Consider the following 72,089-nt stretch of genomic DNA (forward strand, 5'->3'; position numbering starts at 1 on the left):
TTATGATAGTTGTCAGTGTAGTTTTTTTGTTTTTTGTTTTTGCTTTTTTTTTTGGTTTTTGGTTTTTGGGGCCACACCCAGCGGTGCTCAGGAGTTACTCCTGGCTGGCTGCTCAGAAATAGCTCCTGGCAGGGCACGGGGGACAATATGGGACACCGGGATTCGAACCAACCACCTTTGGTCCTAGATCGGCTGCTTGCAAGGCAAACGCCACTGAGCTATCTCTCCGGGGCCCAATCAGTGTAGTTATTAAAGAGACTGGTTCTTAGTAGAAAACTTGCCCAGGTAGGGGAGGGCAGTTACGTCAGAAAAGACACCACTATACAGTGATAGTAGGAAATGATCACTTTGGGTCAGAGAGATAACACAGCAGTAGGGTGTTTTGCTTTGCATGCAGCTGATGCATACGGCATCCTATATGGTCTCCCCTGCATGCCAGGAGCAATTTCTGAACGCAGAGCCAGGAGTAACCCCTGAATGCCGCCAGGTGTGACCCAAAAAACTAAAAAAGAAAAAAGGAAATGTTAACTTTGGACAAAAACTGGTTGCTGAAAGGAGGTGAAGTGATATGCATAATATCCTTTTAGGACAGTATTGCAAACCACAGTTCCTAAAAGGAAAAAAAAAGAAGTGCCTGCCATAGAGACAGGCTGGGAACAGGAGAGAAATTATAAAGAATGGTGAAGGGATGTGTGCTTGAACATTGTATACCTGAAAACTTAATCATAAACAACTTTGTAAATGTGTATCTCATGTGATTCAATATAAAAAAATTTAAGGAGATGGAGAACTAAAAAGTTCATAAGTAGAAATATATATATATGCAAAGCTACTTATATTGTCAATAACAATTTCACGTGTGCTCTATCACATAAAAAGAATAGATGAGGGGGCCGGAGAGATAGCATGGAGATAGGGCGTTTGCCTTGCATACAGAAGAATGGTGATTCGAATCCCAGCTTCCCATATGGTCCCCCGAGCCTGCCAGGAGTGATTTCTGAGCATAGAGCCAGAAGTAACCCCTGAACGCTGCCAGTGTGACCCAAAAACAAAAAAAAAAAAAAGAAGAAAAGATCAATGGGTTATCTTTTTTGTGAATTATTGTTTCCTTCTTGTCTTGCCTTTTTTTACACATTATCCATAATATATAATTGTAAAATAAAAGTGTGTTTCTAACCCTTTAGGTGGACAGATCTGAAGAAACAGGGTAGTGGTGAAGAAATAATAAGCCAAGCCAGTCAGAAGAGAGCCATGCAGCCAGTCTGCACTTGGTGGTATCTTTGAGCATCAAGCCTAAACTGACTTTTCTGTATTATACCAATACCCATCCACCAGAAGGAGGAAGGTCGAGAGTGAGACAAAAGTATATATCCAGTGGACTTTTTTTTTTTTTTTTTTTTTGGTTTTTGGGCCACACCTGGCAGTGCTCAGGGGTTACTCCTGGCTGTCTGCTCAGAAATAGCTCCTGGCAGGCACGGGGGACCATATGGGGACACCGGGATTCGAACCAACCACCTTTGGTCCTGGGATTGGCTGCTTGCAAGGCAAACACCACTGTGCTATCTCTCCGGGCCCTCCAGTGGACTTTTACATATCAAAATAAGAGGTTTAAGAAAGGAGGAAGTTGGGGCCAGAGAGATAACATGGAGGTAAGATGTTTGCCTTTCATGCAGAAGGTCGGTGGTTTGAATCCCGGCATCCCATATGGTCCCCTGAGCCTGCCAGAAGCGATTTCTGAGCATAGAGCCAGGAGTAACCCCTGAGTGCTGCTGGGTGTGACTCCCCCCTGCCCAAAAAAAAAAAGAAAAAAAAAGAAAGGAGGAAGTTGGAGGAACATCTTTGTTTGGGGTTGATAGCTGGGTATCATAGTACACATATCTATTAATTTTATAAGCAACTGGAATTATAAAAGAGTATATTGGTGCCATTATAAAATAAGATCTTATGTTATCATCGAGCAAATTCAGTTACTCTACAAATCAGAGTAGAGCAGTTCAGAGTAAGGAAAATATAGTCAGCAGGGGAGGGCAGAAGGAAGGAAGGAAGGAAGGAAGGAAGGAAGGAAGGAAGGGAAGGAAGGAAGGAAGGAAGGAAGGAAGGAAGGAAGGAAGGAAGGAAGGAAGGAAGGAAGGAAGGAAGGAAGGAAGGAAGGAAAGGAGGGAGGGAGGAAGGAAGGAAAGGAAGGAAGGAAGGAAGGAAGGAAGGAAGGAAGGAAGGAAGGAAGGAAGGAAGGAAGGAAGGAAGGAAGGAAGGAAAGAAAGGGAGGGAGGAAGGAAGGAAGGAAGGAAGGAAGGAAGGAAGGAAGGAAGGAAGGAAGGAGGGAGGGAGGGAGGGAGGGAGGGAGGAGAAAGGGAGGGAGGGAGGGAGGGAGGAGAAAGGGAGGGAGGGAGGAAGGAAGGAAGGAAGGAAGGAAGGAAGGAAGGAAGGAAGGAAGGAAGGAAGGAAGGAAGGAAGGGAGGGAGGGAGGAAGGGAGGGAGGGGAGGGAGGGAGGAAGGGAGGGAGGGAGGAAGGGAGGGAGGGAGGAAAGCCGAGGAGAAAAAAGCTGCTCCAAAGAAATATGCTTCTGAAAAAAGGCCTAGCATTTCAGCCAGTCAGTGCAATGCAATAGCAGATTACATTATGTAAATCATAGTAGATAGAGGGCAGATCCAAGGAATCCATTTAACCCACATACCGGACTCCTAAAGCATTGGAGAATTCAAAGTGATAAAGCAAAAGGATTATTAGGGGCAGTCAGGGCAAAGCTAATTCAAAAGCCCATTATTATTAAGTCTCAAATTTATAAAAGTGATGGCTCAGTAGTTAGAACTTGCTCTGCACTTAAGAATTACTCCTGGCAATGCTCACAACCATATGGGATGCTGGGTGTTGAACCCAGGTGGGTCACCTACAAAGGCTGTACTAGCTGTCAGCCTCATCACAGTGATTATATCAAAAGAAAAATCTTAACCAGACATTCAAGTCATTTCAGATTTTTATTTCTAGAGGCTAGAGTTTTAGTGCAGTAGGTGGAGCATTTGCCTTATATGCAACCGACACAGGTCTAATCTTCAGCATCCCATTTGGTCCTCTTGCATTGCCAGCTGTGATTCCTGAGTGCAGAGCCAGGAGTAAAGCCTAGGTGTTGCCAACCCCACTCCACCAAAAAATACTTTCTTTAAAATAAAAACAGCTGACTGTAATGTCCATGTGAATGAGACATTTACTCTCCAATCTGACTTTAGACAAATGCTTTACTTACATCATCCAGACTCGTCTCTGCTGGGAAGGAGCACTCAGAGAAATGATGACAGGAACCCATTGAGATCAGCTTCTTAGGCCTTATTGTTATTCAACTCAAGAGATTCAGATGAGTAACCCCAATACAAAGGTCCCTGTCCTAAAGTGGCATCCTTCTCCCCCAAAGTATTGAGTATATTCCTTGGGTACACCCTATATTACATTAGTGCAGCCACCTGGTGGAGAAATTTGCGTAAAGAGGATTCTCATTTACTCTTAAAAATAGTCACTTGGGGGGCCAGAGAGATAGCACAGCGGCTTTTGCCTTGCAAGCAGCCGACCCAGGACCTAAGGTGGTTGGTTCGAATCCCAGCGTCCCGTATAGTCCCCCGTGCCTGCCAGGAGCTATTTCTGAGCAGATAGCCAGGAGTAACCCCTGAGCACCTCCGGGGTGTGGCCAAAAAAAGTTGTCACTTGGGGGGGCCGAGAGATAGCATGGAGGTAGGGCATTTGCCTTGCATGCAGAAGGAACATGGTTCAAATCCTGGCATCCCATATGGCCCCCCGAACCTGCCAGAAGCGATTTCTGAGCGTAGAGCCAGGAGTGACCCCTGAGTGCTGCCGGGTGTGACCCAAAATACAAACAACAAAAAAAGAGTCACTTGAGGCCGGAGAGATAGCACAGCATTAGGGCATTTGCCTTGCACGCAGCTGATCCAGGAAGGACGGTGGTTTGAATCCCGACATCCCATAAGGTCCCCTGTGCCTGCCAGAAGTGATTTCTGAGTGCTGAGTCAGGAGTAACCCCTAAGTGCTGCCTGGTGTGATGCAAAAACAAACAAACAAAACAAAATTTCACTTATGGAGCCGGAGCTTTAGGACATTTGCCTTGCATACAGCTGGCCTGATCCCCCAGCATCCCATATGGTCCCCCAAGCCAGGAGCGATTTCTGAGCGCATAGCCAGCAGTAACTCCTGAGTGTCATCGGGTGTGGCCCAAAAACAAAACCAAAAAAAAAAAAATTGTCACGTAGCCTTTATAGCAAGCAGGGTAGCAGAGCACCAGAGGCAGGAGGCAGGAGTTCATCTTCAGCACCTCCTACCTGAGATCTCAACAGCCCTGCTGTTTGTGATATGTGTTGCCTCCAGCAGAGTGTGGTGTCTCCAGCGAGCACCACAGCTAAATTGTGGCCGCCCATGGCCAATGACATAGTCAGTGAGGTGGCCAACAATTAGCACAACAACAAAGGCAAAGGAAGGGGAGTAAATAAGAATAAATAAGACTTATAGGACAACAGTAGGGCATTTGTTTGCCTTGCAGGCGGTCAACCTCAGGACGACCCCGATTCAATTCCAGGCATTCCATATGGTCCTCTGAGCCTGCGAGGAGCGACTTCTAAACAGAGTCAGGAGTAACCCTTGAGCACTGCCGGTGTGACCCCCCCCCCCAAAAAAAAAAGAATAAATAAGACTTCACTCGTGCTACAGTGCTAAATATTCACCTTAACCCAAAATGTCAGATACCTGAAGAAGCCAACACTTCCATCACCATCTGGGATCCTTTTCTTTTTATTCCCAAATAAACCCAAGGCCAGTGCCTTCAAGTGTTTTTCTCCCTGAAGGATCTCAGATTCTTCACCCAAATCTGGATCAACCACAAACAATTTATAGGGAAAATGAGCTGATAATCTGCTCTAGATAAATGCTCCTAGAGCTGAAATATATTCCTACAAATGCATCCTTTATCATACTCTTGAATTCAGTTATTCTGGGCCAAGAGTCCCCACAGAGCAGCTGCCTTCAACGCTCCCTGGGAGAGGCCTGGCACTCCAACACCTGAGACATGGCCGCTGACTCTGAGCTACCTGTAAGCCTTCATAGTGATTGGTCCTAATCCTCCAGTATCCCTAAGCAATGCAGCTACAAATTTTCTGGTGGAGGCAGGCAGGCAAATGGTCCTTGCCCGGCTGTGTATTATGTGTCTGGAATCAGCTCACATCACCTCTGTAGCTTCTGCAGAAGTATGGCCCCATCTGGTTTCACTGGGGTTTCATCTCACAGCCCTCTCCAGCCACAACATCTGAAAGGGACTCTGAGCCACTAAAGCCTCCCAGAGCAACAATGTTCTGTTTCATTTTTTAATGTCCTGACTGAAAGTCCAGATTCCAGTGGGTTGGGGAAATAGGAGCATACTTAGAGCATTGTTATTCCAGAAACCCAACATATTTTACAACATTCACTCATTTCAGGTGATGTATAGACAGGCTGGAATCCATAGATCCCTATGGGTAATGCCAGACTTTCACATATTCCTAATCCTCCCAGCAGGCTTCTTTTAAAAGAGCCTGGAGAGGGGCCGGAGGAGATAGCATGGAGGTAAGGTGTTTGCCTTTCATGCAGGAGGTCATCGGTTCGAATCCCCGGCGTCCCATATGGTCCCCCGTGCCTGCCAGGAACAATTTCTGAGCCTGGAGCCAGGAATAATCCCTGAGCACTGCCGGGTGTGACCCAAAAACCACAAAAAAAAAAAAAAAAAAAAAAAAAAAGAGCCTGGAGAAACCCAGGCTAAATAGATTAAAAGGTAGAAATTATTGAGTTTATGGGGAAGATTTACACTAAGCAAATATGAAAATTTAGACACTAAATTTGTAAGGTGGTAATTTAAAAAAGATGCATTGGGGCCAGAGAGATAGTGTAGTGGGTAGGGTGCTTGCCTTACATGTGGCCAACTTGGGTTTGATTCTTGGCATCCCATATGGTCCCTAGGAGTAATTCCTGAGTGCAGAGCCAAGAGTAATCCCTGAGCATTTCAAGTTGTAACCCAAAACCAAAAAAAAAAAAATGTTGGAAGGGGCCAGAGAAATAGCATGGAGGTAATGCGTTTGCCTTGCATGCAGAAGGTTGGTGGTTCAAATCCCAGCATCTCATATGGTCCCCTGAGCCTGCCAGGAGCAATTTCTGAGCATAGAGCCAGGAGTAACCCCTGAGTACTGCCGGGTGTGGACCCAAAAACAAAAGAAAAAGAAGAAAAAAAAAGAAATAAAAGGGAAGTATATGAGTAATTGGAAAAGAAAAAAAAATTATGACTAAAAGCTTTGCCTTGTTAAAAAGATATTTTAATGGCCATAGAAATAGTTCAGGGTTCAGGCAATTGCCTTGTGTGCAAAAAACCCTAGTTTGATACCCATACCACAAATAGTCCCCTGAGTATCATCAGGAATGACCTCTGATCGTAAAGCCAGTAGTAGCTTTGAGAACCACCTGGAGTGCTTCCAACCCTTATAAGATGGTCAGCAGGACTCAAATGACTTAACAACAGAGATACAGATAGGAAAATTACATATGGAGAAAAGTTATTCCTGAGGAATTTGTAGAACAAATCACAACTCATATAGAAAGTGCCAGCTTCATATGGCTTTAGGGAAATAAAATTCTATTTCCTTTGCATATGTAGATTTGAATGTGCTCGTGCTTTTCTAAATCCAGGAACAGTTCAACCAAAAAAAAAAAAATGAATGTGAATGGAAAATTTACATAGAAATTATGGGCCGGAGAGATATCATGGAGGTAAGGCGTTTGCCTTTCATGCAGGAGGTCATCGGTTCTAATCCCGGCACCCCATATGGTCCTCTGTGCCTGCCAGGAGCAATTTCTGAGCCTGGAGCCAGAAATAACCCCTGAGCACTGCCGGTGTGACCCAAAAACCACAAAAAAAAAAAAAAGAAAGAAAGAAATTAAAATTAGCCAATAGGTATTTGAAAAGATATTTAATAGTGGGATTATAGATGATAAGTACTTGTTTCTAAAAATTAAATATAAAGCTAAAATCAAGCACAATATAGCCAATTTACTCTTGAAAATCTCTTAATATCATGTGGAATATAGAGGATATAAGTGATTCAATGCACAAAATCCAACTTGTATAAATGAATAAATAAATATTGTTAAGGAAGCCTAAGACCAACCTCAGTTTCAGTGATTTTGCTGAAGGGACTCACAAAACTTAGAAAATTGCTGCATTATGGGTTGGTTTGTTACAGTAAAGAAAAAGTTTCATAATAAAGTCATAATAAAGTCAACAAAAGACCAGCGAAACAAATCCATAAATAGGACTCAAAAGTATGGTGAGGGATAGACTGGAACTTTCAGTAGTGAAGTAAATCGTTGTATACAAATAATGGGAATGGGGTCGGAGAGATAGCAGGGAGGTAAAGTATTTGCCTTGCATGCAGAAGGTCAGTGGTTCAAATCCTGGCATCCCATATGGTCCCCCGAACCTGCCAGGAGTGATTTCTGAGCATAGAGCCAAGAGTAACCCCAAGCGCTGCCAGGTGTGACACAAAAAAAAAACAAAAAACAAAACAAATAATGGGAACGATACACACCTGAAATTTGCATGTTAATGCATTTCTACCTTGGTTATAAACAGTAAGGGATGAGTACAAGGGATAGGGCACCTGCTTTGTCCATAGACAACCAGGATTCTATCCGCAAGCACCCCTATTGTCCCTCTCTATCACCCTCAGTAGTAATTACTGAGTGCAGAGCCATGAGTAGCCCCTAAGCATCACCAAATGTAACCACCAAAATCAGAAAGCAATAAAAGATCCAGGGGTGATAATATAGCAGGTAGGGTGCTTGCCTTTTGTATGGCCAACCTGGGTTCAATCCCCAATACCATGTATATATAGTCCTTTGACAGAGTCAGAGTGATTCCTGAGTGCAGAGCCAGAATAAGTTCTAAATACCATTGGATATGGCCCCCCTCAGGGGAAAAAAAAAACCAACATTTTCAAAAATGTTATTTAATTCATTGTCAAAGACTTAGAAGGGGACGTCTTGTTTGCTCACATCTTTCCATCAGCCTAATTTTGTCTGAAACTGATCAACCAGGAGCTAGAAAGCAGGGAGGCACCCTGATTTGTTCCCACTGAGCTTGGTGGCAGAGATAACAAAGTCACTGTGGGCTCCTGCAGCTGCCCAGCCCACAGCCCACAGTGATCCGACTGGGCTTCAGAGAATGCATCATTTGGAAATCACTGCCAAGACCCTGAAAGAGGAAATGCAGCCTGGTGATAGGTCTCACTCCCTCCCTCCCCCTCGCCCCAAGTTTCTCTCTGGGGACCTATGTATTGTCAACACTTCACTCGCACATTACTCGTGGGTGAATAGCAGCTGTAGCAGCAATTATTTCATCCTGGGTTTCTTTCCCTTCTCCCTGAGAACCACAGAGAAGATACCTCCCATTTATGCCAATGCTGCCTTTGCAAAAAAAATTTATACAAGTTATTTTTCTCAGACCAGCCCCACAGGTCACTACAACTTTGCTTCAGGAGTCATATACCACCTAACTGTCCAAATAAACCCAGAGTAGCAGTTGGAATTAGAAAACAGAAGAGGGGCTGGAGAGCTAGTACAGAGGATAAGACTTGCATACAGTGGGCCCTGGTTTAAGTCCCCAGCACCCCCATATGTAAAATATGTTCCTGCGGGAGTCACACTTAAGGCACGGAGTCATAATAACTATGAGCACCAATAGGTGTGGCCAAAATCCCCCCTTTTTAAATTCCTTTTAAAAAGCAGCAAGACAGCATTCCCACTATGGGGAGCTCAGGGAAAAACCCCATGTGTTCAGTTCATATGGTCATCTCACACTGATAAAGAAATCGGAGTCGCCATTGACTTCAAAGTGAGATCCTCAGAGTCCAAACTAAGGCAGTTAGATCAAATGGCCCCAAAGAATAAAGCTGAAATCTGTTATCGTTCACCCCTGTAAAATCACTTTCTAACGTTTTACTTTTTACTTTCACCTTTGCTGAGTTAATTAGCACAAGTACCCTTAATTACTTCAACCCTGACCCTCAGGTGATTTATGTTAAACTCTGGCTAATAAAAGTGGCAGGGGAAGCAGCAGACAGCTAGAAGCTTGGCTGGCTCAGTCAAATCCAAGACTCTCAACTACCCTGGCCGAAATGCATTTTCTCCTGTGACTCCATCTCGTTTCTTGTGTGATGCCCTTGCCATCCATTTCACGGTCACAGTCGGCACAAAGACGAACATGGCAAATACCCATGAACTTCAGGTGGCTGAAAGCAATCTGCAGGCTGCAGTCAACAACCCCTAGGAAATCAGCCAACCAGCAAGCCCCAGAAGTGTCCCCAGGGTAATCAATGGGCATTCTTTGGTTAGGACAAAAATCATACAGATTTGAAACGAATACTAAAACAACAACATTTGCACATATCATGTACTCAAAACTCCAAAGGAGTTAACATTATAATATAATGTAGCAGAATATTAACAAGAAATAACTTTGTGAAAAACTGAGGTCAAGCAGGAAAAACACTAATTAATGCTCAGTAGTGGAGGCAGGATGGTGCCTCTAGAGGAGACGGAAATAGGGTATTATCCTTTGGATGATCACAGACCAAGCCCTCTCCAGCAGGAAAAGGTTTCATTAAGTAAATGGTCTGGAAGCTCTTAACACAGTTGAATTACAGAGAACGTGTTTCCAGACAAGGAAGAAAAAGGGAAAGTATTTCAAATGAGACCCCAAAATAACTTTCAAAACAAAAACTTATTAGCTAGAAATCAGTAAGAAAAAGCATCTCAATAAAATTATAGGCAAAGAACATGAACAGTTATTCATTAAGAAACTCTAATTAAAATTCAAAGATGTTAAACTTCTCTTATCAAATTAAAAGCAAAAAAACTAAAAAGTCAGCAAGCAAAGAGATATTAAAGCAGGTAGGGCACTTGCCTTGTGTATAGCCAACCTGAATTCTGTGCCCAGCATCCTATATGGTTTCCCCGAGCTCTGTCAGGAATGATTCCTGAGAGCATAGCCAAGAGTAAGTCCTGAGCACATTGCCTGGTGTGGCCAAAAAGCAACCACCAAAAAATTAAATTCTGGGGTCATTTCTATCCTCCAATTGACAAGGATTTTTAAACTAGTACTAATCACTGTTGGCAAAAGGAATATAAAACATAAACAGGGAAATATTCTTGTTGGATTTGTTAACTGGTACTATTCGTGGGAGAGAGATGTACCAATTTTTATTACAGATTAAAATTACCTCTCTCAACATTGTATTTTTAATCATTTGTCTCAAAGAAGTGATGAGTGTCCTAGAACATTTCAGTATAGCATTATAATATATAAAATATCTAGAGTAACACAGATTGTATTACTTAATTTAATACCTATAGCACTTATAACAGACTATTAAAAGAGATAGTCAATTTTGTGTTATATAAATTTTACTTTAATTGATAAAATGGTATGAATAACATGATCCCATGGAGGTAGTATGTACATAGAAAAGACCTAGAAAAGATCATTTTTAAAAAGAAGCTGAAGCAGGGCCAGAGAAATAGCACAGTGATAGGGTGTTTGCCTTGTACGCAGCTGACCCAGGATGAAAGGTGGTTCGAATCCCAGCATCCCATATGGCCCCTCAAGCCTGCCAGGAGTGATTTCTGAGTGCAGATCCAGGAGTAACCCATGAGCACTGCCGGGTGTGACCCAAACTCTACCCCCCCCCCAAAAAAAAAAAGGAGCTGAAGAAATAGAAAGCAGATAGGGTACTTGCCTTCCCTGCAGCTGAACCGGGTTCCACCCCCAGCATCCTATATGATCCCCAGCACTGCCAGGAGTATGCCCAAAAAACAAAAATAAAAGAGAAAAAAGTATAGGTTTTATCTGAACACAGATATAACCTATAACTAGTAACTTATCAATATTCATAAGCCTTTCATTTGTCTCTGATGTTTGAGTTTTAGGAAAAGGCCATTTTAAACTCAAAAAAATATGTATTAAATCTCTTGGAAAAAAATGGTGCCCTAAAAAAAGAAAGATCTTATTACTAGAAAATAATTGAAACCCATAAAAAATCCTTTTCAATCAAAATAGTTAAAATTTTTTTCAATGCCAGTGAGGTTCAGGATGCATGTCCCAACATGGCATCTTGGCATTTTAAATTATCTTAAACTGAAGGAATTGAAAGACACACAAACTCAGCAGATGGGCCAGAAAGACAGCTTAAGTGGTAGTTGAGTTGGTTCCCCCCATCCTGTGTCCCCCAGTCCCCACCCAGATTTGCCCAGAGTTGCCTGCTGGCTCTAGTGGAATGAACACCTGAGCACCACAAAGCCAGCCCGGCCCCTAATCAGAAAACATAAATAGCAGAAGGGGGAAAATTCACTCGGATTGCCTCCCCTTTTTCTTTCCTGGTAACTGGTGCTGAAAAAAATCCCTGTGAGCAGCCCCCTTCCCCACATATACACCCCCCACAAACGTACCACCTTGGACAACGAAAAGATTCTTCTTACCAGAGAGAGGAAACTTAGGGCCAAGAAAAGTATATTAAAAACCTTGATAAACTATTGTTTTCCTAGTTATCTCCTCATGAATTACTACTACCCAGAGCCCAAATCTCTGTCTTGTCAATTCTTTATTAAGTTATTCTTTATATAAAAACTGATAAAGCTTCCTATTCTATCACTTCTCCAGGACATTTATTATCTTGTGATGCCCCTCAGATACATGTAAAAAAATGAGTAACATTTTTACAATTTCTTTCATATAATATGTCTTTGTCCCTTCAATCTTCAGACCACATCAGGAATCTTCAGGTCAAAGAAAAATTTCTTCTTACTCTACAGCAAGAAGTTTGTATCTTAGAATTATAAAACTTATAAAGGTGTTCCTTATTTGCCAAAGGAAAAACAGACAAAGGGACAAACCATTGTTGAGTATAGTTTAGAGGTCAAAACCCCGTCACAAGGCTGGGATCACAGGCTTCAAAGGATTATTACAGAAATAACTGTATACTAAATTATGCTTGTTTACAAACCAAGCATAATGCAGGGTCCTGGCAGTCAAACACAGAGACCCTGGCTCAGAAGATTGGGATTTGGGTTTCCAATTACTGTGTGCACAAAAGCAACCTCTTTCATTTCTGAGGCCTCCGTTTCTTCAACTCTTAAAATAGGAAGATGGTAAAATTATGAAGGGGGGTTGATTTTGTGGTTATATAAAATGTCAAGAAACCAAACAAGATACTTGTGCTCAGAAAATTCCATCTCAGCAAGTGTGTTTTATTTTCTATCATTTTAAGAGGGCCTATTAAGGCAGCAGGCACAGAGCTCTCTCCAGAAACAACGTTGCTCACAACATTTTAAAAGCCTGGAAGTGAGGTAGCTATCAAGAGTCCTTTCTCTAAAGAGATATTTGAGCCTTCTAAGAAGAAAAGTATATTCCACTAAGTTAATGTTTCCTCCAGTCCTAAAGACAGATGACTTTGCAGATAATAGGAAAGAATTGTATTCCTTACTGCCCCCTTGTGAGTTTAGAAGAAATTGTCCTTGGTTTATTAGATTCATTTTTAAATTCAACAACTGTACAGTATTTATCTTGTACCAGGAATTTTTCTGGTTGTAATAAAATAAAAGAATACATGATAGTTACTTATAAGATACTTACAGATTAATAATGACTGCATATGACCAAATATTTACAAGATAGTTCAGTGTGATAGAGAAATTCAAGGATTTGCTGGCCAACTGAAACCAGATCAGTTTGCTTTATGAAGAAAAAAAGAAGAAATATTTTTATTCCCTTTTCTTTTTCTTTTATTTTTTGTTTGTTTTGGATCAAAGCCAGTAGTGCTCTGGGTCTACAGAAGAGCAGACTATGCTGTATATACCATGAGTCCAACCCAGGCCTCATGCATGCAAAGCAAGTGCTCCAGCCCATCAAGCTACCACTCTGATCCCCAAAGGAGAAATGTTTTAATAGTGACATATACTTTATAGGCAGTATCTAGCATAAGGACCCAGAAAAGATCCCTGGCTTAATTGAATTCCCACATCTGAAATGCCTGAAGCTCTAGTACAATCAGCTTTCCTGTCCCAGCTGACACGCCAGAGACTTACAGTCACTCAGTTCCTTGGACTGGCCTAGCCTTGCTCTTCCCAGCATAGGCTCCAATTATTTGGGAAGTTTGTTCATTTTGTTTTGGGGCCACAACCAGCAATGCTGGAGCATTGAACTCAGGAATGCTCCTGATGGTGTTTGAGGGACCACATGCAATGCAAGAGATTGAATTCAGATCAGCAGTGTGCAAGAAAATGCCCTCTTTGCAATACAAGACTAAGACAAACCAAGTGGTTTGTGTTCTCTCTCTCTTCTCTCCCTTCTCTCTCTCTCTCTCTCTCTCGCTCTCGCTCTCTTTCTCTCTCTCTCTCAAAGGTTACTTCATTCACAATATGCTAAAAAAGAAAAAAAGAAAAATGTCTTAAGTCTAGAAAAGAAAAACCCAAAATGTCAATGCAAACAAAAGTCATTGAAGTTATACCTATCTTCAATAGTTCATTCTATTACAGGTAAAAAAATCTTTTATTTTTCTAATTTTGGGGGGTTTTTTTTTTGGGGGGGGGGTCACACCCGGCAGCGCTCAGCGGTTACTCCTGGCTCTATGCTCGGAAATTGCTCCTGGCAGGTTCAAGGGACGATATGGGATGCCGGGATTCGAACCACCGACCTTCTGCATGAAAGGCAAACACCTTACCTCCATGCTATCTCTTCGGCCCCTATTTTACTAATTTTTAATTGATTTTTTATTTAAGAACTGTGGTTTAGGGGCCGGAGCAGTGGTACAAGCGGTAGGGCTTCTGCCTTGAGCACGCTAGCCTAGGACGGACCACAGTTCTATCCCCCGCCCTCTCCCTGATAAATTCCTTCACTTTAATTACTACCAGTTTACAACTCCTTTTTTTTTTTTTTTTCGGTTTTTGGGCCACACCCAGCAGTGCTCAGGGGTTACTCCTGGCTATCTGCTCAGAAATAGCTCCTGGCAGGCACGGGGGACCATATGGGACACGGGGATTCGAACCAACCACCTTTGGTCCTGGATCGCTGCTTGCAAGGCAAACTCCCCTGTGCTATCTCTCTGGGCCCCAATTTACAACTCTTAACAGTTCTTTATTTTACAGCTCTTACAAGTTTTATCTCTGTGGGCTACAGCAGCCACTGGAACAACAACCTCTATGGGGGGAATGTAACCCTAATTGCTGTTAGTAGTGTCATGGTTTCTGCTGGTCACCAGCTGGTCTCTACTGGTCTGTATCTTCTATGATCACAGTCTGTATTATCTATGTCATCTTCCTCTGGTCCTCTCATTCATCTACTGATCTTATAATATATAAGATATATATATTCATATATATACATGAATATATTATCTACCTCTGCCTCTAACTGTTCCTGTTTGTTATCTGACTTGTTACATAAACCCACCAATTGGATCACCACATATGCTCTGTACAACTAAGGTTTTATAAAATGACTGATTAGAACATCTTAATTATATGCTTTACACCCCTCACACACATACACATGCATGTACAAACTCACATACACACATGCTTCTTCTGTAACAATACCACAACAAGCAATATAGATTAATGATGACTAATTTAGAGCCTACTTGAGGATAAAAATATCCAAAAATAGAATCTGACTTGGGTCTTTACCCGGAAATCTATTCTTTGGAGTATGAAGATTGGAACAAAATAGAAAGTGAGGTCAAATTTGGGACCTAGAGAACCGTCCTCCACTTTCTTCCAATTGCTGACCTTTGATACACAAACCCTCAATCCCTTTTTCAAGACCTCGGTTCTAGGCATAAACTTTGTTCAATAAAGACAATTATCAGCAGAGAAAACATCCAACACTTGTAATTACCTAAATGCCCCACCATTAACCATTTCAATGACTAAAACGTCTACATTGATTGTTTTAATGAATTATAATTAAAACTAAATAACCTCTAGGCTCTTTGATTTCTACAGTGACAAAACTAGACCTCCAGATATATTGCAAGGTCCTGAATCTAACCAGGCAAAGCACAACAATAAAGACCTAGGAGAGCTGAGTGGTGAAGGGGAGGTACCAGTGCATACTGGAGATAAAAGAAGGTATATGGGAAGAGGGGAAGTTTCCTCTAACTCTCTGGGTTCTTCTCATGAAGACTAAATTAAATTAACCTGGGTAGTGGGGAGAACAAATTTAATTACATATGTAGGGAGAATGTAAGAGATAAATATAAAATACATGTCCTGAGTAACAATGGGCCCTGGGACTTTACTGAGCAAGGAGTTCACATGTCAAAGAGAGGATCATTCATATGCTGTTTGCCTTCTCTGATATATATTTTTGATAAAAATCCTAATTCTGGGTAACACCCCAGTTCTTATTATTTTAGATAGTAAAAGAAGTACAAAAGTTTCTGCTCAGGCACATAAGACTTGGGTTGACCTTAGCTTGAAATAATCCATTTACCAAAGTGGCACTGATGAGGAAAAGAGACTCCTGCTCAGATTTCAAAAAGCTAGTTTCAAGAAGGCTCAAATCAGAGTGCAGGACCTGCCCAGGAGCAGCTGCAACTGGAAGACACGACATAACCGTGGAGTGCATTCAGGACGTCCTTGAGATGGTCAGAGTCTTGCTGTGTAACCTTGGTAACCTAGGAGCGTATGGCAAATGTGCTCATGTCCTTGAGATGGTCCAGACTTTGCTCTTCAAAATAATATGCTTTGGAATTTCTGCTTCTTGCTCTCCAGTCAGCTGCCTGCAAATTCCCCAACCCCCTTCAGATATCTATAAAACAGAGCTTTTGCCTTTGTTTGAGACCTAGGTCGGGAGCATGAGCTAAACTGGATCCTCTAGGATGATATACCAGTATTTTCCCATTTCTTAAGGTGTGCTGATTTGGGGTGGGAATTTCTGCAACAGCACGTCAAGAGAAGGCCTGTTCTGCCATGGTGGGGAGGCCTATTCTTCAAGGACAGTGACCTGCCCTAGCAAACACACACAGGTCCTCTCAGCTGAAAGTATGCAGCACCACTCCTGGGTAGGACCCATCTTCCAGGCTCTGCCATCTGTGACTGTCTATTGCTTCTCTTGATTTCCTCTTCTCCTAAATAAGACCACAGCTGATTTCTTAGCCAGTCCGTGAGGCCTATAGTGCTCAAAATATTACATATTATCAGCTTAGACAAATCGGTGAGGATCTATATTATTTTAACCTATGGTAAGAATTATTCAGGGGGGCTGGAGAGATAGCATGGAGGTAAGGCGTTTGCCTTTTATGCAGGAGGTCATCGGTTCGAATCCCGGCGTCCCATATGGTCCCCCGTGCCTGCCAGGAGCAATTTCTGAGCATGGAGCCAGGAATAACCCCTGAGCACTGCCGGGTGTGACCCAAAAACCACAAAAAAAATATATATATTATTCAGGGTAAAAAAAAAAAAGAATTATTTAGGGTATTCCTTCAAATTCCAAAAATAAATATCAGTTGTGGATCAAGATTAGGTAGACTTGGATTGTCACATTTATAATATAAAGAGGGAAAGTGACACCTTAAATATGGCCTTTACCTCATTGTGGAATAATGCAGTTCACAGTTAAGGATACAAAAATATTTTTGGGAGCCGGAGAGATAGCACAGCGGTAAGGTGTTTGCTTTAGATGCAGAAGGATGGTGGTTCAAATCCCGGCATCCCATATGGTCCCCCGAGTCTGCCGGGAGCGATTTCTGAGCATAGAGCCAGGAGTAACCCCTGAGCAGTGCCGGGTGTGACCCAAAAACCAATATATATATATATATATATATATATATATATATATATATATATATATATATATATTGGAGGGCTGAAATGATAGTGTGTAGGGCATTTACCAACCAGTTTTATCTCAGGTATCCCATATGGTTCCCCCACGCACGCACTACCGGGAGTAATTCCTGAGCAGTCAGGAGTAACCCCTGAGTACTGTCAGATGTAGTCTCCAAACAAAAATAAGTAAATAAATAAATTGTATATAGTTAGTAGATAAAACAATAAATTTGATTTACTATCCTTCTACTACTTTACACATTCCAGGGGAAGTTATTACATTCACACATCAGAGAAAATGATATTTTATTTAGCCAAACTGTCTTTAAGCATGAATAGAGAATAAAGACTCTGTCATACATGCAAAGCATCAGAGAAGGTACACCAAGCATTCTTTCTTATTGTATGACATTTTAAGTCATTCTTGTTATAGAACTAGTGATAACATTAGATTTTTTTCTGTAACTACCTCCACACCAACCTGGCAGTGAAGGCTGTGAAGTTCTCATTGGACACACATCTATTATGCAACAGGATTTGGGGACTATTCACAATCCAGACTCTACCTTGAGCAGAGATTCTGGGAGGAATGAAGTCCTCTAGAAGATGAACATATTCCCTCTCTTTCTCAGGCATTTCATCTAGTTCCTCCCTCTGGTCCACCCAGTTCATCCAACTTATTCTCTAGTTGACCAACGCATGCTATGTCCTTTTAAAATGAAAGTCATTGGAAAATCTCTCATGAACACAAACCATATTTAACCAGAGGATTCAAAATTCTTTTTTTTAATTTTTAAAAAATTTTTATTATGAGAACAAAGATGCAAAAAAAGAGGACAAGGTAAGTTACAATGGAAGACCCATAAACAGAATTCTCAGAGGAAATCCCCTTGCTGACACCTTAATTTTGAACTTTCAGCCAAAAAAAAAAAAAAAAAAAAACATTAAGAAAAATAAAACAGAACCCATGCACAATTACTTTGTCCCTCAAGTCCCCAGATAAAATTCAAAATTCTATAGAAAATTTCCCTTGCTTGTCAAGAAACTTCTTGGGCTGAACAAATCTTGGGCTGAACAACCCAACTATGGGTCCAAAAAAGAAAATATTGGGGCCTGGAGTGATAGTATAGTGAGTAGGGTGTTTGCCTTGCAGGCGGTCGACCCAGGTTTGATCCTCGGCATCCCAGTTGCTTCCCCTTAGCCTGCCGGGAGTTATTTTAAGCACAGAGCCTCATTGGATATTTAAAAAAAGAAAAAAAGGCCCGGAGAGATAGCACAGCGGTGTTTGCCTTGCAAGCAGCCGATCCAGGACCAAAGGTGGTTGGTTCGAATTCCGGTGTCCCATATGGTCCCCCGTGCCTACCAGGACCTATTTCTGAGCAGACATCCAGGAGTAACCCCTGAGCACCGCCGGGTGTGGCCCAAAAACCAAAAAAATAAAAATAAAAATAAATAAAAAATAAAAATAAATAAAAAAGAAAAAAAGAAAAAAGAAAATATTTTCTCTGCAGTTCCACTAAACACCAGTAGGTGGCAGTGAAAACATACAAACAGCCCCTAGTTTATCTCATTTATTAAAAAAATCCATCTTTTACTATTGAGGTTACAATCCTTATTTTTAGCGTGACTTGATGAGCCTTGTCTCTAGCAATATTGGAATCAAATTCTGATACCTAATTACATGGGTGCAAGCTTATTAGATTTCAATTAGCATTCACACTGATTTGATTTTGAGGTTTTAGCCATTTGAGGGGTTAATAGGGAGACATTTAGATAATTGCAGCTGTCTGAGGTTTTCATATTTACCGTCATTTTCACAGAATGATTCACATAAAAACTGGACCACGGAGTTTTTTGTTTTTTTTCTGGGTGGAGGAAAAAAATGATGTCTTACCGGGGTAGGAGCTGTAGTATGAAATTGTGGTCTGGCATTTAGAGTTATTTTGGTTGGTTTTTTGTTTTGTTTTGTTTTCACTAGAAGAAAAATAGTGCAGGTACTTGTTATTAACTTGTTTTTCAGGGGCCGGAGAGATGGCATGGAGGTAGAGCATTGCCTTGCATGCAGAAAGACAGTGGTTTGAATCCCGACATCCCATATGGTCCCCCGAGCCTGCCAGGAGCAATTTCTGAGCATAGAGCCAGAAGTAACCCCTGAGTGCTGCTGGATGTGACCCCCCCCAAAAAAAAAAACTTGTTTTTCAAAAAGATATTCTTCATTCTTCATAATGCTATATCATTTGGTCAAAGAAAAGAGACATTTACAAAGAACAGAGAGTGCACTTAGAGAAGTGTCTACTATGTAAGGAACATGTCTGACACCCCTTTGTTAACAGTAGTGCAAACCACAGTACTAAAAGAGAGAGAGAGAGAGAGAGAGAAGGAGGAAGAAAATACCTGCCTCAGAAGCAGGTGGGAGGGAAGAGGGCATCAGGGAGGGTGAAAGGGAAATTTGATGTTGGTGATGGAAAATGCGCACTGGTGAAGGTTGTTGTACATTGTATAACTAACTCAATCATGAAAACTTTATCTGTGAAAATAAACTGAAGTATGAACAACCTTGTAACCATGGTATTTAAATAAATAAATAAACAGATGAGTGGCTAAAGAAACTATGGTACATATATATACACACAATGAGATACTATACAACCATCAGGAAAAATGAAGTCATGAAATGTTCCTACACATGGGTGGACATGGAAACTATTAAGCCGAGTGAAATAAGTCAGAGAAAGAGAGAGAGATGAACACATAATAGTCTCTGTAGGATTTAAGAAAAATAAAAGACATTATTTGTGGGTATCCCCTTTCCCAACTTATTTATCTCACATGAATGATCAGAACCACCCACGCCTGGAATGGGCGGGTAGAGTCTGCAAGTGGGGGGGAAGTGATTAAGAAGGAGAATTAGAGAGAGAAGTGGGCAGAGGGAGAATTAACATCAAGATTCAACATCAGATTCAGTATCAGCAATTCAGCATCATATTCAGCATCAGGAGTTGAGCATCAGCAAAGAAGCAGCAGCAGTGGCATCAGCAAAGGGAGTTAGTCAGCAAGGAAGCCTGGAGAAGCAGCTGAAAGGGAGACAGAAAGAGTAGAGAAGTTGCTGCTAGGAAAAGGCTTAGCATAGAAGCCATGTGAGGACATGTACATATTAGGTTAGGACCGTGAAATAAAGCTGGCTGACTCCTGGAACTTCATCTGACTGCTTTGTGAATCGCTTTGCCCTCATCCTGCAACCTTCAGACCTGGCAGGCCGTAGGGGCTGCAGGAGCCAGGCTTAGCTGAGAAAGGCCTCACCATCCCCCTACCAACTCTAGAACTCATTAATTTATATTAAAACAACAATTATTGTAATAATACACAGAGACAATATAGATGAAGACTGGAAGGACTGAACCAGGATATGAAGCTTACCACAAAGAGTGGTGAATTCAATTAGAGAAATAACTACACTAACAACTATCATGACAATGGTAGTGAGTGAGAGAAATGGAATGCCTGTCTCAAATACAGGCAGGGGTGGGAAGGAAGGAGATGGGTGGCATTGGTGGTGGGAAGGTTGCACTGGTGAAGGGGGTGTGTTCTTTTTTTATAACTGAAACCCAACAACAAACATGTTTATAATCATGGTGTTTAAATAAAGATATTAAAAAGAAAAACAAAAAGAGGCATTTGCCAATTTCCTTTTCCTCTCTTTTGAAACAAATTACATTTGATTTGGGTAAATGAGGGCCATGAAAACTTAACCTTTTGCACAAAGGTCTTCCTGAGCAAATGGAATAGGGTCTCCCACCTCCCTTCTACTATTTCTAAGTGCTACTAGAGGTGTTTGACCAAAGTTGCTAGACTACTTGGGGAGGCTTTTGAAGATAGGCTTTACACATAAAAGTAGAGCTGGGCATAAATGGTCACTTCTGCCCACATAGTATAGGAATCTAGGAATTAACCCAAGATGTTCCATATCTGTTTTTTTCCATTCAACATAAGCAATATCATTTCATATGTGCCTTTCTTTTTGACTAATACATTTAGCACAGTCTCACATTCCATCCAAGCTGTCCAACATGAAACAAAATCAGACATTTGACTGACATCAGAACTGTAGTTACCAGAGCTTAGAAGGGGAGGAGTGTGTGAACAATAGACAATGCAAACTTTGGTGGTGGACATGGTGTCGCATCAAACATTTGAAGAGGTATGACCCTGTACTCTTTTTTTTTTTTTTTTTAATTTTTTTTGGTTTTTGGGCCACACCCTGTGACGCTCAGGGGTTACTCCTGGCTATGCGCTCAGAAGTTGCTCCTGGCTTCTTGGGGGACCATATGGGACGCCGGGGGATCGAACCGCGGTCCGTCCTAGACTAGCGCAGGCAGGCAAGGCAGGCACCTTACCTCCAGCGCCACCGCCCGGCCCCAATGACCCTGTACTCTTAAAGCAAATAGTGTTGTGAGCTTTCATCTTTATAAAAAGAAATAAAAATTAGAATCAGCGTGAAGGAAAATTTCCTGGCCCAAAGAACTCTCAGATCTAAGAGCAACATGAGTTGCTATGGGGCGAGGGTGGGAATGCCCAATCTACGTATGGGACATATCAGGCCTGGGATATTCAAGGATCTGGCCCAGATGTGACAGGACAGACACATGTGCTTCTCCTGGGGACATTCACAGCTAGTCTGCCTGTATGTCTAGCCTTCAAATGATGTTACAAATATCCAAATGGTTCTTATCAGAAGAAGCCCCTGCCCCTAAAGTAGGTACTAGATTCCCCTTGTATTTTCTGAGTGGGTGAAAGGGTCTGTTCTAGACAAGTAGGGAATTTAACTGATCGAACATTATCCTCTACAGTATGTGGTCACTCAAAGTCCACTCAACTCTTTAAAACAATGTATGTGTTATATGTGCACATATCTTTATGAAAATGCACTTTTAGTTCAGACCTGGTGATGCTCAGGGGTAACTCCGGCTATGTTCAAGCATCACTCCTGGCAGTGCTTGAGGGACCATATGAGATGCTGGGGACGAAACACTGGTGAGTCACATGGAAGGGAAATGCCATATTGACTATACTGTTGCACCAACCCCCAAAATGCACATCTTTGTTTGTTTGTTTGTTTTGTTTTGTTTTGGGGCCACACCCAGCAATGCTCAGGGGTTACTCCTGGCTGTCTACTCAGAAATAGCTCCTGGCAGGCACGGGGGACCATATGGGACACAGGGATTCGAACCAACCACCTTTGGTCCTGGATCGGCTGCTTGCAAGGCAAATGCCTCTGTGCTATCTCTTCGGCCCAAAATGCACATCTTTTAAATTTCAGAACTTTTATTTTGATTTTTAGGTCACACCTGGCAGCGCTCAGGGGTTTCTCCTGGCTTTGCACTCAGAAGTCACTCCTGGCAGGCTTGGGGCACCAGATGGGATGCGGGGATTCCAAATGGGGTCCGTCCTTTGTTGGCTGCGTGTGAGGCAAATGCCTTATCACTGTACTATCTCTTCTGCCCCTAAATTTCAAAACTTTATAATTTGGGGGATACTACAACTGATGGCACTCATGAATTATTAATAGTGGCTCTGTGTTCTGAGATTACTATTACTTCTGTACTTAGGAGACCATTTATAGTAAATATAGTATATAGGCACCATATATAGGTACTATTTCTCCTAGCACATTGTGGGGGCTGGAGAGATAACATGGAGGTAGGGCATTTGCCTTGCATGTAGAAGGACGGTGGTTTGAATCCCGGCATCCCATTTGGTTCCCCGAGCCTGCCAGGAGTGATATCTGAGCATAGTGCCAAGAGTAACCCCTGAGCGCAGCAGGGTGTGATGCCCCCCGCCAAAAAGAGCACATTGTGAGGGACGTTTAGGATACACTTTAGTATTTGCTAAAAATGTTCATGTTTCATGAATCAATTTAAAAACATTAAACTGCATTAATACCTACATTCTCAGATGCCTCTGGCTGATTTATTTGACAATTTTATCTCTTAGAACCTTGGAGTGAGTCTTTTGGCCCATATTTTGTGCAGGACCTAACTCCAGGCTCACAATTGTCAGGCAATAGCTCAGTGCTGATCACACTGTTTATATGAAACATGGGACAATGCAAACTTTTTTAGACTAATGATCTAGCCCGGCTGGCAGTTTAGTTTGCTTTCCACTGTAGCAACTTATGCTTGTAAGAGTTCTATATACTGGGGCTGGGCGGTGGCGCTAAAGGTAAGGTGCCTGCCTTACCTGCGCTAGCCTAGGACGGACCGCGGTTCGATCCCCCAGCGTCCCATATGGTCCCCCAAGCCAGGAGTGGCTTCTGAGCGCATAGCCAGGAGTAACCCCTGAGCGTCACTGGGTGTGGCCCAAAAACCAAAAAAAAAAAAAAAGAGTTCTATATACTTCATATATATAATATACTATATTACATATATGCTGTCATTCTTCAGAAAGACATATATTGGGGCCAGAGAGATTGCACAGTGGTAAGGCATTTTCCTTGCACATAGCCAACACAGGACAGACCCTGGTTTGATTCCTGGCATCCCAGATGGTCCCCTGAACCTGTCAGGAGCAATTTCTGAGTGCAGAGCCAGGAGTAACCCCTGAACGCCACTGGATGTAACCCAAAAGCCAAAAAAAGAAATAAAAGAAAGACATATATCCTTGCCTATCCTTTAATACTTTAAAAAGCCTTTTTCTGGGCCGGAGAGATAGCATGGAGGTGAGATGTTTGCCTTTCATGCAGGAGGTCATCGGTTCTAATCCCGGCGTCCCATATGGTCCCCTGTGCCTGCCAGGAGCGATTTCTGAGCCTGGAGCCAGGAATAACCCCTGAGCACTGCCGGGTGTGACCCAAAAACCACAAAAAAAAAAAAAAAGCCTTTTTCTTCTTCCAGTACTGGTGGTTGTGGGGGTCCAAAAACTTGATCATAAAAAGAATAAAGGTTGACGGACCAGAGGGCTGGGTTACAGCCCATGGCTCAGATGGGTGGGTCCATTTTCCCAGAAGTGAAGACAATGTCATTGGTAATACAGAAAAAATGTGGCTGAGTTGCCAGGGCAATTCTCTTGGAATTTAGTGAAGTGATGGGAGGGTGGGGTATGGGGCGTGGATGAAGGAGAGGGGTGGAGGTGAACTTAAAGGTGAACAGAGGCACCAATTTCCTGCTTTGTTTCTCCAGACCAACCTGTACTCAGTTATTCTGGGACATGAAGCAGCTGAGCAAACCCTCAGCCTCTTTCAGAGAGCTCTTCTCTCTGTCGAGACTGCTATCCACAGCTCAAGACTAGAATCGAATGCTCCCTCAAAAGTAAATTGTGCATTTGAGCACAAGTGAAAGGGGGGTGATATTTTATGGGAGGATTTCCTAAATGTGAGCAATGCTGGGTGTGGCCCAAACAAATAAAAAAAAAAGAATTTCCTAAATGTTGTCGAAAATTAATTTATAAAATACCAGTATGGTTTTAACTTTCTGTTCTTTCTGATTCCATTTCCTGTTCCTCTTGCCCTGACTCACCCACAATGACCTCCTGCCACTCCTCAGGTCCCCACCTCAGGACCTATAATGGTCGCTGAACACTGCTGGCTTCCTCATGGATAGAACCCCCCACCCCACAATCTCTGAAAGACACCTGCACCCCATACTCTCTAAGAGACCCACAGCCCACTCTCTGAGAGACCCATACACACTACTCTTTGTGAGATCCATATCCCCCACTCTCTCAGACACTCATATTCCACTCTCTTGGAGACATCCACATACCCTACTTTCTCTTAGAGATCAGCACACCCCCACTCTGAGATAGTCACACACCCCACTCTCCCTGAGTCTTTCCTCAGATCTCTCCTTCAGTGTCTCCCTATCTTCCCAGTCACCGACCCACGAGGTCAGCCTGCCATCCTGCCTGGTGTTTCTTTCCTTTTCCCTTATGTGCTGTAGCGTGTTTCATTTACCTGGTGCATTTGTGTCTCCTGTACCAGGGAAGCCCGAAGAAGGTTTGACCAGCTCTGCCTAAGTATTCGAGGCTCTGTGTGCACTCCAGAGCTGTGAATAGATAAACAGTACAGTTCCATATCATGTTGTTTTTTACAGAAGAGTGATTTACAGAAACAAGATTTTGTTTTATTTGGGGTCCATGTCAGCAGTGCTCAGGGCTTATTTCTGGCTCTGCACTCGGGTTATTTGATCATTCCTGGCAGACTTGGGGGTTACAAGGATCAAACCTGGGCCAACCTAATGCAAGGCAAGCACCCTACTTGCTCTACTGGCCCCAACAGAATATTTCTTCTAAGCCAGTTAATGGTTGGTTTCTCAGGGAATGATGAAACAATGTGGGAAAGATAACTCTTTTGGAAGATCTCCAATGCTAAATGCTAGAGACAACATCTTATATAAAGCTGGTTCTCAAAGTGTGATCCCTAGCCAAGAACTGTTGAGGAACTATAATATGTGAGAAACAGGTTCTCATTCAAATCTATTGAATTGGGGCCTGGAGAGATAGCATAGTGGAGAAGGTATTTGCCTTGCACACAGCTGACCCGAGTCTGATCTCTTGCATTCCATATGACCTTGAAAGCCTGCCAGAAGTGATTTTTGTTTGTTTGTTTTGGGCCACACTCAGCAGCACTCAGGGGTTACTCCTGGCTCTCTGCTTAGAAATCACTCCTGGCAGGCACGGGGGGGGGGGGGGGGGACCATATGGGATGTTGGGATTTAAACCATTGTCTGTTCTGGGTTAGCTATGTGCAAGGCAAACACCCTACCACTGTGCTATATCTTCAGCACCCAGTAGTAACTTCTGAGCTCAGAGTCAGGAATAAACCCTGAGTGCTGCTGGGTGCTCTCCCCAAATCTATTGAATTAAAATTCCTGAGAGTTAGGAATCAAAAATCTGTGGGACTTTGTTTATACATGTTGGGGGGCTGGCCAAACCCAGTGATGCTCAGGGGCTACTCCTGATGGTGCTCAGGTGACCATATTGTGCTAAGATGGACAAATTTATGTTTTAACAAGAACTTTAACAATGATTTGTTTTAACAGAGATTTTAATGTAAGCTGAAGTTTGAGAACCAACACTGAGGTACAGGTTAAAAACAGTAGTCTAAGGGCCCGGAGAGATAGCACAGCGGTGTTTGCCTTGCAAGCAGCCGATCCAGGACCAAAGGTGGTCGGTTCGAATCCCGGTGTCCCATATGGTCCCCCGTGCCTGCCAGGAGCTATTTCTGAGCAGACAGCCAGGAGTAACCCCTGAGCACTGCTGGGTGTGGCCCAAAAAAACAAAAAAAAGACAAAACAAAACAAAAAAAAAAAACAGTAGACTAAAAATCTAAAGCTCTTGACTCTGGTCCTGATCTCTTTAGGTATATGAGCTCATCTATGTCACCCCTTCACCTCCTCCACTTCCATCTGTTTATTTATAAAATTCAGAGGCTGATTGTTTTAATTTACTTTATTTAAAGAATATGCATCACACAGTTGACATAGTTGACCATAATGCATTTGTTTCCAGATAAGTGAGAGCAAAGTTATTTTTTTAATAATTTTTATTGTGACCAAAGTGAATTACAAATTTTTCACAGTAACATTTAAGGTACAGAGTGACAATGAATCAGGGTCATTCCCACCACCATCGTCCTCCCTCCACCCCTGTTCCCAGTATGCATCCCATATCTCCTTCATTTGTCCCCCGGACTGCTAGTGTAACTGCTCCCCTATGTGTATAGCTTGTAAAGATTATTGTCATTGACTTTGGTTTGTTGTTTGAGTCTGATCATTTTTTATTTCCACTCAATGTTCATACGACTGTTTGGTCGTGGTACTCTCCATTTTTCTCCCCTCAATTCATGAGGCAAAACAAGATGATTCAAGTTATGTAGTTCTCTGGAAAAAAGAAAAAGAAAAAAAAACTGGGAGGATTCCATCTAGAGGTTATAAATATCAATTTAAAAGAAAGGGAAAAAAGAAGAAAAACAAAACAAAAAATAGCAACTACAAAATAATACCCAGCTACTTAAAAAAAAGGTTATTTTTAAAAAAGAATAGAAAGAAAAAAGGGAAGAAAATAAAGTACAGTGACAAGCAACTTTGTGAAAATTATTGTATCTCCAATTAGCTCATTAAGACACTGGGAGAAGGTCCAATAAGCTCTTGTTGCTAGCTGATCATTCTGTTATTTCATGTGTTTCCAAACATTACGTGACCTCTGCTACACACTGGCATTTAAAATGGTGCGTTCTTATGAGGATGACAGCATCAAGAAAATAAAGTTGGAATTTAAAGTACTATTACTGATACTGCAGCTTTTGTGGGCATTTTTTCAGCTGCCAGGTCTCTCAGAAGGAGAATTCGAGGGCAGAGGGAGGGCTGGGGGTGGTGGTGGTGGAGGGGAAGTGGACTTGCACTCACTCCAAAAAAAGCCCTGGTGATATCAGCCCAAATACCCATATACCTGAAGTTTGGTCATATTGATGGACCTAAAGAGAATCATAGAGGAGTGGTGAGGCAGGGCCATAAGCAATCCAGAAGGCTTGGCTTTGGCGGGGTGAAGGCTTGGCTTGCCTCTCCTCCTGAGCTTGCTAGCTTTCTGCTGAGTTTTCAAGACTTGGTTTACATCTCTTTCAAGAAAAGAGTGAGTCTATGGAGCTGGCCTGGTGTGAACATGGTGACTGCATTTGTGGGTGTGGTTACAGCTGCCAGGCTTCCTAGAAGTTGAATATGCAATGGGGAGGGTGCCTGTACTCCTCAAAAATAGCCATGAGTTTCAAAGGCTGGGGTTTTTTGTTTGTTTGTTTTTGTTTTTCTTTAGTTTTTGATCACATACAGCAATGCTCTGAAATTACTCCTGGCTCTGCACTCAGGAATCATTCCTGGTAGTGCTCAAGGGACCATATGGGGTGTCAGGGGACAAACCCAAAGTGGGCACATGCAAGGCAAACACCTTACCTGCTGTATTATTGCTGTGGCCTCAGAGGCTGATTTTTTTATTTATGCTTTTAATGTGGTAATGGTAAATCTTTCCATTTCATTAAAAAGCCCTTAAATCAACTATGTAATTATATATCTGAAAGTCATTAAACGTACTTAAAGTAAAAGTTTCCTAGACTGGAGTGAGAGTAGAGAGGGTAGTGCACTTGCCTTGCACAAGGCCTGAATCCCCTGAATCCCATATGTCCCCTGAGCTCACCAGGAATAATTCCTGAGTGCAAAGCCCAGAGTAACCCCTGAAAACCACTGCATGTGGCCTCAAAATTAATAGCAATAATAGTAATATAAAATTTTGCTTTTTTTCCACAGCGGCGTTTGCCTTGCAAGCAACCGACCCAGGACCTTAGGTAGTTAGTTTTAGAATCCCGGCTTCCCATATAGTCCCCCGTGCCTGCCAGGAGCTATTTCTGAGCAGATAGCCAGGAGTAATCCCTGAGCACCGCCGGGTGTGGCCCAAAAACCAAAAACAATTTTTTGCTTTTTTCAGGGGGAAAATGGAGGGGACCGGCATTCACTCCAAAAAAGTCCAGTGATATCAGCCCAAATACCAGTATACCTGGAGTTTGGTCAGATTGGTATCTCTGAAGAGTCTAATCTTTTTCTTCTCAAGCAAACAGCTTGAGACTGAACATCCAGAGAGACAGGAGTGGAGCCAGAAAGGGTGTGACAGCTGAGGGGGTCAAGAAGATGGCCACTTAATTTACTGATTGAATTGGGGGGGGGGAAATCCAGTGATAGTCAGGATTCACTTCTGGCTCTGTTATTAGGGGCAGGGCTCAGGATCAGACATGCGTTAGTTAGCCCAAGCCATCACTCTGGCCCAAGATGGTAACTTCCAAAAGTGTCAGGTGTGGAAAGATCAGATATCTATGTGAAGTGCAGAGAAGTGGTAAAGCTCACCAATTCAGGCTGCTAGGTTGAGAAGAAAAAGACTAGACTCTGCAGAGACACCAATCTGACTAATCTAGCAGAATTCTTGGCACAAATAGGAGCTCAATAAATGGTTGAAAATTTGATGTTGACTTGTTCTTTGTAGCTACTGCTAGAGAGAGTGCTTTTTCTATGTTAAACTGTATGTCTTAATATTTTACACTTCATTCATCTTCGCCAGACCTAGCTCAAAGGCCTTTAGGGACACACATGAGTGAAGAACTCAGATGGTTACTGTGCAGAGGGAAAGTCTCCAGGCAGAGGCGTGGGGTGGAGGTGTGACATTTTGGAGAGCACCGGGTTCACCGTAACCTAGAGTTGCTTCTTTGAGGCTGAAAAGGGGAACAGTGGCAGAGACTTTGCCCTGTCTTGTGGGCATTACGCCCCCCAACTTTTCCTTTTTGTGGTACCTGTGGCCACAGGGGAAGCTGCCCAGGAACCCCCATCTATTTTTAGTCTCTGTTTAACTCCCACCAGCACCCTGCTCATATACTTATATTAATTTGTTTCTAGGGGTACTGGAATGGGGGTGGGGACTGAGCCTAAGACAGAGCTCGAAGTGTACCATGTGCTCCACCAACTCAGCTCGCTCTCTCTCTCTCTCTCTCTCTCTCTCTCTCTCTCTCTCTCTCTCTCTCTCTTTCTCTCTCTCCCTCCCTCCCTCTCTTTCTCTCTTTCTCCCCTCAGTCTTCTGTGACCCCACTGCTGCCCACATGGATTGTCCAAGATGGGCCTGACAAATTATGTGGACTGAAGTGAGTAAATAAGAGTTGGAATGACGAGATCAGATTGTGGCTCAGAGATAGGTTGGACCCATAGGTATGAAGCTCTGGGCTTGTTTCCTGGTGCAGGCGCACCCCCACCCACCAGAAACACCCTGAAGTGAGGAAAACTGCAAAGATGCTCCAACATCCAGTTAGTCACAGCACCCTGTGCTCACCCTTAGTGTGTGCTGTGTGGTTGCAGCTGGGATGAGAGACCACGTGTGGTGCCTGTCCCAGCCACCTGAGTGTCCCTCTGTTGTAGGAGAGGCAGAGCACAACTGATAGTGTTCAGGGCTTGCTCCCGGCTCTGTTCTGAGGGATCACTCCTGGTGTGGGCTCAGAAGACCCAGTGTTGAGCCTGTATCAGCTACCATGTGAGGCAAATACCCCACCCACTGTACTATCTCTCCAGCCCCTCCTCTACTCTTTCAGGGAAACCCATCTGGAAAATGAAACACTGAAATATGCCTAAATCTGGAGAAATCAACCACAGGCCCTGCTGTGTGAGTCTGTGAGCTTTGATCTGAATTATGCACTGTTTTGCTTGCAGGAAGCTTGTTGAAACTGGGTTCAGTCTTTGTGATTGGTATTTTGTGTTAGAATGCTGCTGCTTTAGAACGGTCACAGAGTTGATTCTAGAAGGTTACCTCCCTGCAGTCTACTTCCCAGAGTCCACATTTCCAGCTTTACAGTCCCAGAGTGTGGAAGAGAGGGTATGGTAGTCCCTCTGGGTTAGATCCAAGTCGCCTTGGGTGAGTTTCAGTCAACCTCCTGCCCCTCATTTTCTATCTCCAACTAAGTTCTAATACAAGATAGTCTAGGGAAGTATGTCCCAGGAAAGGAGATACTGTCCCAGGGTGTGGCCCTGGGTCAGGCCAATGGGAACGCTGAGCAGTGCCAACCTTCTATGTGTTCACTTGATCCCAGCAAGGCTGCCCTTGTGTTTCTCTCCATTTTGTACCTTCATAAAATAAATTCTACTTTTTTACCCAATAAATATAAATTTAAAAATTTAAAGTTATGATTAAGTAGATTAATTTTCTACCCTCTGGGAGGTTTTTTTTCCTACTGTAATGAGATCTTGTACATTTTGTTGGAGTTACATGCTATCTGATGAGGCACCCAATGTGAGACACCAGTGGTTCACCCCTGTTTTTTAAAAAGTTGGGACTGAGGGATATTTTTGAAAAGGGGACTATAGGTCAAATAAATCTGGGCACCTGTGATCTAAGCTTATGTTCTCAATCTCTCTCCTCCAGAGCATTTGCCTCCATTTCTTTTTCAGTCTGATGCCTGGGGAAGCTCATCTCTCCAGAACTAAAGGCTTTGAGAAGGGACTTTCTCTTCATCACCTTTGAGGTGATTCTCTTGCAACAAAAAAGGGGACACAGTAATCTTGGTCATGTATCTGAGTCACCTATAATCCCTACACCTCTACTGTCACTCGAATGGGTTAAGTGTCTAACTAGAATCAAAAGAAGACCGGAGGGTTTAGGGAGAATTTAATGGTAAAAGTGCCTGCTTAGGAAGTTGGAAGCCTGTGAAGCCCTGAGTTCAATCTTCTAAGTAAGTTCTTCTAAGTAAGTTCTGTTCAATAAAAACTATCTTGATTTACTAAAAAAAATTTAAATAAAAAATAAAATAGAGGGGCCGGAGAGATAGCACAGCACCGGTTGCCTTACAAGCAGCCAAATCAGGACCTAAGGTGGTTGGTTCGAATCCCGGCGTCCCATATGGTCCCCCGTGCCTGCCAGGAGCTATTTCTGAGCAGATAGCCAGGAGTAACCCCTGAGCAACGCCGGGTGTAGCCCAAAACCAAAATAAATAAATAAATAAAATAAAATAAAATAAAATAAAATAGCTAGTGGGCCAGAGAACTATTAGTTAATATTATTAACTAATAATAGTTTTATACTATTATTATTAGTACAGCAGATAAAACATTGGCCTTGATGCAGCCCTTCCAGTTTCACTCCCCAGGACCCCATATGGTCCTCTGAGGTCTTCCAGTAGTGATCCCTGATTACAGAGCCAGAAGTTACTAAGCCCTGAATACTGTGCAATGTGGCCCCAAAACCAAAAATAAAATATTTTTAAGTTTTTAAAAGTGAGGGATACAGCAATAAGATATTCTGTGCCCATAAACCTTTGTACATTGGTACAAAGCGGTCCAAACACACAAAAATTCAAAAGAACATAGGAACACTCCAAGGAAAGAAGACAGGAAAGGACCCTGGGAAAGGGTGTGTCTTGGCAAAGACAAAGAAAGCAGTTAGCTGGTCCTTAGCCAGGAAGGAAATGGAGAGGGCATATTCCAGTCAAGGCCAGATAGCTGGAGCAGCACTTTGGTGTGGAAGAGAAAGAAGCAGGGCCTATGCATGACCAAGCCTGCCTGGCAAGTTCAGAATCTGTTCTATAGGCCAATGTTGGTCACTAGAAGTTCTGTTCAAGGAAGGTCATGATGACAGTGTGTTAGAATCATCCGTGGAACAATTGAAAAATTATATAGATAACCCTTTACTGCACTGAACCCTTTTTGTTTAGGAGACCATACTTAGTAGGGCTCAGAGCTAGTCCAAGCTCAGTACTCAAGGGCTGCTCCTAGCAGTGTTCTCAAGCAACTGTGTGGTGTCAGGGTCAAGCCTATGTCTCCCATGTGCAAAGCCAGTGCTTCAATCCTCTGAGCCATCCCCCTGGTCCACAACTTGAAGCATTGAACATGAAAGTGTCACATTTTGATTTACAAACTAGTTGCTTTAACTGTAGAAAAGATAACATGAAGCTTATGTCCCTATCTCTGGGCGTGTTTAAGAACTGAACTTTGTGAGGCAGGAAGCAGAGCACTGGAGGGACAGGCTGAAAGGGTGGGTCACTGGCAGCTTTTTGAACTTTTCTGAGCCCTGAGTTTCTGAGCAACCTGATAACCATCTACCAAAAAAAGATCTTCAAAGTGAGACTTTCTCAGGGAATCAAAGCCTGCGGAAAGGGGCAGATCTGGACATTTGAGGAGAAAGCACATTCACAGATAACTCGAGGCTTTCAACAAGCAGCCAGAATCCCAAAAACACAACGAAGTGAGTAACTAGTTGACTCAAGTCAACTTTTCTGGACCCCTTTTTCTTAGAAAAGGGGATTCCTCGGAGGACGGCTATGCCACAGATGACCTGCAGGTGTCGCTGCAGACAGCATGGTCCAGCCTCCTCTCCTTTTCAACAAAGGTGAAGAGGGATCAAGTGCCAGTGGCTTCCAGACTGCCTATTTGCTCTGCTCTACCTGTGGATTCCTCTGTCTTCTCCCTCCCTACCCGAGGCTCTGATCGATGGAGATGAATCTCCCTTCACGCCCGAAAACCAAGGTTCTGGCTCGGTTCGGGTTCTGCTGCCTAGATCTTCCTCTCAGATTCCTGCTTGAGTCCAGGTGCCACTGCCCCACCCATCCACATTCCCCCCAGCTTCCTGGTTTCAGCCCATGATCCTGGTCCATGATTGTCTTGCCTTGTACCTACCTAGGAGTGCTCCCCGCCACTCTCACACTCATCTAATTTCTCTGCTAAATTGACCCAGTTTTCAAATAATAGCAACCAAAGATCTGGGGATACATTCATCTATCTTGACTCTAGGAAAATGTCACTCTTCTGCTGTTAACACAGTCCCTACCTCCCAGCTTCCCCGCAGCCTTAGAGGATGGGAAATGATGTATATTCCTGAGTCAGGCTGTGACTTACTCACTGGGAACCTGTAACAGTCATGGGACTGAACTGGTAACAAAGGGAAAATGTTCCAGATTTGTTTCTCCCTTCTGCCTGCTCTTGGCCTCTGTGACAATAGCCCCACCCCCCACAGTATTTTTAAAATCTCACTACTCATGAGGGGGTGTACTGTGGTGCTTACACACTCACAGTATTCACCAAGGTTTGCACTCTTTGGTCAAGGTGCTCACACACACACACACACACACACACACGCACACACACACGCACACAATTACATAGTTCTGACCCACTGTTTAAGAAGTTTGCTCCCAGATCCTGGAGAAAAATAATAGCCACGATTCCATTTAGAATCTAGTGACGCCTTTAGCCTCTGATGCTATGAAGGGTTTAGATAATAATTTCCAAGCACAGAGGCTCCCTGTCATTTACCCCTATGCTGTGAGTACCTTGCTTTTATATGGAACTTGTCCGCATGGCCCCAAACAACTCCAGAATAAAGTTATCTGCGAAATAGCAGATAAACTGGCATGAAGAGGAAGTATTGGGCCTCTCAGCAGGAACACCATCCTGATTCGGCTACTCCTCCCTAAACCCAGAGAAGAGGAGCCACATCCCACAGGTTTGCCAGGTCTCTCCTGGTTACCAGCAACAAACAAAGAAAAGGGAGAGTCAGGCCTGTGACACGTGCAGGCACCTCCTTCCCTGGCAGCAGGTTACCTAACACATGCATATGGTAGCACACCCAACAACAGGCACCTGAATGGAGTCTGGAAAAATAGTGACATAATGAGCTCTTTACTGAAAGAAATGAAGCTTCAGAGCCCAAGAGACAGTAAGATGCTTAAATAAGCTGATGCCCTTGTATGCCAGACCCCAGTTAGATCCCTAGCACCTCATATGGTAACCTTGCTACCAGCAGGGATTTGACCTCTGGACACAGAACTAGTAGTTTGCCCTGAGTGTAGCCAGGTGTAAAAGAAAAAAAGGGAGGGAGGAAGCATCCTTTTGTTTGTTTGATTTTGTTTTTGGACCAAACCTGGCTGTGCTCAGGGTTTACTACTGGCAAGCACCTTACCACTGTACTATTGCTCTAGTCCAGGAAGATCCCATTTTTAATATAATTTTTATTTTGATCACAGTTGCTTACATATTGTTGACAATAATATTTTAGGTACATAGCAACATAAAATCAGGGGGATTCCCATTACCAATTTGTCCTCCCTACACCTCCATTCCCGTCCTACCTCCCATATCTTCCCCCCTCACCCCTGGGGCTGCCAGAATAAGTGGTCCCCTCTGTGCCTAGCTTACTACTTAGTGGTCTTACACCTGTTTGGTCTTGGTACCTCCCTTATTTCTCCCTCTAACTGGGGGCGGGACTAGATATGTGGTTTTGTTTGAAGAAGAGAAAAGTAATAAACTGGGGTAAAAATATATAAGCCGAAAATGGGCGGAGTCCTTCTAGAGGCTCTCATCATCGGTTTGAGAGACAAAGGGGAAAAAGAGGTGGAACACCCAACAGTACAAAAAGAAGTGTCAAATAAAATATCCAATAAGCACTCCAACAATAAAGATAAGCACCACATAAAAGCCATGGTCTTGAGATAAAAAAAAATGACAGAGCACATAAAGAAAGAAAAGAAGAAAATAAATAAATAAATATATATATACATATATATAAATGGAGACAACAACTTCAATAACCTCACCAAAACAAAGAAATCGACAAAAGCTAGATAGATAAATAAAAAAATAAAATAAAATAAATTGTTTTATGCTTTTTTGCCTTTTTTTTCTCTCCTGCACAGGCACAGTAAATATTGGGGTCATTCGAAAAGGAATTTCCTTGGCCTAAGAGATACAGGGTTTCTCCACCCTTGGAATATATTGTCATGGGATTAACTATAGCCTCCGTTCAGGTTCATTTACTCTCCCCTTGGTGCTTTCGTGGTGTTTGGAAGACTTCTGCTCCGTCCTGGGTGATAAAATCAGACCTTTGTATCTAGAGATCTCGGTGAATATCCCATTTTTTAATAAAAATTAATCATCATCAGATACAGAATTTAAAATTGTTGATGGTTGAGTTTTAGTCATACATATTCTAACACTCATCCCTTCACCAGTATTAATTTCCTGCCACCAATGTTCCCAGTTGTTTCCCTTTTGCTTCTGCCCCCTTTCCACCCTATTTACAAACTACAAACTACAAAAAATGACAGACACTTTTCTTCTTCTATGTCTCTGTCTCTCTTTTCTCAGGATCCACTTTTTTAAAAATCAAAACAGTCACATAAGAAAGATCAGAACTTAGTTGTAAGTGTTACCCTTATTTTCTAGTACAGGGTTTAAAAAGTTCGTGGAGGAAGAACTCTCTTTCCAGAGTTTAGAGCCTCAGATTCCAGCCCTGCCTATCAGCCCTGTCCCTGCGGATCACATACCTGCACCCCAGTATCAGGACACTGCTACCTAAAGGAAAACAATTTCTAGTTCTCTGGCTCTAGCAACTGGCAAGACACAATGCCTAAAATATTAAGAAAAATCAAAGAGTTTGACTCACCTGGGTGATTGAAGAAAAAAAAATACAGGCTGCCCCCCAGATGTATTCAGCTGATGCTTCTGCTCAGTCCACGTGTGCCTGTCCCTACTCCAGAGGAGAGTGCCCCAGTGTCACAGTGCCACAACTCTGGAACTTCCAGAGCTCTAATCTAAGCTAAAATACAAAACTGCTTTGTGGGCCCGGAGAGATAGCACAGTGGCATTTGCCTTGCAAGTAGCTGATCCAGGACCAAAGGTGGTTGGTTCGAATCCCGGTGTCCCATATGGTCCCCTGTGCCTGCCAGGAGCTATTTCTGAGCAGACAGCCAGGAGTAACCCCTGAGCAACACCGGGTGTGGCCCAAAAACCAAAAAAAAAAAAAAACCCCTGCTTGTGGCTAAATACATCCATTCTTTTTTTTTTGGAGAGACAGGTGGTTCTGTGCTCTGGGGTCATTCCTGGTGATGCTGCCACAAGGAATTGAGCCCAAGTTGGCCATGTGCAAGGCAAGTGCCTCACCTACTTACTGTCCTGTCTCTCTCTGGCCCAACACATGCATTTATGTTTTTATTTTGTTTTGGTTTTTTTGCATTCAAAAGAAAAATAGTAAATGACTTAAAAAATGAGTTATCTAAGGTTTTAACATCTTTAAATCAATCCACCTTTGGTCCTGGATCGGCTGCTTGCAAGGCAAACGCCACTGTGCTATCTCTCCGGGCCTGGATGTGTGAAATTTTTAAGTGCTGAGAACCCCTAAAAGTCTTTGTAAAGTTTTCTGCACCATCTGCTTACAATTTTTGGTTTCCAAGTCTGTTTTGCACCCGAGTTATCGAGTTGTTGATTTAAGCCAATTAGAACAATATATGCTAGAGTGAAAACCTGTTGGTTCACATTATTCAAAACAATATCCCAGGTTGCAGAAAAACAAAAGTGACCTCTGGGGAATCCCCATCTTGGGTCAGGTACACAAGGCCTGAAGCTCTTCAAACTACAAAAAGGCACGCGAACAATCAGGGCCATCTAGACCTACTTCGACCACTAGGTGTCGCACTTAGCAATCAGAAAATAGACCCTGGGTCCTGAAGAACATCAACATTAAAACCAGCGGAAGGGTGCAAATAGTACTAGAATTCCTTTAACTCATTCATACTTTCTTTCTAAATGATCACTTAAATTTTATTAATAATATTATTACTGACCTTTTGGGATACATCCTGCAGTGCTCAGGGATTTCTCATTTGGTGCCAGGGCAAATGACTGTCTCTCCAGCCTTCAATGATCATTTTTAAAACTGATGATAAAAATGTCTTCTAGGGGGCCTGGAGAGATAGCATAGAGGTAGGGAGTTTGCCTTGCATGCAGAAAGATGGTGGTTCAAATCCCGACATCCCATATGGTCCCCCAAGCCTGCCAGGAGCTATTTCTGAGCATAGAGCCAGGAGTAATCCCGAGGGCTGCTGGGTGTGACCCCAAAAAACAAAACAAAACAAAACAAAACAAAAAAATAAATCAAAAATCTCTCCTAGAGGCCAAGACAAAGTATAGAGGGTAGGATGTTTGCCTTGCACACAGCTGACCTTGATTTTATCCCCAGCATCTTATATTGTCTCCAGAGCACAGTCAGGATTTTAATTCCTGGGTGCAGAGTCCAGAGCAGCACCAGAGATGACCCCAAAACAACAACAAATTTATAAGGAACTCATGAAGAATGTGACATTTCAGCATATTTTCTTTAGGACCTGAATATGGGGTAGATGTTCCCCTAAATAGTGAAATAGAAGAGATTTTTGAGTATCTTCAAGATGTTTCTGTATTCAGTCTCATTTTCAAAACATGTTTTCAAAAGTATTCAGAGACTCTAAATGCTTTGGTAAAATGATGAGTATGTTGTGATGGAAATCACATATGCTCCAATAGGTTGCCTAGATAAATTTATTCTGCAGTTTAGCTTTCTTTTTTTAGGAAAGTTGGAACCATACCTATTTTACATGATTAATTGAGAACTAAATTGAGAACTATAGTGTCTCATAAAAGTATTGGAGTCCTTCCAGATATTAATGCTATAATATTTCCAAGAGCCAAAGTCACCTGTAAGCAGTTAGACAGGCATTTCTTGCCAAGCAATAACATTTTTAAGTTGGAAAAACAATTAAGTAGCATTAAATATGATCATAGTAGAAGCACAGGCATATCACAGCAATAAACTGATCTCTCTGATAGGCAGTTCTGTATGAGTAGAGTCTGGAATTGAGATTTCCTTCTTAGAGCCACCGTTTCACCTTGTCCCAGTAATTGTGCAATTGTATACCATAAATGGCAGAGACAAGAATCTGTGCCTGGCAAGTTTTTCTTTTATTTTAATAGGTGATCATTACTACCATGAAGGTTTTGGGTTTTATTTGACTTTTCCCCCTCTAGTTGTCTCTTATCCTCCTTTGATCCTGTTTCACTACCTTCAGATGTTGGAAGGAGGGATCACAGTTGTGAGTCCAGAGGAAAAGAATAGCTAGTAGGTGAGTGGTCAAGATAAAGAGGATTGTGAGAAACAACAGAAATCTCTGCAAGTCTATACAGACCTCCTGGCCTGTTCTGAATAACTGTCCAGGTTGCTTTCTGTTGCTTGAACCAATTCTAAGAGTAGATGGAATAAGCCTGCTGACCTGGAAGTGGAGGGTGGGACAAGTGTGATATCTAGTTATGTAGGTGCAGACTCCAGTCAGGGTGCAAACCAGCAGGGTCTCGGTGATTATTTCAATATTGCATAAGATCTACCAACTCTATTGAAAACACCATGCTTTACTGGGGGGGAAAAAGGGGGTCTCATATGCTGATTACAAAGCCATAATCAGCTTTTTCCTCCCACATTCAAGACTGTCCATCCCTCCCCCCATCAGGATTATTAATCCCGCGGAAATGATTTGAGGGTTCTCCAAGCCTATAGGTATTTAACGCCAAAGCTTTTACCACTTCCACTTTAAGGGGCTTTTGGTGGTTTATTTGGGGGGTGGGGGTGTCGGAGGCTAGTTGTTTCTGCAGGGTGAAGAAGAACCTAGTGGCAGAGTCAGAGAAGGCAGCCAGTGACCTTTTCACAGCAGCACATCCTTCCTTGCAGTTTGGGGAAGCGGATCCATCATTTCCACTCGGATTTTCAAAAGAGCAATAAAGAAAAAAAAAGAAAACCCAAAACGGAAAGAACCAGGCAGGCTGGCAACCCCCCCTACCAAGTCAAGCCGCACAGCCAGGCTGCGTCCTTGAAATACCAGTGGCCGCCAAAGCGCCCCCCCCCCAAATCCAAAGGGCCGTGGGAAACCCCGGGGACAAGAGGGGGGTTTGCAGAGGGATTGGGATTACCGGGTGCAGGCTGCAGGGAAGTACCGGGAGGGGGCTGGCCGGGAGGACTTTCCAGCCACTCAGCGCTCCTCAGAAAAAAAGTTCCCTGGGCATGACCCCAGTGGCTCATCGTGGGGAGTTTCTCTGCTGAACCCCAGCGCGGAGTCGAGGCTGCTCCCCCCACCCCAGCCCCAACCCAGCGGCAGAGCGAAGCCAGTTCTCTTTTCAGGTCTGACTGGCTTGGAAATTCCCCGCGCCTGGCCCCGCCCCGGAGAAATCCCCGCCGCGCGTTTATAGGGCGCTGCGCGGCGCTGCCGAGCCCCACTGTGCGTGCCCCGCCGAGACTAGGAGCCGAGCGAGCCAACGAGCGAGCGAGCCAGCCCGGGACTCGGCCTTCTGCTCACTGAGCCGCCGGACGTGCCAGGAGGGTGTGCAGGGCTGTGCGGCGCACTGCAGCGGGGGACCCAGCGAGACGCCAGCGCAGCCCGCCGGAGCCCGAGCCCCAACCCCAGCCCCGCCATGTTTCACCCCGCCGCGCCAGCCCCGGACCGGGCCCTGGATGGCCCCCGGGACGCGCTCAAGAAGGAGCGGCTGCTCGAGGACCGCCACGACAGCGGCCTGGACTCCATGAAAGACGAGGACTACGAGCAGATGGTGAAGGAGCTGCAGGAGATCCGCCTGGAGACGCAGACCGCGCCGAGCGGCGCCGAGCCCTGGAAGCAGCAGCTCACCGAGGACGGAGACTCGTAAGTGCGCCGGGGTAGAGAGAGAAGTGGAAGGGGGGGAGAGAAGCAAGCGGGACGCGCCGGGACTGCACCCCCTAGGCCTATGCATGCATCTGGGCCTATGCCTGGATTCGGGGCACCCCTGGGCCTATGCATCTGTGTAGCTTCGACTCTGGGCACCTCCTGGGCCTATGCATTTGTGCAGCCTCGACTCTGGGCACCCCCTGGGCCTATGCATTTATTTAGCCTCGACTCTGGGCACCCCCTAGGCCTATGCATCTGTGTAGCTTCGACTCTGGGCACCCCCTGGGCCTATGCATTTGTTTAGTCTCCAACCTGCAAGGCCATCCAGCTGCACGGCTGGGGAGGGGGGCTCCAACGGCTCAGCCTTAGCAGCCTCGCTTTGCACACACTGGCACCCCCAGTGCGGATCCTCCCGGCCGGGGGCGGGGCGGCGGCAGCAGGGACGCGAAGTCCCCGCTTGCATAAGGGGGGGGGGGGCGGGAGTTTCTGCCCCGCTGGCAGGCGCCCTGCGGCCGGGAGGGGAAGTACAGGGCGTTCCGGCCGGCGGGAGGGCGGGGCGGTCTGGCCGGCGCCCGGGGAAGGGGGTGGGGGAGGCGGAAAGTCCCTGGGCGGCTGCCAGGAACACTCAGCTCATAATAACCTCGCGGAAAACACCGAGGCCGAGGCCTCCAGAAACCCCGACCTTGCGCAATCCCCTGCAGCCCGCGCCTCCCAGGGCCCCAGGCCATGCACTCACCAGCCCTGGGGTTTTTTTTCCCCTCCGCCCTACAGGTTCCTGCACTTGGCCATCATCCATGAAGAGAAGGCGTTGACCCTGGAAGTGGTCCGTCGGGTGAAAGGAGACTTGGCCTTCATCAACTTCCAGAACAACCTCCAGCAGGTGTGTGCCTGCCCCCTGCCTTCAGCCTGCTCTCCCAGAAGCCAGCCCAGCTCAGCTCCCCCTCGTTTGCCTCTCTAATGGCAAAGCCAATGGGCCTAGCCTGTGCCCCCACCCCATCCTTACATTGCAATCTCCCAGCAACCAAAGGAGCAGCTTGCTGGTTAGATGAGGGCTTTGTGGCCGACTTGGAGGCATTAGTATTTGTCCCCTTCTTGCACCCCTCTGAGATGACCCACCCACACCCAGAATAGTTTGGGGGTGCTTGGGCCTAGAGTGAGCATTGGGGCAGTGGTTTATCTTCTTTTTTCTCCCTTCCTCTATTTGTAGACTCCCCTCCACTTGGCTGTGATCACCAGCCAGCCAGACATTGCTGAGGCACTTCTGGAAGCTGGCTGTGATCCAGAGCTCCGAGACTTTCGAGGAAATACCCCCCTACACCTGGCCTGTGAGCAGGGCTGCCTGGCCAGCGTGGGTGTCCTGACTCAGTCTTCTGGGACCCAGCACCTCCATTCCATCCTGCAGGCCACCAACTACAACGGTATGTGGGGGCAGGGTGAGCCCACTTAGTTAGCACAGGCAAAATCTGACACTCAGCCTGTGTTAGGCAGAGAAGAATGTATCTAGGCCTCCTCGATGCCTGCATAAGCAACTAGCATTCTGGGTTTTTAACAATATAAAAAGAGTTTGCTTCTGAGACTGAATAGAGGAGGGCCAAAGCAAGTAATCACTCTACTTCTTCTCTTTCTAGGCCACACGTGTTTGCACTTAGCCTCAATCCATGGCTACCTGGGCATTGTGGAGCTTTTGGTGTCCTTGGGTGCTGATGTCAATGCTCAGGTGAGTTGGGGTAAAGAGGCTGCTCAGTCTTCTATGACAAGAATCACGTATCTTATTTGGAGTGAAAAGTCCAGGCCTGATGATCTCAAATTCCTTTTGGTTTCAGGAGCCCTGCAATGGCCGAACTGCCCTCCACCTAGCGGTGGACCTGCAGAATCCTGACCTGGTGGCTCTCCTGTTGAGATGTGGTGCTGATGTCAATAAGGTCACCTACCAGGGCTACTCCCCATACCAGCTCACCTGGGGCCGCCCCAACACACGGATCCAGCAGCAGCTGGGTCAGCTCACCCTAGAAAACCTGCAGATGCTGCCAGAGAGCGAGGACGAGGAAAGCTATGACACAGAGTCCGAGTTCACGGAGGACGAGGTAAATATCCGCCCGCTGCCAGCTTCCTCATGCTCTGCAGGGCCAGTGCATGGCTGCTCTCCCTCCTCCCTCCCAGCGCCCACCAGGATTTCAGCACTTGTGCAAAGTAGTCTATAGACAGAACTTTGGCTTCTTACCCCTTTTTTTCAAAGAAGTACATTAAAAGAAAAACTTAGCTGTGGGGTTCATGTATAGTTAGGGTGATACTATAGAAGATTTATTTTCCATAGTGGCCTTCACCATGATACCAACACTCTAGTAAAATTTCTAGAAGGGAGCTGGAAAGAGCAGTGTTTGCTTGCCTTGTATACAGCTGACCCCAGTTCAATTCTTGGCACACTTTGGTCTCCCAGTACTGTTTCACTCCTGAGAACATTATAGTTCCTCAGCAGTGCTGAATGTGTCCCCCAAACTTTAATCCCACACACACACACCCCAGAAAAAAGAAAGGGGAAAATATCACTAGAAGTTTAATGTGTTATTTCCTCTCTGTTTTCAGCTGCCCTACGATGATTGTGTCCTTGGAGGCCAGCGCCTGACGTTATGAGCTTCAGAAAGCGACTGAAAGAACATGGACTTTGTATATTTGTAAAAAAACAAAGTTTTATTTTTCTAAGAAAAAAAAAAAAAGGAAAAAAAAATCAGGGTGCACTTAAAACCACACTCCATACTGTCTGGCCCAGAATATTTTTTTGTTGTGGATTGGCCCTCTCATTTTGTCATTTTTGTGAACCTGGTGGGGATGAGGCAAGAAAGATCATTGGGATTCAAAGAACCTTGTGGAGATTTGTGGAAAAGCCATCAACAATTAGTGAAAGGACTAAAATTTAACTGTACTTTTCAATGGAACCACCATGGAATTTAAGGCTGACTCCATTTGAATCCTGTGATTTGTAACCATTGGGTACATGTACTTAAAACACTTTGGTGGTGTGGAGCTAAAAATGTCATTTATGTGACCCTCCTGTAAATGATGTACATAGTGTATTTTGTTGGTAATTATTTTGGTACTTCTAAGATGTATATTTATTAAACAGATTTTTATGAACAGGATTAATCTGGTTGGTTTTCTTGGGGCTGGTGTGGGGCCCCTGAGAGTCACAGAGGGAGAGAGACCTTTACTACTCTTTATCTAGGGCAAATGTGAGAGCATTAATGGCAGCATTTATTATAGAACCCCAGACTGCAACTTCTCCTGGGGGAATAGCCATCCCAGTTTTGCAGATTGTCCTAATCTTTTGGGGGTGGGGCCAAGGCTCAAGGCTGGAAGATAGGAAATGCCAATCCAACTTGGAGTGGCAGGAAGCTGATTGACTATTACTGGAAGGTTCCCTATTGTTATTTCTTTTCATTCCCCCAGGTTTCAGCTCTTCCAAAACCCTTATTCCACTTTGAGGAATTAGCCTGGCCAAGAGAAGTAGTTTGCCTGTTCTGGAGCTGGAGCTGATCTCACCATCTCTTTGGAGGTTGCTAAGGACACGAGCCCAGTCAGGGACTGCAATAGTACATTTGCTCTGAGATTTGTTAACTAACTAGCGCTCACCTTTGAGCCATTTTTTCATTATTTATAAACTGGGCCATTGTGGAGATTACACAAGACAATGTACGTAAGAAACATAAACTGCCAATATGCTGAACATGTACAACCGATTGTACAATATTCTGTATTTGCACTAGAAAAAACAAGGCAGAGCAAATGACCCAAGTTTGGAGTGCAGGCTGGGGTTAACTCTGACTAGGTGGTCAGGCACAGGTCCTGGCTCTGCTCAAGGATCACTCCTGGTGGTGCTCAGAAGGACATATGGTTGCTAGAGATTGAACCTGGGTTAGCTACATGCCAGGCAAATACCTGGTGCACTAGTATTCCGGCCCCCAGGAGGTTAGCATTTTACATGATTCTACCTTGAATCCTATTTTATTACCAGCTGTGGTATAAAATCCTGAATCTTCATGTGTTTAGTTGATTAATTCTATTGATTTTGCAGACAAACGATTTCACAAGAAATCAGTAATTTGTGAAATCTAGGCTTAGATGTTTTTTATTCCTAAATGGTATCTCTTGGGCCAGAGCAATAGTACAGCAAATAAACTGACCCAAGTTTGGGTCCTGAGTATCATCAGGAATGATCCCCTGAGCACAGAAACTTAAATATCAAATAGCATCCTTTGGCTATTTGGAGAAATCAAAATGTCTATAGAGTATGAATGTATAATTACATATAAATATACACATACACAATTATAAGCTTATATGAATATATAATTATATAATATGTGTTAATGTATAAATTTATAAGCATAAGTTCATTTATTTTGACTTATACCAAAGATAGCATCAATATCATTTCATGACCTACAAATGATGTTAAAGGCAACAGGAACACTTCACTCAAACCAAAAATGAGTCAATATTCAGTATGTCTTCTCTATAGAGTCCCCTATTCTGGACTTAGTCCCCTCAATCCTTTACTACTAAGTGTTGACAGAGAAAAACATGGCCGAGGTGGCATCTTGCAGTGCTGGAAGTGGCTACCGGGTAGTGCTCCTAGAGATATGAGTCTGGCAGTGAGTGGCGCCCTGACTTGGTCCCATAGTTGGTCTGGGAGCTGTGGAGTGTAGGTCCATCAGTGTGACTGAGTTCAAGAGTTGAAGACACTAGTGCTGTGGGAGTTCAGCAGGTGCAGGGCTAAGCGAAGCTGAAGGCCCCCCACAATTTGTCCATAAAGGCAGTGGTGGCATGGCTGTGAGATGGCACGTTATGAGACAGCTAACAGTGATAGTGAGGCTGGGGAATCATTCAGTATACTTGTATTCCTGGACCCCTTCCCAGGTGACCCAGTCAGAGTTTTGGACCGAGCCTGTATTTTGAACTAAAATACCTGCACCTAGAGAAAAGCATGGCTGTGAGACAGGCAAGATCAGAGAACAGCAGCTACTGTGATGGTGGGCAGCTTTTGGAATCAAAAGGACCATTGTGAACCAATGCACCAACTAGTGCACCAAGAGAAGAGTATCGCTGCTCCACTTTGCTCCACAGCTGTACATTTCTTCTAGTCAAGGTGCCCCACCACAACACATTAAAAAACAACCATACTGCAAAAGTCACAATGGGAAGACAATGTAGAACTCCACCACATGTAGTGAATGAAGAGGTCCCAACTAACATCAGTTGCCTATATAGCTTCTCTGATAAGAACATAGGAGAGGAAATGTGGAGACTGTTCTAAGAACTCAAAGAAACCATATATATGCTGTTTGGGTGCCAGTTGTAAAATAAACCCCACATATTGTGAAATCACTCCACACACACACCATATCTCTACCCCCAAGTGGACAGGTCATGTTGAAGGATTAGTAAACCAAACTAGTCAGAAGAGTCACGGAATCAGTGGCTTCTCCCTCGTGGTATCTCTGTTTCCAAAGCCAAACTGCTCTTTATTCTCCCAGAACAAAATCCACCATGGCAAAGCAGGGTAGAGTGATCAGGTGGGCTTTTACATATCAAAGGACTAGGTGAAAAGAAAAGAAGATGGGGGAACACTTTTGTTTTGGGTTAATAGCTGGGTGTCATCTTATACCATGGAATGAACAGCCAAAACTCAAGAGGAATTGAGAGTAGAAATGAGAAAACTTCAAACAGAAATAACAGGAATGAAAAATTTAGTAAGCAAAATGAAAAGCTCACTGAAAGGTCTCACCAGCTGCTGTAACTGCAGGTGTAACAGCTCCTGAGGACAGAATCAGTGAGCTCAAAGATGAACTGCATACCACCTCAATACAACAGAAGAAGTTGAAAGAAAGGCAATGGACCTGAAAGGTCTGTGTAAGGTCTAGGACTGACTTTCCTACAAAAAGCAAGGCTCACAATAGACTCTTATCAATTCTAGGTTTCCTTCCCTGTCATTCCCTGAGAGGCAGATGTGGGTACAAAGAAAACAGATTTCCTTCTCAAACCTGCTACCTCTCTCTCACATAAATCACTCAGGTACATCCCCCTCCACTGGCATCATAGAGAGAAAAAGACTTGTTTATCTTCTTAGGCTCAGCTTCTCATATTCCTCTTTTCTTCTCTTAAGAATCCCTATTCACAGACTGGATTCTATCCTCTGCATAAATCCAAAAGCAGCAGGAGCCCACATTTAAGAATAAAGTTGCCTCAAATGTTTTTATGGGAGGAGGGCTTGTTTTGCTTTGTTTTGTTTTGGTCATATCAGCCATGATTAGGGATCACTTCTGCGGTGCTTGGGGGATCATATATGACCAGAACTGAACACTAGTCAGCTGCATATAGGCATATTACCCATTGTACTATCTCTCCAGCCCCACAGCCCCACATTTCTATTTCCTGGTTCTTTCTGTTTATCCATGTGCTTTTCTTTTTATTTATTTATTTTTATTTATTTATTTTTTTTTATTTATTTTTTTATTTTTTTATTTTATTTATTTTATTTTATTTATTTTTTATTTATTTATTTATTTATTTATTTTTATTTCCATTTTATTTATAAACAACCTTTATTTAAATCTATTAGATGTCTTGGAACCTTAAAGAAAAAAATTAGAATTGAGACATTCTAATTTGTAGAATCATCTTTCAACTTCTAAGCAAAGGTTTTCTATGAAAACAGAGACTCTCGTACACTTTGAGTTTTTCTAAGAACAAAAGGCTCTGTCAGGGCAGATAGAAGTAAAGAAGCTTTGGAAAAGAGGCAAGTGGCTCAAAGGGAAATAAAAAAGTCACATCAGCAACTTCCTTGAATGGAGTTCCTTGATTCCTTCAGTCAGCCTCATGTTTAGGATACATTCCCACTATTGTGAGGAAAGGGGCCCACCCCACAGTGCTCAGGGTCTACTCTAAACTCCATTCTGGAAGTGGGGGACAGCTTGCTGGCAGTACGCTGAGAACTACACAATACATTGAACCCAAGATCTTCCCTTGTCAAGCATGGCTTCCCCTTTGATTTATCTTCCCTAACCCAAGATAAATTTCTTTCTAGATCACAAGAACCAAATTCCTTCCAGAAAAAAGTGTTTTCTTTTTCATTTATTTTCTTTCCTTTTTTTTTTTTGGTTTGTTTGTTTATTTGTTTGGGGGCTACACCCAGCAGTGCTCATGAATTATTCTTGGCTCTGCACACATAAATCACTCATAGAAGGCTCGGGGGACCTTATAGGATAATGGGGATTAAACCTGGGTCAGCTATGTGCAAGGAAATGCTGGGCCTTCTGTGCTGTCCCTCCAGGTTCTCTTTTTTAATTTTTTTTTATTGAGTCACTATGAGGTACACAGTTACAAGTTATTCACAATTGAATTTCAGTTGTACAATGTCCAACACCCATCCTTTCACTATGAATATTTCCCACCACCAATGTCCCAAATTTCCTTCCCATCTTACTTTTCCCCCTTTCTCCCCCATTATGTGGCAGACAGTTTTCTTAGGCATTGTGTCTTGCAATATGGTTATAGAAGGACTTTAAAGCATATCACTTTACCTCCTTTCAGCACCCAGTTCTTGTCCAAAGTGATCATTTCCAACTATTTTTGTCATAGTGGTTCCTTCTCTGTCCTAAATGCTCTTTGTAGCAACTTCCTGTCATGAGCCTGGCTTTGATCCATATTGTCTTTTGGGTATTATTACCATACAATCTTTTTTGTGGGATATAGAAATCCCACAAATTCTATGCCATTCCTATCTCCTGACCCATTTCATTCAGCATAATACTATCCATATTCATTCATGTATAAGCAAATTTCATGACTTCATTTTTCCTAACAGCTGTATGTATTTCATTGTATAGATTACCAGTTTCTTTAGCCACTGATCTGTTCTTGTACACTTGGATTATTTTCAGATTCTGGCTATTAAAAATAATGCTGCAATGAACATAGAAGTGCAGAGGGATTTTCTGCATTGTAATTTTTGGACCCTAGGGTATATTCTAAGGAGCAATATTAATGGGTTATATAGGGACTCAATTTATAGTTGTTTTTTTTTTGTTTTGTTTTTTTTTGGGGGGGCCACACCCGTTTGATGCTCAGGGATTACTCCTGGCTAAGCACTCAGAAATTGCCCCTGGCTTGGGGGGACCATATGGGACACCAGGGGATCGAAGCGCTTGTAAGGCTTACCTCTAGCACCACGTCGCTGGCCCCCCGATTTATAGTTTTTTAAGGAATGTGCATATTGATTTCTAAAAAGGCTGAGCAGTCTACATTTGTAACAGCCAGTCTCTATGGTGTGAGGTGATTTCTCTCCGGCTGGATTTCTCATTGTAGTTTTGATTTGCATTTCCTTGATAATTAATGAGGTGGAGCATTTTTTCAAGTGCCTTGTGGCTATCTGTATTTCTTCTTTGAGGAAATGTCTGTTCATCTCTTCTTCCCATTTTTGATGGGATTAGAATTTTTTTTTTTTTTTGGTGTGGGCTCACACCAGTTTGTGCTCAGGGGTCATTCCTGGCTCTGCATTCAGGAATCACTACTGGCAGTGCCAAGGGGACCTTTTGAAGTGCTGGAGATTAAATCTGGGATGGCTGTGTGTGAGGCAAACACTCAACCTGCTGCATTATCACTCCATCATAATTTTTTTTTCTTGTTCAGCTCTACTAGTGCCTTTCATATCTTAGATATCCAACCCTTATCACATGGGTATTGGGTAAATAATTTCTCTCATACCATGGATGGCCTATGTAACAGGTTTCTCTGGGTTTTGTTTGTGTGTTTGTTTTTAGGTACAGAAGCTTCTTAGTATAATGTAATCCCATTTGTTTATCTTTGCTTCTACTTGTTTGGTCAGTAGTATTTCATTCTTGAAGATGCCTTTAGCTTCAATGTCTTGGAGAGTTCTGTTTTCCTCTTCATACTTTATGGGTCCAGGTGTGATATCAATGGACTCATTTTGATTTTACCTTTGTAAGCACAATTTTTTGCCCCATCACTTGTCCAAAGGGCCACTTGGGACATGGGAAAGGGAATGGTGCAGTCTTCATAGATGAATAACTAATAGGATGTGACTCTAGGTCCTCCTCCCTGCTTCATTCTGCAACACGGACCTCATCATTGTCTGCCTTTCATTTTACCACCCTGTCTGATCAATCCTCCTGGCTTGCCTTCCTCTTTATAGGAAGCAGAAGCCAGGACTAGATCCTCTCAGTTACCGCCTCCGGCTCAAGGCCTGGAGAATAAGTATTTTATTAGGTGGATAAATGGAATGACTGGGAGCTTCACTTCTCTGGGAGGGCAGCACAAAGGATATGGGGTCATTTCTGGAATGCTTCCTTAAAATGGGTAAACAACCTGGGGTATTCTGGACCAGGACCAGAGCAAGTTCTTTGAGGGCAGGTATATCACTCAATTTTATTTTTGACCCCTTTTGTTTGTTTGTTTGTTTAGTTTTGGGGCCACACCCGTTGGTGCTCAGGGGTTACTCCTGGCTGTCTGCTCAGAAATAGCTCCTGGCAGGCACGGGGGACCATATGGGACACCGGGATTCGAACCAACCACCTTTGGTCCTGGATCGGCTGCTTGCAAGGCAAACGCGCTGTGCTATCTCTCCGGGCCCTTGACCCCTTTTTTAACTACAGAGACAGCAATCTGGTGACATTCCAAGGGAGAGGGGGTGAAGGAAGAATCTCTCTCACTTACTCACCATTTCTTCATTGCTAGAGGCAAATGAAGTTGTAGTGCAAACACCTATTAGTCCTCAGCCTTTAGCATTTCCAGGCTCCAGATTGCTCAGATTAGTATTTGTTTCCTCTTTCAAGAAAAATCTTTCCATATGAATATTCCTTAAAAAAGTAGAAATCAAGATCCAGGGGGCGGAGTGATAGTACATAGGTAGGGCATTTACCTTGCACGCAGCTGACCCAGGATGGACATTGGTGGTAAAAAAAGGTTCACTGGCAAAGGGGTAGGTATTGAACAATGTATAACTGGAACTAAAGCATGAACAACTTTGTAACTGAATCTCACAAAGATTCAACTAAAATCTATTTTTAAAAATTACTACCTTTAAAGGGGCGGGAGAGATAGCACAGTGGTAGGGTGTTTACCTTGCACGACCCGAGACAGACCTGAGTTCAATTCCTGGCATCCCCTATAGTCCCCTGAGCCTGCCAGGAGCAATTTTTGAGTGCAGAGCCAGGAGTAACCCCTGAGTATCGCTGGATGTGCCCTCCCAAAAAAATTCTTACCTTTAAAAACAATTACATTTTCTAACTAGATAGCAGATTTGGAATCAGTTTTGGGATTAATGACACGTGATGTTCATGCTATGAGCCAGAACTCTCAAACTCAATATGCTCCCTGAATTGATTTGGAGATCCTATTGAAGTGCAGGTTCTGATTCACTTGGCCCAGCACTGACTGGGAGCTTGTCTTTTGATCAAGTTCCCAGACAAGACCTGGGCTGAGAGGTCACATTTGGAAGAGTATTTTGAATCAACACTCACAATCTTTCCCTGAGAGGCACTACCAGATGGATCAGAGCTTTTGCAGCCATTCATGAAAGATCCAGCATCAAGCAATGAAAGTCTTCTAAATAACTAGACTCAATCCTGAATCTTTGCACTAAAATCGGGGCCAAGACCCATAAACCTGCCTTCAAAGGAGTGGTAGTCAATAGATAGCCAAAGGTGTTGTCATCTAAAGTCAGAAAAGAACCTGAATCACAAAGCAGATTAAGCTGCAGGAATCAATATGATAGCACAGCAGGTAGGGCTGCATGTGGCCAACCCGAGTTTGATCCCCAGCATCCCATCTGGTTCCCCCAAAGCTCCCAAGCCAGGAGTAACCCTTGAGCACAGACAGGTGTGTCCCAAAAACAAACAAACAAAAAAAAAAAAAGAAAAGAAAAGAAAATTAAGCTGTAGAGAGTGTGGGGCTAAGGTGCTGGCCTTACATATGATCAATCCTGGCATCACTCAGGGCTGAAAGGCCCTGAACACTCCGAGTGTGATTCCCCCTTCCGCTTTTCCCCCCAAAATTTTAGTTTGGTCATTTTGGTGCTCAGGGATCCTTCCTGGTGGGGCTCAGGGCATCTAACAGGTCAGATGTCTGATCTGCTGTACTATCTCTCTGGCCCCTACAGTTAGCTTATTTGTATGTCAGCATGAGTGGTATGCAGAAGAGCCCTGACAGACCTGTACATGGAAGATATGACTGGGGCTGCTCTCTCATGATAAAGTCTCCTTTTCTGTGATCAGAAGTCCAGAAACCTTAACAAGCAGTTAAAGGAAGGATCTCAGAAAAACCTTTGTAAACAATAACACGACCTGAAATGTTGCCATCGCTGCATGAATTTTTAAATTGTACAGAATATAGAATGAAACCACTTAGCTCTTTTTGTTTGTTTGTTTTTTGTGTCACACCAGGTGGCACTCAGTGGTTATTCCTGGCTCTGCTCCGTGGACCATATAAGATGCCGGGTTACGAACCACCATCTGTCCCGGATCTGCTGCAGCAAGGCAAACGCCCTACCACTGTGCTATCCCTCCGGCTCTCTAAAGTTAAGTTTGGCGTAAAGTTTTAAGTTTTAATTTTGTACAATAAATTAAAATTGTCGCTAACTGATTTGTGAGAATATATAAGATGATGTAAAGGTTCAATTATAGATTTACTTTGAGTTTATTAGACATGTATATAGTTTTGCTATGTACCCAATACTGTTGTGAGTGGTTTACAAACATTAATGTCTATAATCCTCTGAGATAAGTACTAATATGACTTTGTTTCTGAAAGGAAATTTGAAGAAGCAGGAAGATGGCTCAATTACTGGAAGCGTTAAGTATAGCCCAGAAGCCTGGCCCTGTTGGTCCCTAGCACTGCCTGCCCCACAGCCTCCCAGGCTCAGTCTGGTTAGCAAAGATCTCTGGAAAGAGTCCCTGTGACCCCTAAATATTGCTTGGGAGCACCTCCTCCCATCCCACTCTCACCCCCACCTCCAAATAACAGAAAACTCAAGTACTGCAGGTAGAAATGTGGTCTTTGGGGGCCGGAGAGATAATACAGTGATAGGGCATTTGCCTTGCATGAGGCCAACCCAGGAGACGTAGTAACCCAGGAGACGTGGTTCAATTCCCATATGGTCCCCCAAGCCTGTCAGGGGCAATTTCTGAGTGCATGAGTAACCCCTGAGCGCCACCAGGTATGACCCAAAAACCAACAAAGAAAGAAAAGAGAGAAACTTGGCCCATGAGCCAGAGCAAGATCCATGAGTCATACAGCAAGTAAGGCTCTTGCCTTTCATGCAGCTGCCACTCCATATTGCCCCCCAAGTCTCATAGGGAGTGATCCCTGAGCACTGCCAGCTGTGACCCCCAAAACAAAAACAGAACAAGGGGAATAAAGGAACTCAGTAGAGCTACACAGCTGAGCAGTGCCAGGCTTGAGAGGGGGCCACATTCCACATTCCCAATCTATTGTACAAAGGAGTTTCCAAACACATCTGAAAATCCTACTGGCTCAAATGATTTGGGGTCATCAGCTCTGAATCAGCTGTTATCCTGCCTGAGTTGGATGAGTACAAAGGCTACTAGTTTGAATCTATGACACCACAGAAACTATAATTCAGAGAATGCAAATGAAATCTTGGGAAACTTCAGGAAACTAAACAATTGTGTGGAAATCTGCAGAGCTGGATGGGAGTAGGAATTCCTCTCCCCTGAAGGAATAGTGTCAAGTTGCACACCCAGAATAAAAGAGAGGTCTGGCTCTTCCAGGAGTTTCCAGCCCTGCGGGCTGTCTGCTTCTGATTGAGTCTGGTACTACCCAAAGCCACCACATTAAAGGTTTTGGTCAAGCTTTTTCACTTTGCAATATTTTAATATTCATCTCCAGGGAAACCCAAAACAAACAAGCAAATAGAAATTTGAAGTGAATGAGTTTTCTTCAGGTAAAATTACCTAGTGTTAGTTGAGCTTTAGATTGTTTTTGTTGTTACTGTTATTGTTGTTGTTGTTGTTGTTTAGGTATTTGGGCCTCAACCAGTGATGCTCAGGGATTACCCCTGGCTCTGCACTTAGGAATTACTGCTGGGATTCTCTGGAGAACATAAGGAATACCAGGGATCCAACCAGGAAGGCAAACACTACCTGATATATTATTCTAGCCCCAGTTTAGGGGTTTTTGTTTGTTTAAATTTTTTTCCAAATGCTTTTTTATCCCCATCATCAGAGGCCAAGAGACCTAAAAATGGGCTTTGTCCTGGAGCAGCTGGATGTAAACACAGATGTTAAAAGAGGCCTTTGGGTTGGTCCTCATATTACCTTCTAATTAGATGTCTCTCAATTGGTTCCTTTGATTTTCCTATTAAAAAGATGTATCCCCATTACCTTCTCATCTGGCTCTTTCACTCATTGGGGGTGGGCTTTGTTTTTCCCCAATAAAGGCTACTCAGGTGGCCTGGAGGGCGGCTGATATCTTGGCTCATGATTTCACGTGTGGAGCGACTGGCTTGTGGGTGAACAGCTGGCAGTGTTAGTTTCTGGCCTGCTATTCCTTCCCAATTGGGCGTGGATTATTTCCTGCATCAGAATTGCTGCTGGACCTGCGTCTCTTGTCCTACCCAGACAGGGAGCATGGAAATCTCTCTCCCTCTCTGGGGATTGTGGAATGCACAACCCACCATTCCACACACATATATACTTATATATAGTCTAATCCTTGTAGATTCACTGAATTCAATTTTCTTCCACCAAATACAGAGTAAACCTTTGGATTGAAGAAGAGGCCTATTCATTGATAAATTATATATTTTATGCTGTATAAATGACATGATATTTACACACTTGCAAATATATCATTTATGGAATAAAGAAATAGAAAGTATTCACCTCTTTGCTGCTAAATTGAGCTATCTGTACCATAGGCCCTAAACAACACTGACGGCTCTGCCAACACCCCCAGTCAATTTTAGCTTGCAAACAGCAAGGTAAAGGTTTTAAGACCAGAGATTTGAAGCATCTCAGGTGTGAACTATCTTTAGACACTTCATATTAAAAAGGTAATGAGGGGCAGGAGTGATAATAAAGCAGTTAGAGCATTTACCTGCACATGACCAACCTAGCTTCTACCCCCAGCATCCCGTCCCATATACTCCCTGAGCCCCTCCAGGAGTAATTCCTGAGCACAGTCAAAATAAATAAACAAATAAATAAATAAATAAATTTTAAAAAATAATAAAGAGGTAATGGTCTTTGGGGGAAATTCCTGTAATGAATAGTCAAATTATTTGCTTGGACATGAGTGTCTTGAAATAGTAAAGTAATTGTAATGAACAATGGAAGAATCAAGTCAGGTTAATGTACTCAGTAAACTGGGGAATGTAGGGGGTAGTTTCGGCCTCATTCTGATTAGTCATAAGGCCCAGAATAAACTCCTGAGAATAAGAGGACACATGAACGACACATTTCGATAGATTAAAGAGGTTACATATTGAGAGCATGAACCCATGAGAAATTGGGGCATGTGGGGGTGGAGCTACGAAGTAATTCACCGAACCCACACAGGAAGCCCAGAGGAAGAAATTGGGGGGATCAGAAAATAAGTTTTACCCATTGTGTAATTTCACCCACGCTTGACAAGACTGAGCTCCAATCTCTGTCATTATTAATGGTTTGTTCACATCATAAATCCACAAACAAGGTACCCAGGTAATACAGCTCCTGGTGAATAGGAGCGATTGTTTCTCAAACATTGGCTCTGTGCCAGACGTTTTACCTGTGATCAAGACCCTATTGTGGGGGTGGGGCATTTCCCCCATTTTGCAGGTGAGAAAACTGAGGTTCCAGAACTTTCTGAGCTGATGTAACCAAGAAAGGGGTTCAAATTAGCATCCAAGCCTTCCTGTTTTTAAAGCTCCTTCTCTCCTGGCTGGTTAGCATGAGTCTCCTATTTTACTGGAGATGTTTGGGGCTCCTCATAGCTGCCATATACTTGGGAGGAGGGGCAGGAACTGTTGTTAACCTTAAATAGCTCTGACTTGTGGGCATGCCCAGTGACTCTGAGATGCCAGTTACACCACTTCTAGTTTATAATCTGCTTATTGAAAAATGTTGGAAAGGTGCTTTATGGAAAGTCTGAAAATCAGCTGACAGAGTTGCCCTGAGTGGTAGGAAATTGTGAGCATGGCTGTGAGTGCCACAGGGCAGGCTTGTTTGCTGTGGGTGAGAAGCTCCAAGGTCTGGGGCAAGGGAACTGCTGCATGGAGTCAAAGGCAAAGCAAAGTTAATGAGGCCCCTGTGTGTCTCCAGTTGTCTTTGGGGGCACGTTTGGCACCGGGAGCACAGGTCTGAGGCATCCCTAGAGTCAGGCTGTGCAAGATAAGCAACCATTTCTCTGTTGCTGCAGGGACAAGGTCTGATCCAAGAATGGCTGTTGAGGGTGCAGGATTGCCTAGCAGGGTCCCAGTCTGGTCCTTATCTATGCCAACATATAATCTGATGCTTCCACTTCACCTCTCTGCATCTCATTTTCTCAGCTATAAAACAGATTGACGACTGACTCTAGGGTTGCTGTGAGGCTGGGCTATCTCAAATGGTGCCAGAAACTCTCTGGCCATGAAATCTGTATGTAGAGGGGTTCATGGAGGATATAGAAGCTCTGCTAGACAAATCAGAAGAACAGGACTGTCTTAGAGAAGCCGATGTCTTCAGTCATCTTTCAGTGTCCTCCATGACCTTGACCCTCACTCATTCAGGGCTTCCTCTCACCCAGCTCAATTGGAGAGGAGCTTAGAGAGCATGGAGAGACTAGGGAAGACCATTTCCCTGACTGCCAGGAACTGCCATGGGGCTGAGGCACCTGAGCCTAGAGGGAAAGCAGCATTGGTCAGGTCCTGCTACAGGCTCAGTCTGGAGGCTTCTGGCTCTGAGAGCTGGGAGGCCAGGGTAGGTGGTATTCTGAAGTGGGGCAGCACCTCCCACTGGCTGAGTGAGACCCTACTTCTGCCATCTTGCTAGAATCCCATTGCTAGGACACAGCCGGTGAGTCTCTGTAGTGTCCCCACTCTCATGAGGAAAGCGCACCTTTATGGTGCAGACCCTTTTTTTTTTTTTTTTTTTTTTTTTTTTTTTTGGTTTTTGGGTCTCACCCGGCAGTGCTCAGGGGTTACTCCTGGCTCCACGCTCAGAAGTCGCTCCTGGCAAGCACGAGGGACCATATGGGATGCCGGGATTCGAACCGATGACCTTCTGCATGAGAGGCAAACGCCTTACCTCCATGCTATCTCTCCGGCCCCCAGACCCTTTTTTTTCCTGCTTGTCCTCTGTGGAGGCTATGGTAGCAAGGATGACAGAAAAGATCAAAGGGAAGGATGACTGGGCATTCACAGACAGGCTCCATGGTGTGTGAGGTGGAAGGAAATAAGTCCATGACATGGCAGTGTGCAGAGGAGAATTCTATCCACAAAAACTCGGCTGGAGAGACTGGGCAGGGGTAAGGCTCTTGCCTTGCAGATGGCTAACCTGTGGTGGATTCTCAGTACCCCCAACACCACCAGGAGTGAGCCAGAAGTAAGGCCCACGTACCACTGGATGTAGTCCCCAAATCCCAGGAAAAAAAAATTCTACCCTAAAATGTTCTCTCTATCAGAATTCTTAATGATAAACAAAAGAAAAGAATTCTCATGAATTCAAGCAGAAAGGAGATTGGTGAGGATGTGGGTGAGCACTTAGCATATCCTGGGGCTGTGAGCTCATCCTGCAGCTCGGGCTGTCCCTCTGTGGGCGGAGGGTTCCCCATAGTCCCACCCACATGGGCCTGTGGTTCCAGGTCTGGGCAGTGGGTGTGAATGCGGAGCCTGTCCTGGGACCGAAGAAGGCAACCTCAAAGACTGAGTGCCTGGCAATTTTGCACTTTGCCCCAAACATAAGCTGCGTGTTCAGATGACAAATGTGAGTGGAAAATGTACCAAGGGCCCGGAGAGATAGCACAGCGGCGTTTGCCTTGCAAGCAGCCGATCCAGGACCAAAGGTGGTTGGTTCGAATCCCTGCGTCCCATATGGTCCCCCGTGCCTGCCAGGAGCTATTTCCGAGCAGACAGCCAGGAGTAACCCCTGAGCAACGCCGGGTGTGGCCCAAAAACCAAAAACCAAAAAAAAAAAAAGAAAAAGAAAAAGAAAAATGTACCAAGATGTCAATAGTAATTATCTCTGGATTGTTGGATGAAAAGTGTGGGCTTTAAAAAATAGAGATATAGGGACCGAAGAGATAGCAGTAGAGTATTTTGTCTTGCAAACAGCCTATTCAGGATGCACGGTAGTTCGAATCCCCCATCCCATATGGTACTGTGAGCCTGCCAGGAGCGATTTCTAAGCGCAGAGCCAGGAGAAACCCTGAGCGTCGCCGGGTGTGACCCAAAAAACAAAAATAAATAAATAATATAAATATATGTATTACAAATATACATAATATTATAAATATAATATAAAATTATACTCAAAAAACTCTGGCTGGAGATATTGGGCAGGAGTAAGGCACTTGTCTTGCAGATGGCCAACCCGTGGTTGATACACCGCACCTTTTAGTACCACCTTTCATAAAGCCTATCATGAGAATTATAAACAGGCATAAAAAAGAATACTAAAAGCAAACCTTCTTCTCCAGATTTATATATTAGCTCAAGGGCCATTTTGTTTAATTTATATTTCCATTACCTCCTTCCTCCAGCTATCATTACATAAGTTCATCCTTATTTCTAGTATTTAGATGTTCGAACAGGACCAGCTCCATGGACTCACTTGTTTCTCTAATAATATGTAAAGCAAGCCATGAAAGATCTTGGGTACACCAGCCCTCAGCAGAAAGCTGGCCATCTCAGGAGGAGAGAGCAGGAGATGCCATACTTGCTGCCTCTATTACCCAGAATCACTATTTTCCCAATTATCCTGCTTCATCACCCCTCTATGATTCCCTTCGGGAACACCAATCTGACCAAACTCCAGATTTGCCGGTTTGGGGGCAGATATCATGAGAGCTTTTAGGAGCAAATTCGAGCACCCTCCCTCCATTACGTCCTTTTTCAGGGAGGCCTGGCAGCTGAGTATATGTCCCTAAGAGTCTTAGTATTAGTAATAGCACTTTGAATTTCAAGCAACTTTATTTATTTATTTATTTATTTATTTATTTATTTATTTATTTATTTATTTATTTATTTATTTTGGGTTTTGGGCCACACCCGGCGGTGCTCAGGGGTTACTCCTGGCTGTCTGCTCAGAAATAGCTCCTGGCAGGCACGGGGGACCATATGGGACATGGGGATTCGAACCAACCACCTTTGGTCCTGGATCGGCTGCTTGCAAGGCAAACGCCACTGTGCTATCTCTCTGGGCCTGCAACTTTATTTTTGAGGCTAAATTTACACCAATTTAACAGAATGGACAGCTAACAACAAGAGCTTACTAAACCCTCTATCCTTGTATTAATGATTTCATTGGAGATATAACAATTTTCACAAATGTGTTTGCTACTGTACTTTTTTTAAATTTCTTTTCTTCCTTTTTCTTTATGCTTTCTTTCTTTTTCAAACAATTTTGCTTACCTGAAAACAAATGTGTAATGGTCAGTTATGTGAACTATATGATACATTTTCTTTAAAATTAAAAAAAGAGAAAAAAATCTAGTATTTATCCTGAGAAGATCAGGAGTATATTTTACTCCTTTATATACACTCTTTTATATACTCCTCCTATACATAACTTTAATGCCAATATGCCAATATTATAACTATCCAAGACAAAATCAAAATTGAGAGATTCATTTTGTTGAAGGAGACCATATCAGTGGTGCTCAAGGATTACTCCTGGCTCTGCACTCAATAATCATTCCTGATAGGCTTGGGAGGCCATACGGGATGCTAAGAATCAAACCTGGGTCAACTGCATGCAATGCAAATGCCCTACTTGCTGTGTAATTATTCTGGCCCCAAATTTTAGTCATTTCTTGATATATTTCTCCATTGCTTTAACTATGAGAGGGAAAAGCTATTTCTATTCTTAATTACTTCTCACAAACAATAGCCCACAGTAGCACAGAACCTACATACCCATCCTGAAAATGAGTGACCCATTAAGGGACATACATGAAAGCATGAGAGGGGGTGAATGGGAAGCTCTGGAGCAGATAGAAAATCACTGAAGCCAGGAAAGTGAAGCAGGAGGTACAGAAACCCTAGGGCCACCTGTAGCTCTGCAGAGCTTTGCCCCTTTTCTCTCTGTATGCCTGTCCCTTGGCGGAAATCAGTCAAGTATCAGGCATGAAAGGAGACAGACAAACCCTTCAATCAAATTTGTTCTTTCTGTGCCTGCCTGATTGTCTGTCTGTTTGCCTACCTGTCTGCCTCTCTCTCCCTCTCATTCTTTCTCTCTTTCACATGTACTCTCTCTCTTTCTCTTCTAGATAGGTTTCATCAAGAAGAACTAATTATAACCCAAGAAGTAGGGCAAGTTTGTGAGTTCCCCAGAAGGGCCTGGGAACATCAAAGACAGTGTATAGAAAAGGTAGCTGAGCAGTGTGAGCCCATTGGATGCCCATTTTACAGGTCTGTGTTGGCCAAAAGCTTGGTTGGGGAGAGGAGGCCAGGTGGTAGCTGAGGTTGGTCTGCTACAAGGAGAAGTCCTGGGGGATCAGGAGATGACATTGCCATGGCCGAATATTCTCTGTGCCCCACCATCACCAAATTCTGGGCTCTGTACACAGCCTTGGCTCTGGACTGAAGCCCATGCCCACCTCTGTGCCCTTGAGGGCCTGGGAGCAAAGTCTGTGCCCTCTGCTCTGTGGTTCAGCCACATCAGCCCTATGATGGCCACCTGGCCACAGAAGGCTGTATCAAATATGACCTATGAGCAAAAGGGGCCACAGTTTTCTGGGAGGGAAATTTCAACATGCATGTCCAGGCCTCTTAGCAGAGCTTAGAATTCATCAGATAGAAGCAGCCTAGCTGGGAGGAAGATGGACTCAGAGGAATGAATCAGGTACTGGGTGCACCATACAGATAAAGCAGGCTGCCTCCAGCTGCTCTGAGAGGTGTGTTCATCTCAGGTCCCATGCTTGTGACCATGAGCCATGACTCAATAAAAAGATAAAGGAACCAAAGGGATGCCTACAGGGAGAAGGGGGAGTCCCACAGACTTGGGAACATGAAGCTTGAGACAGTCAGGATGAGACTCTAGAGTGCCAGAGAAGGTCATGGCCAGGAGGACCCTGGCCTACAGGTACCACTGTAGCACCTGCTTTTTTGAATGGTCTCTGGACACCTCTGGTTCCCTCAAGATGTGGACCCAGGCAGGAGCCATCAGCATCCACATTCTGTCCCCATTGAGCTGTGCTGTGGGTGCAGTGGGAAGGACAATTTCCCCAAAGTCAGAGTTCTTAGGACTGGGTACTGGACACCCCCAAAATGAGAGCTAGCTTCCATTAGATTCTGCTCTCACTCTGCTGATCTCTACCTTTGCTGAAATCTTTGGCTAGTGTGCTTTCTTTCCTGAAACTGCTCCCCAAGATGGAACCCCCACACTTACCCATCACCAAAAGAGACCTTCTGGTCACTCTATACTCCATGATCTCTGAATTCTTGCAGGGACAGTGGATATGGGAGGGGGTGAAATGATCACAAAATCCTTGGACTCTCAGGAAGGTTGTACCCCATCCTTAGGCCCCTACCTTGCCCACCTTAACAGCCGCAGAGATAGCCACCCCTAGTATACTTCAACAGGAGCTTTAGCCCAAGGTGGGGGTGGAGAACTCAGACATCACTCTGGCTACCTTTCCTTCATCCCCTGCTTCTGCTGGTCCACTTACCTGAAGGCCACCTGCCTGCCAGGTTGTCTGAGGTTGCCCCCTCCATTTTTTAGCCTGCTGGACCCCATTCTTCTTCCTCAGAGTCCCTGAATACTCATCCTTAGATCCTACCACATTGATGCTTGTTCCCACCACAGCAATTTTTTCCCAGAACCAGCCCATTTAGCGACAGTAATTAATATACTTTTGTAGGACCAGAGAAATAGTGCAACAGGCAGGGGGCTTGCCTTGCATAGGTTTCACCCCCAGCAACCCATATGATCCCTGAACAATGCCAGGAGTGATCCCTGAGTGCGGAGCCAGGAGTCAAGCATGAATCCCCAGATGTGGCTCATAAACTCTAAAAAGTTTAAGTTCCATCAATTTACTAATTGTTTCTATGACCCCAGTTTCATTCTTGCTCAAGCAACCAGATTGGTGTGACTTTCCTGCTCTGTTATAGTCATAACTTTATGATTCCGACCTATTCATCTCTGCCTAGCTCCTATCATGGGTCACTCAAAGGTCTTGCCTGTAGTTTCCTGCTTCTGCTCCTAATTTTCCTGCTACAGTTTAGACTGCATAATATACACTTGGTGATTATTATAATCTACCTAATCATTTTCCTAATATTAGACCTTTCGTTTATTTTTATTTTTGTCTAATGCGGAAAATGATGTTACACATAGAGCTCCTGATGTCTTTAAGGACCTGTCCCAAGAATGACATTTCATCAGAGCATGTGCTGGGCCAAAGGGCTCGTGCTTGTTGAGCTTCCGTCCTCACTGCTGAATCAGAACACTCAGCAGTCAAACCTCCTTCCTCCCAGACTGGCTCAGGAGGAGCACGTCTCCTCAACTCCCTCTTTCCCAACTCTGCTAATTGGAGAGAGGGGAGGAGCATTCTATTTTGAAATCTACATTTCTTTGTTTATACACTCTATCAATTGTTCACAATTTAACTGTGATTTCTTTTGGGGGCTTGCCTTTTCATGTATTTTGACTTTGAGTGATATTACTTTCCTCCCTCAGAATGATCCAGAAAGAATTTTTATACTTTTTCGCCTTGTTTAGTGTCTGGTGTCATCTTCCACCAAAGTTTCTTTACTATTTAAAAACTTGACAAGTCAAATATTGGAATTAATTGAGATGATTAGTGAGGATGACATTACATTTCAGGCATCCTCAGATGTTCTTTATTGTCTTTTTCTTTTCTTTTTGAGCTATACCTTTCTGTGCTCAGGGTCACTCCTAGGAATGGGAAAGGTAAGCTCAAGAGACCATATGTAGTGTTGGAGGATAAAATGCTTCTCCAATTCTATTGAAATATAAATATATTTAAATTCTAATAATACTGACAAAATTAATTAAAATGAATGTGTTAGTCACGTGTATGGGAATGTTTCGGAACCTTTGCTAATTTCCAAATTCACACTTAAGAAAACATCTATCTGGGGCCCCTGAGTCTGCCAGGAGCGACTTCTGAGTGTAGAGCCAGGAGTAACCGCTGCCAGGTGTGACCCAAAAAACAAAAAAATAAAATAAAATAAAATAAGAAAAGAGGGGCTGGGTGGTGGCGCTAAAGGTAAGGTGCCTGCCTTGCCTGCGCTACCTTGGATGGACCGTGGTTTGATCCCCGGTGTCCCATATGGTCCCCCAAGCCAGGAGCAACTTCTGAGCACATAGCCAGGAGTAACCCCTGAGCGTCACCGGGTGTGGCCCAAAAACCAAAAAAAAAAAAAAAGAAAGAAAAGAAAAGAAAACACCTATCTCCTGAATCATGTCTTCACAAGGAGCTCATGGGGACTTTGTATTTATTCTCATACCTCCCCCCCACAGGAAAGTGTCACTACCTCTCCTCACTTTATGACAGCCAGCTTGTGGCCACACTGTGATAAGACTTCTAAACCTTGACAAGATTCAGAGCTAAGGAGCATACAAGGTTCACCCAGAGCAATTCTGACTTCAGGACTGGCTGCAGGCAAATGTCTAATGTCATCCGTGTAAAATCACAATACTGACAAGGTAGCTCTCTACTAGCTACTGGATTTGAAAATATCAATTATTATACTAATGCCCTCCAGAAAGTCTGCCTGGACTTCCCACACCACTGCTGGCCTTGGCAGCAAGTCTGGAATTGGCCAACAGGACCTGGAGGAAGGGTGGCACAAGGAGCGCCTTGAAAGACTTTTGGTTGGTTCTCTTGGAACACTTCTTTGTAGGACAGAAGTGTTGGGCTAAGTTCCCAGCTAAATGCCATGTGAGTGAATAACACAAGGAGGAGAAAACTTTAACAGCCATCAGTAGGATTGTGAGGAATAATAAACTAAGGTTGTTGCCTAGAGAGATAGTACAGCAGGTAGGGCATTTGTCTTGCACATAGTCAACCCAGATTTTCTTTCTTTCTTTTTTTTTGGGGGGGGGGATTCACACTTGATGGCACTCAGGGGTTACTCCTGGTTCTGCACTAAGAAAACGCTCCTGGCAGACTCGGGGGACCATATGAGATGCCAGGATTCAAACCACCATTCAACCTGGATCAGCTGCATGCAAGGCAAAGACCCTACGCTGTGCTATCACTCTGGATTTTATTTTTGACACTGAATATGCAACCCCAGTCCCCTCCAGAAGTGATCCCAGACCCAGAGCCAGGAATGAGCCCTGAGCACAGATAAATATATCAGGGTTGTTTTTAGTCACTATATTTTGAGATAAGTCATTGATAAATGAAAATGTATATGCAATGTATATTGTAAGATATTGAGCTAGAAAAAATGTCAAAGGAAATGCTCATAAATTTAATAATATTTTAAAAATTGCATGCCATGGGCCAGAGAGATAGCATGGAGGTAAGGCATTTGCCTTTCATGCAGAAGGTCATTGGTTCGAATTCCGGAATCCCATATGGTCCCCTGAGCCTGCCAGGAGCGATTTCTGAGTGTGGAGCCAGGAGTAACCCCTGAGCGCTGCTGGGTGTGGCCCAAAAACCAAAAAAAAAAAAAAAAAAAAAAAAAAATTGCATGCCTGTGCTCGCTTCGGCGGCACATATACTAAAAATTGCATGCCATGCAGGGAGTCAGGATTAGAAACCCTCTTAAGATTATAAAATAAAAGTGTTTTCTGGGGCTGTATCAATAGCATAGTGGTAGGATGTTTGTACCCTGGACGGACTCTGGTTCAATTCCCAGCATTCCATATGGTCCCTGGAGCCTGCCAGGAGGGACTTCTGAGCTCAGAGCCAGGAGTAACCTCTTAGTACCGCCAGGTGTGACCAAAAAAAAAAAAAAAGAAAGAAAGAAAAAGAAAAAAGTGTTTATTACTAGCCAGGTTCTATTAAATTTATTTCTCTAAAAGTACAATAAAATAGGGCCCGAAGAGATAGCACAATGGCGTTTGCCTTGCAAGCAGCCGATCCAGGACCAAAGGCAGTTGGTTCGAATCCCGGTGTCCCATATGGTCCCCCGTGCCTGCCAGGAGCTATTTCTGAGCAGACAGCCAGGAGTAACCCCTGAGCACTGCCGGGTGTGGCCCAAAAACCAAAAAAAAAAAAAAAAAGTACAATAAAATACTTCAAAAGATCCATGGTGGCCCCTGCTCTCTCGAACATTCATTCAGGCTTTGGGGAAAGAATTCCAAGGAGACCTTGGGAGCAATGCTTGTTGCAGTGTAGGCCCACAGAGGGACGGGACTGACTCACAGAGGCACTGACTTAGCAGAAGATTATTCTAGTTTCTAGAAACAACTGATGTTCTCTTTTGACAGAAAGGCATCTCTCTCAGTAGGGAAAGACCCAAACAATCATGTGTCTGTGCAGGTGTAAAGAGGCAATCTCGCTTCAAACACCTTCAGTTTGGAGTTCCTATGATTGTGGCAATGCTGGGTTCAGTCATCAGAGTTAGAAAACTTTTTAGGATCACTGACAAGTCTTTTGTGCTATGTGTGTGTGTTTGCCACACCCAAAGATGCTCAGAGATCATGTCTGATAGCACTGGAATAACCATATACAGTGCTGGGATCTGACTAGAGTCAGAGAGTACAAGGCAAGTGCCTTTTTTCCTGTACTCTTCTCTGCCTCATTGACAAGTCCTAAATTTTCTCACCCTTTCAATCTACTCCAGGTCAAATCAGAATGATGGTCAGTTTCAAGTGGGTGACAGAATGATTGGACATGCACTGTTGGAACATTCTAAACTCTAAACCCCACTTCTGGCAACTAATATATCCCACCTGTGAAATCTATATAAAGCTGATGAAATTATAGTATTGGTAAAATGGGCATGGCATCTGGAAAACACTTCTAAAAACTTGGCAATTTATGGGGCTGGTGCAATAGTACAGTGGCTAGGACTCTTGTCTGCATGTAGCCAATGTGGGTTCAATCCCCTGTACCCTGTATGGCCGTCCAAGCCTGCCAGGAGTGATTGCTGAGTGCAGAGACAGGAGTAAACTCTAAGAGCAGCCAAGTATAAACAACACCCACCAAGAAAAACCAACAACCCCGACTTCTATTCTTTGCTTTCCAATTGCCTGACAAGTCACAGTTCATATACAGAATACATTAGTAAGAATCCATGGATACTAATAAAAAGGCAAGGGGATGCTTGCCCAGGCTGTAGGGCAGCACTTCTTCAGGCTTTGTGAGTTAATTTCCTCTTCCTGGGAACATTTTTTGTTCATTGCTATTTCTTCTGGTCAATGAGGTAAGGTCACAGCTCTCACACCCCATGCTCCAGGGTGTTCCAGTCACCTTGGTGAGGATTCACAAGGCCCAGTCAGTCCCTGTCTGCCATGATACCTGCCATAAGACAGACCTTTACCAAGATAGTTAGGACTCTGGTCCCCTATCAGCTCATGCACTTAAAAGGGCAGCACTGTGCTTGGGGACATTTCTGGTTCCTTTTGTCCAATGCTGATGTGCCCAATCATCTTTCTCAGGTGTTTTTTTGTTTTGTTTTTGCAATATGTTTCCTCATTGGGAAATCCAAGCCTGTTTAAATTTTTGTCTTTGATTGAGAAATGAGTTTGTGAGCAGCCTGGCTTGTGTTCCACAGGCAAAAAGGCACTGGCAGTGGCAGGTGGGCTGCAGTGAGGACTGTAGCTTTGGGTTCAAGCCAAGCAGACTCTCTGCTTACTCAGATTCTCTGCTTACTGAGGCACAGAAGAACCCCCGGGAACTCACATATGCAAGGGACAGAGGGCAAGGAGCCTACAGGAGGTGGGGCCTGGGGCCTCTTGTATTGTTTCCTTCAGTGGCTACTTCTGTATTTCAGCTGGAACATTGTGTCCTGGCAGCTCCTCTCACTGGCCTCTGTGATCCTGATAAAGGAAGGCACTTTTCCTTTTTTTTTTTTTTCTGGTTTCTGAACCCTGCCTCTTGGCTCTGCGACAAACCTTACTGTTTCTGTTTGTTTAAATCATCAGAAGCATTTGTGACCCACCCAGCTACTGGGCAACACTAGGATGGTCACAACACACTTGACCTGCTGTCCTCAAAATGCTCACTTTCTCTTTCAGAAATCCCCACTTTACCCCGCACCCAAGAGTGTAACTAAACAAAAGCTTCTTAGGGTTTTAGCTACCTGTTGGTTCTGATCAGGGTCAGCTTGACCTGGTGGCTTCCTTGATCTTGGCTCAGAGGACCTGCTGGACCTGTCCAAGCCAGGCTACTTGGTCCCTGTTTGGAAGAAGCAGACTTAGTCAGGCACAGTGAATTTTTTGTTTCCTTTTTTTGTTTGTTTTGTTTTTTTCCTCTAGGCTGCTCCAGTGGTACTCAGGGCTTACTCCTGACTCTGTATTCAAAAATTATTTTTGGGAGGCTCAACTGGACCATATGAGCATCAGCTGCATGCAAGGCAAATGCCCTGCCGGCTGTACTATTTTTGCAGTCCCTCAGATAGAGTTGCGTGAGCTACACTGGAGTGTTGAGATCAAGGTATTAGCATTGGTCTTGCATGCAACCAACCTGGGTTCAATCCCCAGCACCCCATAGAGTTCCTGGAGTACCACTAGAAAAAAATGCCTAAGCATCAATAGGTGTGACCCAAAATTAACAACAACAAAAAAATCTTGGTAGTTTTTACTTTGGGACAGAAAGAAACATCTAGATCCAAGGATGACTCTGTGGGCTGAAAGCACTGGCCTGGTAAGGGTGAGACCATAAGTTTGATCCCCAGTTCCACTGGCATGTGCCAAGCAGTAGGCAGCTCTGCTGTCTGTGACTTCCATTACAATGACTGGCCTGTGCCAGCTCTGGTATGTGGCCTGGGCCAGTTTGTGAGAGCGCCCCAATGCTAGACATGTGTGAGCATCATAACTGGAATGTGCACCCCAGCCAGTGGTCAGTGGTACAGTGAGAGAAAGAAAGAGAGAGAGAGAGAGAGAGAGAGAGAGAGAATAGCAATGCCAACCATCAGGCCCACTGTCCTGACATCTCAGTTCTTGGAGGTAGTGGAGAAAACAAGTTGATCACTGACTGAGCTGCTAGAAGCAGTAGGAGTACAGGGATGAGTGTCGTGTCCATACCCACTGAACTTTGTTCTAGTAGGTGGCACACCCCTTGGGAGAGTTGGATCCAGGGGCCCAGAGGATCCAGCAACCCTGAGCGGGTTGCTCCAGTGCAGCACATGTGGTGGGATTGCCCAGGCTGCTTCACAGGGAGAGGAGATGAGGACCCATGTCAGGTGCACAGGGTTCAGAAGCCCCAGGGAAGAGCACCAGGCAGGGCTTCAGGATGCATTACTACCTTCACCCCTGCACCCCTCTTCTGCTGCACCACACTCTCAGCTAGAGTGCATGGGGTGGTAGCAGAGCTATTTGGGGTTGGGGATGTCGCCTATTTTGTACCCTGCACCTTGGACCCTTCTTGGGCTGTGGAATCAGGCATTGAGAGCTTTGCAGGCTTTGCAGGTTTGCAGATTCAGATGGAGGGTCCTAAGCTCACCGTCACCTGGTACCTCCGCAAGCACTCAGACAGAATCCAGCTGGTCCTGCTCCAAGAACGGGCATTCTCCTGCTACTGCCCTGAGAAAGCAACAGAGTCCAGGGCACCAGCAGGGAGCAACTTGGAGGGGACCCTCTTGCTCTCCCCTGTTCTATGTACTGGGAGGAGGAGGGCTGGAAGTAAAGAAACCTCAGATGAGCCAAGAATGCCCAGTGCACAGGAACTGGGAGAATAGTGTCCTCACTACTTCCCACACGTCCCCAGGATGTCCTTGTTCCTGGCACTCGCCAGCATCCTAAATGTCCTAAATATACCCGAGAGCTGCAGTTCTGGCTTCCAGGGCCTGTGTGGCTGTGAGACTGGCCAGCAGGTGAGGACTTGAAGCGGGAGAGAGCTTCATGAAGAGGCCATTTAGAAAGGTTATGGTCGGGTCTTGGGGGACACAAAGGTCAGTTCAGGCCAGAACAAGACAGCAGCAACGGTGCAACTCAGGCTTGGCAGGAGTGGCGGTAACTGCTCAAGGCTACTGGGTCTCAATCTCCCACCCTGAGTTTGATCTAGCCCAGTGGCAGGGAGTAGGAGGGACCAATGTGCTTGCTTGTTTGTGTAATTAGACGACATCAAAGTAGCATTGGGTTGTGTGGAATCCACCTTTGGCCTCTATTAGGCCAAAGATACTTCCCCAGCTTGAGGGCTGTACCCCACCCCTTCCAAATGCTCACTGTCCTCCACTCCTTGCAGATCTAAGAGATGACACCAGGAGTACCAGATACTTACATAAAACAGTCAAGCTTCTTATCCCCATAACGAAGTATTAACAGGAATTTTGTTCTACAAACTCCAACAAACTGCCCACCTTTGTACTTGGCCAGCAAGAGCACATTTCTCTAAGCAGAGGCATGAAGTGCCTGCCCTAAGGAACATTGGGGGCACTCTCAGGGATTGTCTGCAGTAACCAGTCTCTGCACACGTGGAAGTCGCAGTCAAGAGAGTGGAGTGTAAGACACATTTCTGTGCTCACTTTTCAGCTGGGCCTCTCTCTGATCCCCCTATCCCTGACTTGAGTCAGTAAAATGAGGGTGATTTGATTAGCTCTGGGTTTTGTGAGGCGCCTGTCTCCGGAAAACTCTTCCAGGGCATCAGGAACACAGAAAAGGGGTCTTCAAGGATGAGGAGGACATTCATAATGGGAAGCCCAGCCCCTGTAGGTAATGTGGGTGGGACAGGATGTGCCTGTACCAGCAAACCACAGGCCCCCACGGGCCTTGCTCAATCACTGCTGCACCTTGTGAGGACTGAGGCATGCTTCTCCAGAGATTAGGAGGAGCACATTCTTTTTTTTTTTTTTTTTTTTTTTCAAAAATCACTGCTTGTTCTTCCTCTGTTTTGTATCTGAATAAACCCCGACTATTGCTTTAATAACTAATTACTTTTGCTTGAGGTCAACAAGTGCTACTGCAACAACAACTTTAATCATGTGTCAGCCCAGAGGTGAAAAGTCTGTTTTCTACCTACGCCAGCCAAAGTCAACTGTCATTTAGTGAAGCCAAATCTCCTGGTCTTTGTTCCCTGGGGAGAGATATCCTCAGAATATTCTCTGTCTGTCTGTCTGTCTGTCTGTCTGTCTGTCTGCTCTCTCTCTCTCTCTCTCTCTCTCTCTCTCTCTCTCTCTCTCTCTCTCTCAGCCTTCTCTAGCCCACATGCCCGGATCTTGGACTATTCTCTCTAGTATATGGAAAAAATGAGCCAAGTAGAGGACTTACGGAGCTGGAGGGTATGCCAAGTGTGCAATGAGGCCCTGAGACCAATTGCTAGCACTACACAGCCACCTCGGCACCATCAGATAGAGCCCTGATAGTTCCCAGGAACGAACAGGTCTGGTCCCAGAAGTCTTCGGCCCTTTTGGGCCTGAGTTCTGCAGGGAGTAGGTGTGAATCACTGAGAATGGTCCCAGGTCCCCAAGCACCACTACGAAGGTTCCATGTCCCCCAAATCAAATGGCCATACCAGGGAGATCGTTCAAAAGGCTGTACTTGTGCTTTGTATACCGGAGGTCCAGGTTTCCTCTGAAATAGTACATCTTGCTACCACTCCCACCCTCAGCATCTCTGGGAACTACCCAAAAGCATTGAGCCCAAGTAGCCCTTTACATGGCCAGGGTGTGACCCCCCTCAACAAAGTTTTTTAAATAAAAAATTTAAGTGAGCCCACGTTAAGTCAGGATTCAGAAGATAACTCGGTGTAGCATTGAGTAATCTCAGTCTTTGGGCCCTGGGTTTCTTCCTCTCTAAATTAAAAATAATAACTGCCTTTCCTACCTGCACACAGGCAGGATGGCAATAAAGATTACATCAGGGTTTGGAGCAATAGTACAGAGTATAGGGCACTTGCCTTGCACATAGTTGCCCCAGGTTTGATTTCCAGAACCCAATATGATCCCCCAATCCCTGCAAGGAGTGAATCCTGAGTTCATAACCAAGAATAAACTGTCAGCTCCACCAGTTGTGCATCCCCATAAGAGATCAAGTGAACCATTTGGAGGATACCAAATTGAGCTCAGGAAGAAGATCCTGGAAATAGAGTCCCTTTGGTGGTGCTTGGGAGAGCAGGGGTCAACATATATATATATGCACAACAGGGACTGAACTGGGATCAGCTGCATGCAAGACAAATACCTTAACCCCTTTATAAATCTGGCACTTGATTTGCACCTGGATGACCTCAATCCAATCCCTGTAGTATATGATGCCCTTTTAAGGTGCTAAGTCATTTTGTAGAATCCACCACATTCAAAACTCCGAAGCGTGCCATCTATGCTTAATTAGAGATAGAATGAAGCAAAGATCCCAGCCTCAGTAAGTGTGAGGCAGCATTAGGCATTACTTGGTGATGAGGTATCCTGGTCTAGTTTTATACTTGTCTATTGCAGGTGGGGGGGGAATATGGTATACGAGATAAGAAGTGGATTCCAGGGTTCCATGTTTCTTCATTCAAATCAACAATTATGATGGGGTTTGGATCACTTCTTCAAACTACTCATTTTTGTTTATTCTGATTTGGTTTTGGAGCTTAACCAGTGGTGCTACTCCTGGGCTCTGCCTTCAAGGGTCACTCCTCATAGTGTTCAGGGGACCATATAGAATGCTGGGGATTGCACCCAGGTTCAGCTGTATGCAAGGCGAGTGTACTACCTGCTATACCTACTATATGGCTCTGGCACCCTCAGCCTCATTGGCATAAGGTGTTGGGGACTCAATTGAGGTGGGACAGAGATACTCTAAAGTTGAGCCCTCGGAGATGATGCCAATCTGAATCTTTATCTCAGAGTATTCAAGAGCACCTAGAGGAAGAGAGACTAGCATGATTAGCAAGTGCCAGGCTCCCACCTTGATCCTTCTCTATTCCTCACCACAACTGGTGAAGTTGGTGTTACAGATCTATTTTGTAGACAAGGAATCATATATCAGGAGTTTAATTTTCCAGTCCAGTATCCCTCAGCCAGAACCCCCCATCAACAGTGTTAATGTCTGGAAATGGGGGCCTGGTCCTAGAGCAAGCTGAGGAAATGACAAGCTTGAGGCTCAGTCATTCTGTCACAGATAACCCAGGACACTGGAGACATGGTCAACCCACAGGGGCAGAGAAAGGGCTGTGGATAAGTTGCCCTAATCCTACATTTTCTCAGACGAGCCTGAGTTTGGGGGATACCCAGGTCTCAGGTTCCAGTGTGGGTGCAGGCTCTTCCCAGATGAGGCACTTGGAAAAGCCCCTGCCTCAATGCGGGCTGCAGAGCGCTGTGTAATTTCCTCTGTGGGTCGGTCTTCACAAAGGGTTCTGACAATGTCATGACTCAGACCCAGCTTGTAACCAACACCGACACTTGCAGATGCCCGGTTTCCAACTGGCTTAGCCAGCACTTGCCCCCACCCCATACCATCTTCTGCCCTCTCAGCTCTATCCATAGCAGATATCTATCTAGCCTCAGCCTAAACCTAAGAGCAGATGCCTCAAGAGCACGCTGGGTCCCTCCCTAGCTTGCCAGGGGTTACACTGATCTGGGTTGCTCATGGAAGGACGGTGACTGGGGGAGACCCAGGCTAGCTCTGTGTTTAGGGTTTAGGAATTAGAAGGCCACCCACCAGCTATTCAAAAGAGTGACCTCTCAACTCAACACCCAGGTCAACACACTCCACCTTCCCTTCCAGCTCAGGATGTTTATAAAGGTATTTTTTACTCTTAGAAAAAAAGTATTTTGGGCCAAGAGCTCACACAGAAGTAAAGACTTGCCTTACATGCAGTCAACCACAATTTAATCCCAGCACCATATATGGTCCTCCCAAGCACCACCAGGAGTCACTCCTCAGCACAGAACCAGAAATAGCCCCTGAGCAT

The 72,089-nt window shown here is 44.2% G+C and overlaps 1 protein-coding gene across 1 annotated transcript; it reads left to right on the forward strand.

Annotated features, from left to right (window-relative positions):
* The first annotated feature begins 39,537 nt into the window (after window positions 1-39,537).
* NFKBIA (NFKB inhibitor alpha) lies at window positions 39,538-43,036 on the forward strand. Its single transcript, XM_049766770.1, has 6 exons — window positions 39,538-39,896; window positions 40,671-40,779; window positions 41,107-41,317; window positions 41,528-41,616; window positions 41,723-41,983; window positions 42,483-43,036. The coding sequence occupies exons 1-6, from the start codon at window positions 39,670-39,672 to the stop codon at window positions 42,528-42,530; spliced, it is 945 nt and encodes a 314-aa protein (XP_049622727.1). The 5' UTR covers window positions 39,538-39,669; the 3' UTR covers window positions 42,531-43,036.
* The last annotated feature ends 29,053 nt before the right edge of the window (window positions 43,037-72,089 follow it).

The sequence above is a fragment of the Suncus etruscus genome, chromosome 2, assembly GCF_024139225.1.
Source record: "Suncus etruscus isolate mSunEtr1 chromosome 2, mSunEtr1.pri.cur, whole genome shotgun sequence".
Classification (NCBI taxonomy): domain Eukaryota; kingdom Metazoa; phylum Chordata; class Mammalia; order Eulipotyphla; family Soricidae; genus Suncus; species Suncus etruscus.

Bases quoted from the DNA above. Each gene is read 5' to 3' on its own strand.
- NFKBIA (XM_049766770.1), top strand. From the start codon at position 39,670: ATGTTTCACCCCGCCGCGCCAGCCCCGGACCGGGCCCTGGATGGCCCC. The intron at 39,897-40,670 runs GTAAGTGCGCCG...TCCGCCCTACAG, and splicing joins CTCACCGAGGACGGAGACTC to GTTCCTGCACTTGGCCATCA. The intron at 41,617-41,722 runs GTGAGTTGGGGT...TTTTGGTTTCAG, and splicing joins GTGCTGATGTCAATGCTCAG to GAGCCCTGCAATGGCCGAAC.